This window comes from Gymnoscopelus microlampas, assembly GCF_963454915.1.
Source record: "Gymnoscopelus microlampas genome assembly, chromosome: 4".
In the NCBI taxonomy this organism is placed as follows: domain Eukaryota; kingdom Metazoa; phylum Chordata; class Actinopteri; order Myctophiformes; family Myctophidae; genus Gymnoscopelus; species Gymnoscopelus microlampas.
The window spans coordinates 35,316,441-35,381,229 of NC_139941.1; the positions used below are offsets into that span (position 1 = coordinate 35,316,441).

At 40.9% G+C, this 64,789-nt stretch overlaps 4 protein-coding genes across 5 annotated transcripts in view; 1 reads left to right on the forward strand and 3 right to left on the reverse strand.

The window, feature by feature from the left end:
* The window catches only part of ch25hl3 (cholesterol 25-hydroxylase like 3), a 3,792-nt gene extending 1,249 nt beyond the window's left edge, over window positions 1-2,543 (forward strand). The window contains exon 2 of the mRNA XM_084054202.1: window positions 1,100-2,543. Coding sequence (XP_083910328.1) covers window positions 1,100-1,457 — 358 coding nt within the window. The 3' untranslated portion in view covers window positions 1,458-2,543. The remainder of the gene's footprint in view (window positions 1-1,099) is intronic.
* Window positions 2,544-16,684: 14,141 nt separating this feature from the next.
* bmp10 (bone morphogenetic protein 10) lies at window positions 16,685-19,342 on the reverse strand. Its single transcript, XM_084054685.1, has 2 exons — window positions 18,529-19,342; window positions 16,685-18,099 (listed from the first exon to the last, which is right to left on the reverse strand). The coding sequence occupies exons 1-2, from the start codon at window positions 18,938-18,940 to the stop codon at window positions 17,006-17,008; spliced, it is 1,506 nt and encodes a 501-aa protein (XP_083910811.1). The 5' UTR covers window positions 18,941-19,342; the 3' UTR covers window positions 16,685-17,005.
* Window positions 19,343-24,906: 5,564 nt separating this feature from the next.
* Window positions 24,907-39,261, reverse strand: arhgap25 (Rho GTPase activating protein 25). 2 transcript variants are annotated; one of them, XM_084055026.1, is made up of 11 exons: window positions 38,764-39,261; window positions 33,802-34,004; window positions 33,349-33,436; window positions 31,799-31,912; window positions 31,142-31,346; window positions 29,879-30,011; window positions 29,114-29,187; window positions 28,112-28,233; window positions 27,812-27,969; window positions 26,548-27,149; window positions 24,907-26,302 (listed from the first exon to the last, which is right to left on the reverse strand). In XM_084055026.1, the coding sequence occupies exons 1-11, from the start codon at window positions 38,852-38,854 to the stop codon at window positions 26,170-26,172; spliced, it is 1,923 nt and encodes a 640-aa protein (XP_083911152.1). In that variant the 5' UTR covers window positions 38,855-39,261; the 3' UTR covers window positions 24,907-26,169. The 2 variants fall into 2 exon arrangements, with proteins under 2 accessions (XP_083911152.1, XP_083911151.1); XM_084055025.1 differs by having other exon boundaries at window positions 26,548-27,152; window positions 38,764-39,260.
* Window positions 39,262-41,721: 2,460 nt separating this feature from the next.
* On the reverse strand, window positions 41,722-60,349 carry cds2 (CDP-diacylglycerol synthase (phosphatidate cytidylyltransferase) 2). Its single transcript, XM_084055787.1, has 13 exons — window positions 60,137-60,349; window positions 55,605-55,747; window positions 55,201-55,297; window positions 53,719-53,816; window positions 52,352-52,491; window positions 49,982-50,040; window positions 48,254-48,336; window positions 47,689-47,776; window positions 46,804-46,872; window positions 46,451-46,603; window positions 45,989-46,108; window positions 45,000-45,103; window positions 41,722-44,662 (listed from the first exon to the last, which is right to left on the reverse strand). The coding sequence occupies exons 1-13, from the start codon at window positions 60,200-60,202 to the stop codon at window positions 44,527-44,529; spliced, it is 1,356 nt and encodes a 451-aa protein (XP_083911913.1). The 5' UTR covers window positions 60,203-60,349; the 3' UTR covers window positions 41,722-44,526.
* Window positions 60,350-64,789: the final 4,440 nt, after the last annotated feature.

The window sequence follows — 64,789 nt, forward strand, 5'->3', positions numbered from 1 at the left end:
ATAACATTTACTGCCTCCTGGCCTGACGGAGATAAGTAACAGCATAGTAGCCAATAGATTGACTGCATTTTACAGCCTAAACAGGTTTAGCTTACCTCTTCAGGAGCCAAGCCTCTAATAATGTGCAATCACTTTGCATTGAGGGACTTACTACCCCTCAACCCTTATTGATTGATTGAATATTTTATTAGGCAAAACATTTAAAACATTACATTTCAAAAAAAATTGTCTAAAAGGTCTGTTCATAAAAGTCCTTGCGGTCTTGTTTCCAACGAGGTCCTTGGTATTCAATTCATAGACATATATAGTGGCACCACAGTTAAAATAACAATACAAAAAAAAACAGAAAAAGATAACACTATGTACAACAAAAAATAAAAAAGGAGGAAAAAATTGGGGTTAGACTATTCCAAACCTGGGTGGCAGTGCTGTAGAAGGAGAATTTGCCCATGTTTGTTTTATGGGTGGGTGGTACCAGATCGTTGTTAACGCTCCCTCTATAGTTTTGTGACTGTGGGTGTCGCTAACTTTTTGGAGGTATTTACCCAGATATGCGGATATAGGGGGCATATTGAGCAAATTTGAATTTACAATTTTGAAGACCAATCCCATTTTTAGTTCTTTAAACCTGTTTTCTATTCTGAGCCAGCCTAGGCTGGCAAAATGGGTGGGAGAAAGGTGGGTCATGGGCCCCAGTCCGAGGAGTAGTCGAATCAGTTTGTTTTGGGAGGTTTGAAGCTTAGTCTTCACTTCAGTGACAGTGAGGTGTTGGAGTACCAAGGGGTGCAAGCATAGTCAAAAAGGGGCTGAATCGGGGCCCCTGAGAGGGTCCTGAGGGCCTGAGGGTTGACAAAAGAGGAAACTCTGCCCATAAATCTGGTTCTCTGGTTTACTCTTTTGACCACCTTTGTGGCCATGCTTTCACCTCTCAGGTATTTGTCTAGAGATAATTGTGTCATCGACTTTGACCTTGAAATCATTTACATTCATCTGTCTGAGGGAATGTTTGGTCCCAAAGAGAATATAGTACTTTACAAGAAGTAATAGAATTGATGTTAATGTTAAAAAGGTAACAAAATGGGTTTCTGTCCATCACCAGGATTCAGTGGCTGTACCAGAACATCCACCAAGTGCACCATCACAACCAAATACCAATTGCACTAGCAGCACAGGATGCCAGCTCTGTTGAGCTTCTATCCCTGCTATTGTTGGCCCTGAGCAGCGCCTGGGTGGTCGGCAGCCATCCCCTGAGTGAGGTGCTGTTCCACCTCATCAACAGTTGGCTAGCAGCGGAGGACCACTGTGGATACGACCTGCCCTGGAGCCTGCACAGACTGTTGCCCTGCCTGGGAGGTGCACCCTACCACCAGGCCCACCACCGCCTTCACAGGGGAAACTACGCCCCCTACTTCACACACTGGGATCATGTCTTTGGCACATATATTGAAGGGGGGTGACAGTGCCACAGAATCTTTTGAGGACACATGTTGTGGACAGTAACGGAGTAAATGTACTTGAGTACTGTACTTATGTACAGATTCTGAGGATCTGTACTAGATTTTTTTTTATACTTATTACTCTTACTTGAATACATTTCCAAGACAAATATTTTACTTTTACTGGTTACAGAGAGTTACAGTACTTCTCTGAAACAAGAGTTACAAGGTCCTATAAATTCATTGTGAAAACATTACAGCAATTCATTGATATAAAAATGAAGAAATGTACTTCTACTTTTACATTTACTTGTACTATAAGTAAAGTATTTATAAAAGCATGTACTTTTGAATACTTAAGTATATTTAAAAGCAATGACTGTTTTACTCTTACTTGAGTAACATTTTGACTGAGCTACTTTTACTTGTAGTGGAGTAAATTTGACCAGGAGTATCTGGACTCTTACTCAAGTACGGGGGTCGAGTACTTTGTCCACCTCTGCACATGTATCTTATTCTTCATTTGGAATTATGTTGCACATTGTCTGAATTGGGGCACTGTCCTCATTTATCAACGCAGCGTATAAACCGCCATATATTTTTCCATATATTCGGCCGTACACCAACGTCGAAGTCACATTTATCAACGCATCCTACACAGCTGATCCGAGCGTACACTTGGTCCCAGCGTTGATAAATGTCACGGCTGAATTTAAATAACACGCCCTTAAATTTTCTCAAAACGCCCCGATTTTACGACATGAAGACGAACCAGAATACGACCAAAGACATGAAAAGCCAATAAGAAACAGGTTCCCCCGCTGGCCTCGCCTCACACGCACACGCCTCTCTCTCTCGCTCTCTCTCGCTCTCTCTCTCTCACACACACACACACACACACACACACACACACACACACACACACACACACACACACACACACACGCGCCCGCCCAACTTTGTCTTTCATGTCCGTGTCCGTAGCGTAGCGGTACATGAGACTCGGGCGGAATGCAGTGATTCCGTGCCGCCACGTTAATATTGGAGCGTCGGGTTTATATCCTTAACCCAGCCAGGTTGTGTAGCCTACATAACTCTCTATGACATAACTCCATAACATAGGACAAGCTACTGTAAGTTTCACTGTCAGTGAAAAGATGGTCGGGGGCGGGGCTCCCGAAAATTCTCTCGTAGAAGCGCTGCTGCGCTGAAAATAGCAGATCTACAAGCTCACAACGCGTCGCGATGCGACCTGTTGTGAGCTTGTAGATCTGCTATTTTCAAATAGCCAATGCAGCCGTGCAGATCTGCAAGCTTAACCGAATGACTGTTAAAGCAGTTTGTTTAAATTACTTTATAAAATGTTATATTTTCACAGGGATTATTTATTAGTGTAGATATATACATTTATGAGTGGATTATGTGTCCAGATGCCTCTCAGACAGTCAAACAATGCTGCTCTGCAGGTCTAGAATGGAATAAACGGGAGCAGCCAACGTCAACAACTGGTCTCGACCAGACGTGAGATCTCAGCGTACCGTAGGATAAAGCCCACGTCAGGATATATTGATAAATGCCGAAAATTGCGGTGATTACGCCGTACGCTCATTATTCGGGCTGCACCACGTTGATAAATGAGGGCGTGTTGGCAAGGCAATGGCAAGGCAAGGCAGGGCAGTTTTATTTGTATAGCACATTTCAACAATAAGGCAATTCAATGTGCTTTACACAGAACATCAAGCAAAGTAAACATAATTATAAAATGACATTAGGATGCATAAAACAAAATAAGTAAAACTTATGAATAACAGATACAGTTACAGTACTGAAGAGAAAGAAAAAGAAAAAAGAAAAGTAACTCAATCAAAGGCAGCTGAAAACAGAGAGGTTTTTAGTTGTGTTTTAAAAGAAATAAGAGAAAGATGACCTGAGAGATCTGGATGGTTCATTCATGATATCGTACAAGATAAGAAATTCATTTTGGCCCTCATCCATTCAAAGCTTTATTGCAGGGTCGGGTCATCACCATGCAATCTTGTGATGGACATTTTCATCAATCTTTCATTTTTGCCACGGACAAAACATGCAAAACAAGTGATCAGTAATATCACATAGGCCTAGCCCTAAATGTACTGTATACTAATGGACTCCTGATGTGCCATAGTGTGTACTCTATTAAATATTAAATATTTATGCTTGTAGTTGTAACGGACTCACAAGTTAATACTTTAATTTTTGAAGGTGTATATTTACGGTGTTGTCACAGTAAGTCCTTTAATTTGACAATTGTACCAACTGTGGAGAATCTGTCGATTAGGACCCAACGCAGCTGTGGCGCTGGGGCTTTAATGCTGTCCCAGGTTGAGGAGACTTAACCTCTTTAATGGCCAGTAGTTTCCGCTACAATGCTCTATATATTTACGCTCAATCAATATATTTATCCAATCCAAGAGTTGTCTGACTGAAATCCACCGTATACTGGCAGGTGGCATTCCTGAGACAGGCATTAAATGTGGCATGGTCCAACTATGTTTGGGATTTAAATAATTGGGCCTTATCAGTACAGTTCAAAGAGAAGGTGGTGGCCTAAAGGTTAGAGGAGCGCCCTCATTGCCGGAAGGATGCCGGTTCGAATCCCTGGACTGTCAGGAAAAATCTTGGTGGGGAAGTGAATGTTCACCACTTCCCCAACACCGCTGAAGTGCCCTTGAGCAAGGCACTGAACCCCAACTGCTCCAGTCGAGCTGCTTAGTGGCCAACAGCATAAGACTGTGGTTGTACTAGTCAGCTCCCAGGTTTTAATGTGTCTGTGTGTTTCTATGTGCAGGGCGTTGCTGAAAATTAGCACTTGTGCTCAGCTACTACCCTGGGTAAATAAAGAACAAAAAAAAACCAAAAAAGGTTGTGTGCACATCCCACGCCTGTATTTAGGCCAGGTGCTGGACATCAAGGAGGAATCAAGAAAAAGAAGGAGGAAGTCCGCACACTGTTCTCAAGCTCCAAGAAACTCGCTTTTTATTATTACTGCAACGTTTCAACCTTCTAGGTCTTCATCAGGCAAAATGGCTGATGAAGACCTAGAAGGTCGAAACGTTGTAATAATAATAAAAAGCGAGTTTCTTGGAGCTTGAGAACAGTGTGCGGACTTCCTCCTTCTTTTGCCTTATCAGTACAGACAGCGCTTCCATCTTACATTGCAGGAGCAAAAGGGTCATAATTGAGGACAGGAACAGATTAAGTTCTACCAGCTAAACTAGTTTTTTGTTTATCAACTTTAATATTTGTGGTTTTCATTAAAGTGAACAGTCTTTTGTTGATGAGAGTCTAAGGTATGCCGATGGAACAATGGAAAAAGACTTGAGAGTCAAAGTACTGTACAAATGTATGTACAGTACACGAGTGATTAATGAAGGGGGTGGCAGGATTGAAAGGATAGTTTGATGCAATAAGGTGCCTAACTTTGATCATATGAGAGGTTTCCATGGATTATGATTGTGGAGTGTTACTATGGTTGTTGCGGAATGTTATTATGGAACAAATTAACTCAACTTTGAAACACATTAACTCAACTGACGTATATCAGCTTGGTGCTCCTTCTCAACAGATGACATGCCGTCCGTTTTTGCTCTTTTTTTGCACCATTTTTCACTGTGGTCACTCACATACTGTTAACTTTAATTGTTTCATTGTCTGACACACCTCATACACTCCATTAATCCATTGTATTTACAAAATGGACATCAAGACTTGTTGTCCTCACATGATGCAATCATGTTCGGGTACCACATACAATACCACAAATCTCCTACAACATATTAATGAGCATGACTGAGCCACAAATTATTTAACATTTTTTTAAGATTAGATTGTGAATATTTAAAATTTGTTTGTGCCACGGACATGTTTGTCCATGTATGGACATGTTGATGACCCCTGCTTTATAGACCAACAGTAGTATTTTGAATACAACAACTGGAGTGATCTGCTCCACTTTCTTGGTATTAGTAGCCTCGTTCCCAGCCTCACTCATCTGCAAAGAGAAGAGCCTGGTCACGACCTAAACCAGCGAGTGTCTCGGAAGTCCTGAGTGGACAGGATTTTCCGTTGTGCGCGTTTCCCCCTGAAACAATCTTTTTTGACCAATCACAACACTCGTTTCATTCACGGAGAATGTTGACAGATTTGTAAAGGATCAACGTCATTTCCTTGGGCGGTACTTCCGCAAAATTCAACCACTTCCGCCTAGACAACCAACAGCCCAGGTCTTGCCCAGCGTGTGGTATTTGTGGACTCGAGCAGCAGCATTTTGAATCAACTGCTGTCGTCTGATTTATTAGGGATACCTTGTTACAGTAGTCAGGTCTACAATATGATATCGTATCGTGAGTGTTTGGTATCGTTTCATCCCTACTTATCAAACAAAAACGCATGTGGATTAGTTATATCTGACAATGGGGTAAACCTATTGAACCTAGGACTATTGAACTTTTTCCTGCATGAGTAAACTGTCTCTTTATTGTTGCTGAATAAAAGCCAGACAGCAGAGATATATTGATGACATCAGGGATCTCCATATATGGACATAAAAGGGAAAAGGACTGACAGATACAGAGATCTCCATATATGGGCATATCAGTCGGATCGGCGGTGCAGAGTAGGTGTGAGGAACTCTAACTGTGAGGGCCCGAACCTCTATTATAACCTTTAGTTAACTTCATAACATAGCCTTCCCTTGTATGTGATCCCTGTGCTGTGCAGTGGTTCTGTGTGTTGTCGTTGATTTGAATTCATGTAGGTCTACATTATTATCATTGCTGAGTTTGACTGACTGTAAGCCTTGCAGTTAAACAGACGTTCATGTGTTGTTGTTAAGCAAGCTCCCTGATCTTATACCATAACGCATGCATGCAGTTCTGGCTGGAGTTGGTCAACGGGGCCACCGTGATATCGTGCAAAGACACTCAACTTAATATTTTGAGGGCAAAATTCAATTGAAAATTTCAGGGTAGAATCGGATTTGCATGCCTGCTTGTATTCAAAATGCAATCAGCCCATCTGGTTTTGGACACATGGGTGTGTTACATGTGTGAGTATGGAGTGGAGAATGTGTGTGGGTTTGAGTCTGGGTGTGTGCCAGTGGCAGTTTATGTGTAGGATGTTGTGTGAGTGTTCACTTCCAGGTGCTGACCATTTGCATGATTGCTGGCTGCCAATCAGCAGTGATTGTTTGGAGAAGACTACTTAATATCTTTGAAAATCTGTGGCCCATGACAGAATTTGCAGTAATGCTGTCCACCTATACATGCACTCTGTGTTGTTCTTTGTATTAGTATTAGTCAAGTGTGTTTTGAGTCCTTTAGTCATGTTATTATCTGAGAGCACTGGGCCACGGAAGCCAGTTTTTTGTAGAAGTAATGTTTTGTTAGATTAAGAGTAGTGTGTGTAGAGAATAATTAGGGTTTTGTTGTACCTCTTTGTTAAGTTAGTGGTTCAAAATCAAGGTTAGGTTCTGGGTGCATTTAAGGAGAGGCGTGGCCCGAAATATATGGCTGTATTTTACCATAGTCTCTTTAAACTGGCTTTAAAATGCCAGGTGTGTACTGCACAGGTGTATCGGTCAGATGTACGGAAAGGTGCCTGCCTATATAATATGGCAGCCGCCGACGCCTATACCAAGTACAGCTACAACTAGCCCAGATATTATTCAAAAAGAATACAGAACACAGATTTATGTTCTTCTCATTGATTTCAAGTTTCTATTTTGGTATTGCAATTATGATTTGCTTGCCTGGGGTCTAACCCTAACCGCACGCGGAAGCCACTAGTCGGAGTGGTGAGATGTCGGAATGGAGAGTGAACACCCTCCTCCTGTGCACATAGCCTAATGATTCATTTGGGATTTTTCAATAAAACCAAATGCAAACCAGATGTCAACACAGCCTTGGTTATAAATGTTTAAAAAGAGCATAACCATTTACGTTTCTTAAACTTTCTAGTCTTTTATCTCAACGGTCTGTCTCCACAAAACAAGTATTTCAATGGATTACAGCTGGTGATAAAAATAACATGTTCACATCATGTATACACAAACCACATCACAAGGTCCTTGGCACATAAAAAGCATTGTGCAACAACATCCAGTGCAACTTTGCAATGGTGGGAAAAGTACCTGAAAGCCAAGCCACACAGAAATGACAAATGTCATGTCAAAAGTCATCCATTAGTTTTAGTTTTCATTTAGTTTTTACATTCTGGGTTTGATTTAGTTTTAGTTAGCTTTAGCCTACTAATGCATAATGTAGTTTTAGTTTTTCAGGTATTATGAAGAAACCCTTGATTCATAGAACAATGTAGGTGTAGGATGAAAGAATGCATGACATCAGGTATACAAATCAGGTTATTTATTAAAGGTTCCAGCAAAGCCATTTTTATATTGTAAAGTGTACAATTACCGAGCTCTGCTGTGGATTGAGCAATAATGAATGGTCATGAATCATTCTTATTGCTCAATCCACAGCAGAGCTCTATAATTACCACATGGAACAACATGATCAAAAGCAAAACTTTAGTCTGCATTATATAACCAGAAATAAGTTGTGGAAAAAAGGTGTCAACCTGAACCTCTTTTAACAAGGTAAGATCTCTGTTTATTACAATTGTTAAGAAAACTTATTTGACACGTATTTTAAACAATTTTTTCCATCCACCCTGTGGGTCTGTGTGGAGTTCAAATAGTCAATTTCATACATGTGACACTCACCTGGTCTGAGAAGGGTGGGGGTGGGGGGGGGGGGGGGGGGGGGGGGGTCCCGGGTTCTAGCCTGGAAACCAAAGAAATTTGTAATGCCTGTATATTGCATTGCTGCCACCTTGTGGAACTAGTCCGTTACTGTTGTTCATAGTGGTCCTTAGCTAATTTCAGTTTCACTTGTGAGACAGGGTTCAATTTGATGGGGGAATGGGAGGTATGCCTCTGCTTTTCATATCCCCCTCTCTGGTCGTTCATTTCTATCACCAGTGGTGATATGTTTTATCCCTGCATCTGGTCAGACTTAATTTGATACATGCATTTCCTTTTGGGAAATGTAGACTGATATGTTTGACATTTATGTTGATAATATCACAATTGAATAAAAAACGTATGTTATGTTATCAAATTAACCCTAGTGTAGGGTGCTGGGCACATTTTTCTACATTTTTAAATTTCATTATTAGTAATAAATGTAAACATTTTCTTCATTATTTCACTTTTATTTTACGAGGAATAGTCCCATTGAGATTAACAACATAAATGTAAAAAAAACTCAACAGATTAATCACGTTCAATGCCAGGACATGTGCAGATTGTGGTCAAGTAGTCCTTTATGTGCATGGGAGAGAACAGACAACTAGAGATAATATTAATAAGAATAGAAATAGTAATTGACATTAATAAGATCTACTGAGTCATAGCAGCATACAATTACAAATACAAACTTCAATAGATGTGTACCAGATAGGCATAATGTGAAGATGTGAAGTGCAGATCCAAAAAGTATACATAAGGGTCTGTAGCTGTTCCAGAGAGTGGTTGAATTTTGTGGTATTTGATTTTAGTATTTTTCTGAAAAAATGAAAAGTGAATATTGTTTATTTGGGGTAATATGCTACTGTATTGTATGTGTGTGGTGATATAGTGCCTTCTACTGTTCTCTGCATAGACGGATTTCCGCGCGACGTCATCACAGAGCAGAATGCGCAATCTGCGCATGCTCGGGGGAAACGAATTGTTGCGCCGTTCGCTCTGTTGTTATATTCGGGAGTTAGCTAGCCATAATTCTGCTATTATAGGCATAATAGGCATAATGCTGCTATTATATACAAACAGATCCAACTTCCAACAAATCATTTTTATTGAGTAAACAAGGTATTACAAACTGCATAATTTAATCTACTTTCATTAAACCCGGTGAAGATCATTTCTTTTATGAATGGACATTTGACCAGAGCTGCTGCGGGTAATGGCGCCCTCTATAGGCTTAGTTGGCTTACCCCCTCCTCTGCGCGGTCATATCCTCTCATAGCCCCTACGGAACCTCTCCCTCCGCTATGTAGCTCCGAGATGAGGTCCCTCTTTATTTCCTGCCTGATGCTGTAGGCCTCGTCGCACATTTTCCACTTTACATGTTTCTTACCCCTTTCTGCACATCGTATCCAAAAAGTAAAGCATTTGCGCCACTCTCTCAGATGTTTAAAATTTTAGCTGGCAATAAAATCTATCTAACGAGTTGAAGAAAGTATTTAATTTGCCTCGGTTTTCATCCGGTTCCAAAATATTTTGCATTAGAAGATGCAATTCAACATTGGACCAGTAGGGTAACCAGTAATGTTATCTCTACGGGCGCAACTCTTGCGCAATGTCTTAAAAACATGGAACCGGATGAAAACCGAGGCAAATTAAATACTTTCTTCAACTCGTTGGATAGATTTTATTGCCAGCTAAAATTTTAAACATCTGAGAGAGTGGCGCAAATGCTTTACTTTTTGGATACGATGTGCAGAAAGGGGTAAGAAACATGTAAAGTGGAAAATGTGCGACGAGGCCTACAGCATCAGGCAGGAAATAAAGAGGGACCTCATCTCGGAGCTACATAGCGGAGGGAGAGGTTCCGTAGGGGCTAATCCTCTCAATGTTTACAAACATGAAACCCGTCTATAGTGGCCTGCTGTAGCAGATATCACGTGACACCAATCATGGCAGCATTGGGTTCACATGTGTGAGCTTAGGTGCAGGTAGTTAGAACAAACAAAGTTTCAGAGCTGTGAGGAGCTCTGTCTGTGTCAAGAAGAAAATAAATATATAAAATGATAAAAAGTACTAACACTCCTGAATATATCAGGGCAGAAGAGGCGCACGGTATGTCACTTGTTTATTTGTTTGTCTGTACAATGATTATTGTTATTGTTGTGAGTGTTTATGCAACCTAAAAATGGACATTTCATTTGTTATGTGGACATTTCTTGGACATTTAAAAAGAAGACAGCATGGCTGTCAACAAGGACATTCATAATTCATGTTTATAATTCATTGTGGTTAAAAAATTATTTGTTTTATGTCATTTCATTCACAGTTTTTCACGTTTCATCGTGGAGAAATAAAAAGCCCTAGTGAACATCAGTTGGAGCGTGGTTTACTCTGCCTCAGAAAAAGACAGTTTAGGAGCAGTTATAGGGTTTGACCCCAAATTACAGTAAGTAATCACAAAAGATGGATAATTTGTCTTGAATCAGAATAAATACATATATACTATTAAGTCAGAATAAATACATAATACAAAATAGAGTACATGATTTGACCTCGCTTCTCAATGCTCTATTATAAATGTCTGTCTATTTAGTAGCCCCATATAGTACCTCTCCCTCCGCTATGTAGCTCCGAGATGAGGTCCTATATCGTTCTCTGCCGTTCGGCTGAAAAATGTCCGCACATTTGCCACTTTACATGTTTCTTACCCCTTTCTGCACATCCGATCCAAAAAGTGAAAGTATTCTGAAATGATCACAGATGTTTGAAATTTTAACTCACCATAAAATCTAACAAACGAGTTGAAAAAAGCACTTTATTCGCCTCTCTCCTCAGCCGGTTCAATAATATTATGCATTAGAAGATGCAATTCAACATTTGACCAGTAGGGGAATCAGTAATGTTATCTCTATGGGCGCAACTCTTGCGCAATGTCTTAAAAACATGTAACCGGCGGAGGAGAGAGGCGAATAAAGTGCTTTTTTCAACTCGTTTGTTAGATTTTATGGTGAGTTAAAATTTCAAACATCTGTGATCATTTCAGAATACCTTTACTTTTTGGATACGATGTGCAGAAAGGGGTAAGAAACATGTAAAGTGGCAAATGTGCGGACATTTTTCAGCCGAACGGCAGAGAACGATATGGAACCTCATCTCGGAGCTATACAGCGGAGGGTGAGGTTCCGATTGGAGCTATCTATTTAGTTGATTTAGATACCTGATGAAGGTCAGCTGACTGAAACATTGTTTTTCAATAAATACATTTTTGTAAGTGAAGGCAGTGTGCGGGACCATTTCTATTCTAATTTATTTTTTAAAAATAGCGAAAATAGCAGGTCTACAAGCTCACAACGCATCGTGATGCAACATCTGTGAGCTTATAGATCGACAATTCTCGTTTTGCTTTTATAAATCAAACCATGCTCATAGATTTTAATCAATAATCAAAATGAATGAGAGTTTAATGTGATGATATGTTGGTTCATCATTTGTGATGACATTTAGCAAATCAACGTCGAGGACCACTTGAACAACTGTTGTTTCCTGGAAAGTGAGTGAGTTGCAGGGGGAACGAGGGACAGGAGATGAGGGAGGATGCTGGGTGGAGGTGTTGCCAAAAGATGGGTTGATAAACATGTGACCCAAAACGGAAACAATCAGGCCCTATTAGAGACTCTACGACCAATTAGCAAGAAGTGCAGCTTAGGATAACACACTGAATCACACGTTCACTCTGACGCACAGGCGTACACTCGGTTGCTCAAATTAAATTTGTTGCCAGAAGATTTCAAACGTTTTAAACATATTTGAGATCGTTTGCATGGCAACTGTGCAGTGTATTTTTTTTTGCTGTTGGCCTAAGTTGATCTAGAATTTTTCACAACCTATTCACATAAGCAAAATTTCCAGATTAAAATTGTTATACTATGCAGTCATATTGCGCATTTGTCCACTGGGATTTTGGACCACACACTGTACCAAGATAAAGATGGAAGAGAAACAACAGCTCATTCTGCAACAATCCTTATCATAATCACTTCCCATTTCAACATTTCCCTTAAACTTTTGCCATTCAGTGACAACCGCCAGATTGATAGTTTTTTGGCGGGGTTCTATAAATATTCAATTAGCAAGTTTCACATACTGAGTCGGCTTGTTGTCAAAACTTGGCTGAGGTCCTTGCCCTGTGGACTGCAGCCATTTTTAGATGGCCTCTACTCTCATTTAACATAAGAGGTCAGTCTGACTTGTTTGCATTCGCAAAACAGATCTTTACACTTGCCAGTAGTGTTGATGCCAATTGTCTTTGAATTGCATGTGAATAGTCATGCTCATTGGGCATGGGAGGTCTAAAATGAGATATCACTGCATGTATATAGTGTGTTGCCATCTTATCATAAAAATATAGCTTCTACTGAAATTCCGCAGCTCATATATACTTAATAACTGCTTGTAAAACAATAGTATTTTTGTGATTGCAATATAAAGATCACATCATGGTATATGGCAAAGAAAATAAGGAAAATAATTTATGTAATACAACCCGATTTCTACTCTATTGAGATGTTCCCAATAATGTATTATTGATATTGCATACCATGAAAGGCAATGTTTTCATGCATTTGTGTGTTGCGTGTTCTCCTTATCATAAGATTTAAGCTAGCAGCATAATTAGCCTCTGTGCCTGCCCGTGGCTTGCAGCTTGGGAGAGCAAAGCTCACTCACTCCCTGTCTGTGCCCCTCCTCCATGTGTGGATAAGGGTGACACAAGGCCTCTCAACATGCAGGCATTCTGTACCAGAAACTTGTGTTTCGTATGGCTAATAGACTAGACAGTTGAGTATAGGGGCACATAATGTAGAGGATATTATCCTCTGGTTATTCTGCATATTTGAACGAGCATTATTTAAATCACAAATGTTCTGTGTTGCCAATCTATGACTGCCACACAACCAGGAGGACAGCCATAGGAAAAAAGGTTTGCTCATAACGACATTCCCAAAATATGGACGGTTGAAAGTGGTTACAATATTTTTGTAGGGTATAGAATTTGCATCTGTATTTGGAAATGAGTGCATACAAAGTACTGAAATAGTAAATTAAGAGATCATTTTTTAACATAAAAAAAAAAGGTTGTATACAGTATATTGCAATAATACAAATCCGAAGGCACACGTGGACTTATATCACCTCGGCACACAACACTGATGTACAGTATGTGTCCTGTGTTGTATGTGTCTCGCTCACGCGGACTGCTGAACTGAACGTGTCATACAGTGAAGTACAAAAATAAACATGTTTACATGTTTTAGCATAAAGAAACAATAAGTCTGCCTACACCAACACAGGTTCAACTATTTTGACTTAAGTCTACATGTTTCAAGATAATTTTGTAACATTCCACGCAATTTATCCTGGTTGCTCATAATTTGGATAAGATGCCTGGAATATTCCAATACTATCTTAGTTATAGTAAAGTGTACGTGCCATTTAAGCACCCGGCATAATCAGAATTTTCAGTATCCTGAATATTAAGGGGCTATATCAGGGACTGTATTGATAAACATGCTCTGTGCTTTCCCAGGCATCTAGTTTATTGTAGATAGGTTTGACACCCCCTAGTGGGGTGTATTGTTTGCATTTAATGTTGACTTGTGTTGTGCAATTACGAGAACTAATTTCATGTGTGCGCTGTTTAGCTAATTGATCAAGTAATTTCAGGTGTGCAGTACAGGAGTAGTCAGTTTTCTCCAGCAGCCAAGGAGCAAACACACACACAAGCTGCTACTTCTTTTCTTTGTTTTTGGCTTGAAACCATCTCTTGTAAGTTTTTGTTTGTGTAAATGTACTTAGCCATGAAAACAACTTTGTTTGAGAAGTGTGTTGTGATATATGTCGGATGCTTAATAAGTTTAATGTTTGATTGCTTGCCTTGTGTGGGGTAGAGTGTCACATATGGGAAAACTACTGTATGCTTATAGTATGTGATATGTTATTGAGCTGATTGTGTATTTTTTGTGTTTCTGTTATACAGTTTCACTCATTGTTTAGTAAAGTCTCACCGGCATCTCAATAAAAGGCAAAACTGGGATGAATCCTGACTTTCATTGAACAGTTTGGCTGACTGTTGTTTTGTGTCAAGGATGACACACTGAGAACAGTACATGCTCCATTTTAAGCCACACACACATTTGTCAAATAAATATACACAATTCTAAAATGACAATGAAACGGGTCAAAGAAAACTAAACACTTTTCTGAACACAATCTTGTCTTTGTCATTTATTTACATTTTCAGTGTGTGTTGGTACATGAAAAGATTACTGTTGCCAGTTGGGTTAGAGGCAAAATTCTTATAAAGAATCAAGAAGACTTTGAAGGGCGCAAAGGCCAGATTTTTGTTTAGGTTTTGTGTTCACAAAAAGGTTTTGTGTTGCTCAGTATCTGCAAGCTGTCAGTGTGAGCAGCAGGCCATCCATTGCGTTCATTAGTGTAGTGCTAAATCTGTTTCCCATGGGCCTTTGTTTGTGTGTCATGTGTGAACTATGACCCATGAGTTGATATTGTCAGACTGAATGATCTGAATGTTGGTTATGCATTTTAAACTTGGTCCTCTTCAAAATGATTTGTAAATACATTTTCAGTGTTTATTGTGAGGAGCGTTATGTGTAGGAAATCTTGATACTTTATCTATAATTAACGGACACTTTTAGGTTCAATTGCATCATGTAAAAAAAATGCAAAACTGTACTGTAATTTTCAAGCTGACAACATTTTGATAAGTCAGATTGACATTTCACTTTAGATGTACAAAACCACTGTATTTAAAATCATCCTGAGATTAGATGACATGTTTAATAGTGTTGTCAATGTACTGTAGTGTATGTAGTTTCTCAAAACATTGGGATCAATCACAATTCTTTGGAGAACTCTTTTTCCACAGATATCCCCAAAGTAACCATTTTCTATAAAATACATAAGCTATCAAATATTACATATTCATCTACTCTTTGTTGTAAAAATCAATAAATTAGTCAAATAAATAGTCTTTCATTTAACTTGAGCAGCAGAGGTAAGTATCAAAAAATCATTATGACAAAAGAACATATTTGATTCTTATTTGAGAATCCAAAACGGGGTACTAGACATTAAGGCCCCAAACACGATAAAAGTTGAAAGAGTTCATCTCTTACACAGAAGTGAGGGGTGACGGAGCCAAGGCGTTGTAGATATGTTTGTGGAGAACAATGTGGTGCTAGGTCAGAGTTGAGCCTATATAGATTCCAGTGGTGGAAAGTAACTAAGTACATGTACTCAAGTACTGTACTTAAGTACAATTTTGAGGTATTTGTACTTTACTTGAGTATTTCCAATTTCCAATACTTTTACTTCTACTCCACTACATCTGAGGCAAATATTGTACTTTTACTCAACTACAATTATTTGAACACTTTATAGTTTCTAGTTACCTTGCAGATATAAATTATTACATTATAAAACATACGTTAACCACTTTAGCCCTATTTTATACCTAGGCTATTTGAAAATATCCGATCTACAAGCTCACAATGCGTTGCATCGCAACGCTTTGTGAGCTTGTAGATCTGCTATTTTCAAACATTTTAGTACTTACTTTGGTAATTTAAGTACATTTTGACACCAATACTTTTGTACTTTTACTCAAGTACATTTTTAATTTCTGAATTTACCTGTAACAGAGTATTTCTACATTGCAGTATTGATACTTTTACTTAAGTAAAACATTTGAGTACTTTTTCCACCACTGATAGATTCTCAGTGTCCTAGGAATTTGGACATCCCCCCACTCACCCTTGTCCTTCTCCCCCTATCCCACCAGCAACTACCAAACGGCTTGGAAAGGAGCCCGGGCCCTTCAACCTTGGGTGGCAGCAAACATGTTTCCAAACCCCAACACCTTGTTATCACTGTGGCTAGAAGAGGAGTGGAGGAGAACGGCTGGCATGGCATCTGATCAGGGCTGAAGTGGGAAGGAGGGGTTAGGAGAGATAACTCCCGTACTGCCTTCTCCAACCCCTGCCCAGCAAACAACGTAAGTATCGCAAAGGAGGAAGGGACGGAAAGCCTGGGGAAGGCCCAGAGAGCTAGGGTTTAGTCAGGTTGCTGTTGAGTCAGGGAGGTCGTTTTCCCGAGCCAGGCTGCACGAAGTGCTGATTAGTGTTTGTATCCAGTGGGAGGCCAGAGATAAGTAGAGAGCATGACAGATGTCAGAATAACAAGTGTCAAAATAGGGGACGGGCACCGGGGAGAGGGAACTCGCCCAACAGTTCCCATCAGGCTGCATGCACAAAGTACACTATACCACAGTGTATGTCTGAGGACTTTAGGCTGGATTCCTCTTGTGTCTTTATAGTTTATGGTTCAACAACATGTGATTTTCATCAGGTTCTCCATTATCTGAATGATGAGAACTGATATCGTTGAAATTAACTGTGCAACAAAAATCATATTTTTTTGCCTTCAAATACAAAATATAAATACTAATTTGTACTGTACTCATTCATTTAGAGCTTACACAGATTCACAATTGGCAAAATATGTACTCCTGTCTCTTTCAGTAACCCCTAGGGACCCCCAAAACTGTCCCTCCTTTGTCTCTGCTGAAACGTGCATCAGGTCACAGATGAAGCTTCCTCAGCACACAGCTTATTGTTAGGAAATTGTGTCCTGGTCATTTTGAGTCCTTTCCTTTAATACTAAGACTTAATTAACAGTCCATCTCTCCGCCAGGGTGGGCTCTCCGTCACTATCTGCAACCACACTCTGCCACCACCATGCCTTCGAATTTATACTTGTAGGTGACCACGCCTGTGTCGTCCAGGTAGAGTAGAGAGATGGGGTCTAGCTTTGTGGGTACGCAGCATGCCCGTGCTGCCTTTTGAGGGCTGTTGATGTTTACCAAGGTCTGAACGATGGCGTGCTTTGTGGGCGTCACGTGCTTGGTCAGTGGGTAGGTGCAGATGCCACTGCACTCGAAGGCATCATAGCCAGTTGGAGCAAGGATCCAACTGTCCCACCCAATGTCTTTAAACTCCACGAAGAGGGACTGCTTCTTGCAGTGGTTGCCCTTGGCATTGCGACGGATGCGAGACGCAGTGTCGTAGATCAGGTTTGAGCGCATCTGGATGAGGGCCTCTTCATCCGGCTCCTCAACTCCTTCCGGCTCCTCTTCATCCCTCCCCAGTTCACTCCAGAGCTCGTTCAGACCACGGCTATCCGAAGTCTCGCGGTCAATCATTTCATTCAGTTCACGCTTGTCATCGCGGTGATCGCCACTCTGGTCGTCGGAGAAGACGATCAGCAAGGGTTTGTGCTTCTCCTCTGGGCTCGTGTCAATCTCCATGTCCCCTGTGGGTGAACCTCCTCCGTCACCCATCACCTGTCCCTCTGGTGTACCCTGACCAGTATCAGGACTTGTAACTAGGCTAGCGATGTGCACCTCCAGTCTATGGGTGGTGCCATACTCTGATTTGCGCCAGCGTTGAACTGCAGCTGTGAGATCAAAGGCTTGCCAGCCATTGTCAGTTCCATAGACCTGACGTGAAGCTAACTCCACCAATTCTATCCTCTCCCCACCTCCTCCTCCACTATCCCCTGCTCTCAGCCCATCTCCTCTCTCAGTGCTTTCTTCTTCAGTCATGTTGTTATCACCAGTGTGTGACTCCAGCTCGTAGATGGTGACTTTGCGGTCAACACCAGCGTAGAGGTTTCGGTCGGTCTGCACCAGGGTGTATAGGCGGAGCTCGGCCGCTGTCATCCGCTCATGGTGGGGGACGGACACGTTGAAAAGGAGTGGGTGGCGCCTAACTCCCCCCTCCCCTACGCCGCAAGGAGATGAGTCTGGGGAGGAGAAGAAACAGTGGAAGTTCAGTGGAGTTCTGTATTATTTTGTATGTGCAGTCATTTCTTAGTTTATCATATTTATAACAAATGCTACAAATTAAATCTAATAACTAAAGCAGGAGTCAGTCCTAGAGGGTAGGGTTTGCCTTAGCTTTTAAGCTATTTTACATTTTAATTGATTTAAAGTTACAATTTAATCATCATTGTATTATTGTCTTAAGTTACCAGTGAAAATAAGAATTATTTATTTCAATAAGGCTAATTGTACTTTATTTGCGTTTTATGAATGATCAATAATTAAAGACAATAAATGTGACCTGTGCATACATTTCAAATAACTGACTAGAATAAGATAAGATCTAGATTTAATTTCGACAAGATCAACAGAAATGGAAACATTAAGTGATGCAGGGGCCTGAGGAGTACCTTCGTTTTTGAAGCTTCGCACAATGTTTGCTGTGGGCATGGCCGTGCGGTCGTTGGCAAAGCGGTTGTACAGCTCCATCATGTACTCTGGGGGCTCCACACGGGCTCCGCCCGCTTGTAGGTGAGGGGGGCCCAGACCAGACAGATTAAATGTCTGAAGAAACTGCTCCTTTAGGCTCTCCAGCAGACTCTGCATGTCCATTTCATTGCCCTGCTGCTCCAACAAAGAGGGGTCAACCACCCCTCCATGCCCATCGCCCAGTCCCGGGGCTGGGCGATGCCTCTGGAGGGTGTAGGAGATTGGGTTGCCCTGCACAAAAAGTGGCCCCTGGGAGAGCAGGAAGGTAAACAGCAAGAACAATGTCTTGGTGGTGAAGACGTTTCCTAGTATAGTGACACAAATGCTCGCCATGGAAAAAAACAACCTGTCTTTTCTATTGTGTCCACTGGGGCTATGTCTTAAAAAGAACCGATGTCACAGTAGTACACAATGACTATGATCTCTGACCCCTTTATCCAATGATGAGCTCGGCTGATCAGTTCATTTCAGTCCATCTCCTGTCCGAAAAGTCCACCAGTCTTGTTGTTCACTGGTGGCAGCTCAGTGGTGGCGTCAACCCTTGGATTTGTGCAGTTGGAAGCAACATGAGTTCCTCTCAAACGGTGCGACCTCTTTGTGGAGATAAAGTGCTCTCATCCCAGATCTCACAAGCCTTTATCGTCTATGCACACCTTTTGATGTGTTCTCCCAAAGAGCCTGAGTTCCGGTCCAGATGAGGTTGTGTCCACCAGCAGTCATCTCTGTTACGTCCTCTTCTCTTTCTGTCTTTCTGTTCTCTGCTTTCCCTCTCTACCCGACCGGCCCTCTCTCTCTGTCCCCTTATCTATGATATGGTAGGCTGCTCAACGCTTGTCCTTGCGTGTATCTGAGTTTGTGTGCGTGCACGGTCGAGCGGACAACGTGCGCGCGTGTCCACTATGTGTGTGGGTGCATGCATGTGCACAAGTGTGTGCTCTTATCTCACCACTTCCTTAATGAAGATGTTGTAAACACTTTCCTTAAGCCTCTTCCTTGTGGAAGCACTATTTTGTTTGGGTGGGTGCTCCAGGCTTGATATTCCTCATTTGTTTATTTGTGTTGTAAATGGTGGAGCTCAGGAACTGTGCACTGAGCTGTCGTAAGCTCTATTGGCTATTTGTTTTTGACAAATACGCCAAGGGCCTCGACTGTAACAGGATATGTTTATTGCACATTAGTTGTTCAAATTAAATTCAAATGTAATTAGGTGTGAAGGAAAATGACCGGGATGAACTGAAGTCGTGCAACAAGCCTGTATATAAGAATTTGCTTACCAACAACATCTAGATCTAGGCAGTTTTGTTCGGAACTGTGGGATAAGGATCTAGGGAAAATCCTAGAAATAGATGTTTATGCTGTACTGTACTGTACCTACAGTTCAGTTCTATGTAAAACACTTGTTTTGTTAAGTGCTTGGCCTAGTATTGCTGCTTTGTTAGCTTGAGCCGATTAAGTGATAAGATGTATTATATTATAACATAAATAGTAATTATATAAAGTAACACACTTATTTGCATTAAGTAAATAAAGTTATTATATCATTATTACATGCAGTACTGTAGATAGATTAGTCTGGTGGCAGACACTGGATGTGTTCCTTCTTTAAATTTTCAAAATCTATCCTGTAAAATGTGCAGCTTATATTTACACCACCTTTGTTGAAGTGCATAGCAACAAAACAACATTCCCTCAAGCCCTTTGGTACCCTCTTATGGCTCTCTGTCTAACGTAAGTGCACTTCCTCTTTTGGGTGGTAGTCACGCACAAATGTCAGAATGTCAGATATGGGTTATCTAAGCTCATTATGAATAAGCTTATGATAAAGGCACCACATGCTCATCTTCGATTGTGGTTAAGAGCCCTCCTGTGGCAGATTTCATGGCCTGGATTATTTCCATTTGACCAATGTGGGATCAACTGATCACATTATAAGTATTAATTTTGAGAATTCCGTTGCTCATTTTAATGTGGATATGATATTAAAATGCATTGGATAAAATATTGTGCCATAACAGTATATTAAATCCTCCTAAAATATTAAATAAAAATAAGAAATAAAAAACAGTATTGTCCAGATGCCCAGGATGGAGTTTTAGAGGAACGCAGAACTTGTCTGGAAGCATTCCTCTTTGATTAGGGTGACGGCACAGTGTCAAAGGTGACCCTAGAACTTTTGGAGAATCACACGGTTGGACTTCTATGGCTACTATAGCAATAGTAGATTGGCTAATTCGGACGAAGAGTTGGGATGTTGAGGGGGGAAAGGAAGTCCTGAAGCGACAGAAGGATGTAATGGGTCTGAGAGATAGGGGAAGGTTATTCCAATCAAATGGAGCTTTGTAACAAAGTGATCTGCTTCCTACTTCTTTAAAGGTTTTAGGGACAACAAAGTATGGATATTGCAAATGTCTAAGTGGATAGGATGATGTATATAATAAGAAGGGCAATTAAAGTAAACGCATTTTTAAATAAATTGAAACCAATGTAATTGCCTTCTTGATTTAGGCTGCAGCCAATTGAGCAGGTTGTGCATGAGGCAGTGATGAGTCCCATATCACCTCAAGACAACCCTGCATAAGGAGTTACGGTATATAAACCATTAAGCGGCTTAAGATGAGTGTCTCTGGTGTTCTGGTACACAACATCAGTGTAATCTATAATAGGAAGTAGTTACACATGAGATTATTCTTTTCCTAACATGAAATGAAAAATCTAAGTTAGGAAAGATGTAAGTAGTTAAGGGAGATTGGAGGTAATTCCGCTTATGTGCATGCCATTTGGATTAGTATTAGATATAAAGTAAGCTTTCATATAACTAGGATAGGATGCTGTATTGACATGACACTTGCTTTTAAGTCGGAGCCAAAATTGCTGCACAGGATTTCACAGCAAGACAAGTAATACAACCATCATCAATCATAATTTAAAAAAAGGAATTTACATACTGTAAGTTATTTAGCCAACTTTAACTTTCACAATAGAAATACTCACATTAATATTTGTCACAGACTTTGCCTGTCCTGTCTAGGTCTTGTATTTCTATGTTATGTTCATGTTCTAGTTTTCATAGTTCTATGTTATTGTCTTCCCCAGCTCTATCTCATTTGTACTCACCCCTCATGTGTTTGTTTGTCTTGCTCCCCAGTTAGTCGGGTCATTGTTTGGTGTTGCATCATAATAATAATAATATCTGAAATGTATATAATACTTTTCTAAGTACCCAAAGTCATGTCAGTTTGTTTGTGATGTCTGTTCTGTTCACCTGTATTAAAACACCCAACTATGGGTTTTGAACACTACCTGCCTGGCTGTCATGCCTTTGGGTTCACCACTCCAGTAGGCCTATGGGTTCTCACCACTCCAGTATGTGACAATATTATTGCCAATAGGCAGTAACCTTAAAATAATATTTTGACATGACCATCTGACTGGGAATATCAAACGAGGTCCACTCACAGCACATGGACTGTGGCAAATAAGACACATGGTCTGACATGTGTACATCCCATATGACTATGTGATCCCTCTTCACTTCAAGGTCTAGAAAATAAAGCCAATCAGAGATGGCTAAAACAAACAAACATCATCACCCGTAATAGCCTTTTCTGCTTGAATGTGACAACTGCCCACATCTTTTTAGTGCAGTGATTTTCCAGCTTGTATATTGGCATGCTACCTAAATACAAATCTTTCTACACAATAGCCGGTGAATGTAGCTCTTCATTCCAGGGCTTCTGTGTTTGACCTGTAGATGCACTTTGAATAGTAAGCGAGTCAGAGAGTTGGGAAGGAATGAGGTCCTCTTCCTCCCCGTCGTTCATTTGCCAGGCTGACAGTTGACAGATGAGCCATTATCTCTCCTTTGTTCCGTTACACAAGTCTGTCTGCCACAAAAGTCTCTCGCATCTTCCTGACAGGCTTAGGAAAGCTTGATAATGGCAATGTCCTTGTCTGTCTCACCACCCTGTCACACGCCACAAACACATTTTTCTGTCTCTCTGACTTACTCTCTTGCCTAGTCGTAGGCCTTTTTCCTGTACCTACCTCCACACAATACAGACAGACAGACACACAATCTGGTCTTTATGGCAAGACATTCCAACTATTTTCCCCATCATGTTGCAGTTTTCACGGTCTTGACCCCCTATCTTGTTACTGACCTGCATGTTATTTGCCATGACATTCCCCGGACATGCCTTCCCTCTCTTCCCTCTTCCTTCTGTTGTTTTCATATGTTGGTCATTTATTCACATGAATTGAAAATCATTGATTAATATGCTATATCTAGTACATTGATTACATTGATAACACGAATTCCTCTTTAAAGACATACTGTAACATTCATTTCAGTAGTAGCGACAGCCCTTGTAGCTCCGTTGTCATTATAGTTTGTCTGTACGTAAGGATTGCTGAAAAAGGAATGCTGCAGGGTCCTAGCGCTGTAAATGCATAAATAAATACATTTCCGAACTGGTACATTTCCATTTCGCGGGAGCGTCAGGGGCCGATACTCGTGAATAACAATAATGTTTAATTTAATGCTTCCATGTTTTACCAAACTCATCAGATTTATTGGACTACAAACATCTACTGTAAATGCCTATCACCTGCTGTTAAACCCAACCTACCCTAATCGGTTTGTTCCAATCAAGTTATGATAGTATCTCCCATGCTGTTGTGTAATAACTTTTGTCCATCTTTCTGTGACCAACATGACACGATGATTCTTATTCCCAAGAAGGATAACGCTACCGGTATTGACCTTTTGGTGACACCATGACCTTTCGTTTAGTGCCACAACCAGGCGTGTGCGTGTGCATGTGTGTGTTAATTTCCTATATCAGAATGTCTAAGATAATAGACATCATACAAGCAGAGCGTTTTTCATGTTTTTGGAGCAGACAGACAAAATGTTTACTACTGTGTGTGTGAGAGCGCAGGCCAGAGTGACCTTTGGTATCGTCAAAAGAACTGTGGCATGAGACTGAATGCACAATCCTATATAGAGCTGACACCTGGATACTGACCATGATACTGACACCAGGGTACTGACACCAGGATACTGGCAAGGATACTAACACCAGGATACTGGCCAGGATACTAACATCAGGATACTGGCCAGGATACTAACACCAGGATACTGACACCAGGATATTGGCCAGGATACTAACACCAGGATACTGGCCAGGATACTAACACCAGGATACTGACACCAGGATATTGGCCAGGATACTAACACCAGGATACTGGCCAGGATACTAACACCAGGACATTGAGACTGGGGCTGAGCGGGACACTGGACAGTCAGTGCTTGCATGATCAGGACTTCGAGGAGAGATACCGGAGCTATTAGACCGGGACTTCTAGGAGAGATACCAGAACTCGCACAAACACAATCGATCAGCCTGTGCTTCAATAGTATCCCCTCCAGAAGTTGACCAGCCGGTCAGTGCATCAAGCAAATCCCCCCACAGTATCAATGAAGTCCACCCGCCACCACACAGGACTCACTGTTTGAAGGCAGGCTGTGTGTCACACACACACACACACACACACACACACACACACACACACACACACACACACACACACACACACACACACACACACACACACACACACACACACACACACTGAAGAGCACCATTCACAGGTCTTGTCAATGTTGTCATTTGCAAGCTAATTCACAATGGATATACTCTAACAACTTCTTTTTTTAAAGAAAAACATGAAGGCAAGTTAGGCAATGAGGTGCAGGTGAGGCTAGATGCAGAATCTTGTTGCTGCATTGAATACTGGTTTGTAGCTGCGTCCAATAATGTTGCTATACTGTCAAGCCCATATAATCATTGATGACTATTTAGCACCCATGGGATGCACATTTTTTACACCTACTAATTTAGATGATAAGTATTAGTAACCTAAACCTAACAAGTAAGCTGTGGTAAGGAGCGAGGGCGCCACCCACTGCCAAGAGGTGGCTCAATTGCCAATAGTATGTCATCTTTGGTGACATGAGACAATGAAACCTGTATTTCTATGCAGAAACTGTTAGACGCAGATACAGTAGCAGATGTAGTGTTCTGTCCAGACAGTGGCTCTACTTGAATCTGTGTGGGGATGGCTGATTTATCACGTGTGCAACGATTAGCTCGATGCACAATAGATGTGCAGTCACATCTAGTTCAGTTAGTTTGACTCAGGTGGTGTGCTTAAATCAGTCATCACCCATCCCATATTATGTTCATAGTCTGTTAATGAATATAGTTCATAATTGCTAATAAATAAGCTTCCATCCAGTCCTCATCTGATCAAACTTTCCAATAAAGTTTGAACTGAAATGAACTTTATTAACTGCATTTTCACATTGCAAACATGACCACACAAATCTTTACAGATAAAAGGAAAAGGATGGCATGGGGATTACCCATCAGTCCATCAATATTTCTAAAATATCCAATCCAAGAGTGTCATTTTCAAACTTGATGTTAAAAAAACATCTACTGCATCACTCCTTTTGTTGTTTCAAAATAGGGAACAAAATAAAATCTTGACAGTAAACTGTTCTAATGTTATTCATAACATCTACAGTATCCTCCAAACCCTTGCGACTTTAACATAGCAACATCATTTCTGCGATTGTTATATTTAACAATTGCTGTGTATCAGCTAGAGCCTAATACAGTACAGATCAGAGATTTCTCCACAAACATGCTAATAACTTATTGACAAATTGACAGGATCCACACCTGGGGTGAACAACGGAACATGGGATCTTTCTGTCATGGGACTCTGTAACTTCCGCATATCCTTCCTCTTCCTTATGACATGAGTTTTTTGTGAGTCAACAGCTCAATGGGTTAAGTTTTCCTCAGGCTGTCCTTGAAACAATATGCATAATGAAGGATTTACCTTAAGACAAGGCACATTGATCATGGTTAAGTATTTGGTGTTTGTATCTAAACACTTTATCTTTTACAGAGTACAGTGGACATGCATATCATTGAGCAATGTACTTGTACTGTGTCTATAACTGTGTCTGTAATAAAGTTTTTAGATATATTACTACCTGGATGGCTGAAATGACTATACCTACATTGTTTGTTTTCCTATTGATTGAAGTTATTGCCTAAAAGAGACAATAACCTCTCCATTCATTTTCTTAAAATAAGGTCCATTCTCATCACCATGCAGCATTTTGGTACAAACGCATAGCAAAGTAGTTAATAATTTCCCTAGAAATATTGCTAAAGGAGAATGACAGTATCCTTCAAATCAGTCCTCGCAACTCGTTTTAACACCGTAACAAATCTACATTCCTAGTTCTAGGGACTGCCAAAATCCTTGATTTGTTTAAAGTTCTGAAGACGAGAGAAGGTTCATTTGTCCTCTGTGTTCTCATGCACTCTTGAAGGCTATAAGTTATAGCAGTATCTCACACAAATATCCCACAAGAAGGATGCACACATCTTTGTGGGTCCAATGTGTCCTTTCTAGCTGGGGGCTCGTGGTTCTCTGGTATTAAATTCCTGGATCTCTTTGTCCAGCTCCCGGTTGCAGCTCTAGGCCTCGTCACGGCTCCGCTCCGCGCTCCTTAGCCGGATCTCCAGCGCAGCCCTGAGTCGATGCTCACTCTCCAGGGCTGACCTCAGCTCAGCTACAGTGGCAGTTAGCTCCTTGTTCTTCTGCTGCAGACTACAAGAATAAAGAAAGGAAGGAAGAGGAGTTCTGAACATGTTGTATATGACTTAGACATTTTGACCAGCTCATGTGCTGTAACATCTTGAGTGTCAATTTAACTCTGAGAGTGTAAAAATCGACCCACAATGGACCCGTAAGGACACTCAGGGTGTCCATACAGTGTATAGCCTAAGTTGCAAAACACACAAAAGAAAAAAGTATTTTCTTGATTCAAATATGTTTAAATATATTACACTCACCTGTTAATGAGGTGTTGTGTGTGTTCCTGGCTGTCTTCATGGTTTTCAGCCTCACTGTTTAACTGAGAAGCTGACGTGTTGACAGTCAGGGTCTCGGTATGTTGCTCATGTGTCTCAGTGGACACAGCAGTCAGGGTCTCGGTATGCTGCTCATGTGTCTCAGTGGACACAGCAGTATCACCAACCGTTTTAGGCAAGCCTTTGGCAGAAGAATCTGTGATGTCACTTCCTCTGCGGACCATGCACCTGTCCTTTCCTTCCTTGGCAGTGGTCTTTAGACTAGGACCCCCAAACAGCGAAGTCCTCTGGAGGTCCAGGATCTTGAAGATGTCTTCTGAGAATGTCTCATTCTTCTCCTCTAAACTTTCCTGGATTCGGCTCCAGCGGTTCAGAGCTTCAACCTTAGCCACAATGCCAGAGGTTGGGCAGTTGAAGGTGGGCAAGGTCTGAGTGCGCTTGCGGGTACTCCCAGATGACCAAGGATCAGAAGAAGGTGCAGAGAGTTCCCGAGGGACGGCAGAGGAGCTGCAGTCTACTACCTCTTGTTCTGGACAGTCATTGTCCTCCTCGTCCTCAGGAGACTCGGACATGGAGGCATCACACTGCTAAAATAGACAGGGGTGATACTGATTTAAACTGTTATTTACCACCTTATACATGACCAGCTCAGTGGCTATATTAGTGTGTCCGCCCTGAAACTGGATTGGCGGTAATTCCCTGGGACATACTGTACTAGCGTCATGTCCAGAGGGTTTACAGAAGTTTTGAACGGAAACAGATGGTTTGAACTATGGGCCACGTGGCTTGGGAATCGTTGGTTCCCACGGCTACTTACTTATTTAAATAAATAAGTAAAATACCTGGACCAGCATCGCTTTCTTTGTTATTTTGACCTGGTCCTCCATAGTTGTGAATCAAGAATTAAACTCTATTGGATAAAACTCAGAATATTCTATTTTGACTCATAGAAGATGCATGGAAGTTGCTTATGCTCCATATGAAGAGACATCTGTCCATTTTGCAAAGAAACTTTGCATGTATTGAACTGGAATACATCTTACTAAAAACACATCGTAGTAATGCAGAACAATTGAAAAAGCATAACAATGGAGCTTCTACAGTGGCACAATACTTATGCAAGATAGACAAAGTATAAGGCAGTAAGTCTACAATGGCTATCACGTTCATACAGTAATTCATGTGCTAAGACAAAAGCATGAAAGGGAATTTATTTTGGCAATGAACTACTGCAGATGTTTCTAACCTCAGCTGACTCCCAGCCCACGAAGCTGCGAGGGGCGCTGCTCTTCTTTTTTTTTGTCTTCCTGGTGGGCGTAGATGGAAGTACATCCTTGGCGGGAGGAAACAGAGCCTGGTGCTGTCTGATCAACATCGTCATCAGTTTCTGTATCTGAGGTGTTGCTGGAAGGTAGTTAAAAAGCCTTGTATTCAGAACATGCAAAAAAAACAATTCCTTCAATCTGGACAGTAGATTTAATTCAAAACTAAAAATAATGTGAACACTGTACAGAAATTTTACAGGCCTTTATTCCATTGACCTCACCCCTCATCATAGTTTCAGGGTCTTCTATCTGAGGTTTCAGTAAGTTGATCCCCATCACCGTAGCCAGGTTCTCCACACTCATTTTATTCACATTGCTGTTCTGCTGCACCTCGTATAGAAACCTGTAACATAAAGGTAGACTGTTGTTATCGCTGCCAGGCACAGGCTGGGAGGCAGAGATTATGTTTTCGCCCCTGTCCATGTCTGTCTATGTCCATGTGTGTCAAAACTGTAGGTCATACAATAAAAAACAAAAACAAATCCCCTGGATTCCTTGGATCATGATGCAACACTCCATGTAAGCCTATTTCCGGCAAACTTGTTTTTCCTCCATTTGGCATTTTGTCTAAAACTCACACCAATAAGTACATATACAGTATATGGAGGCATGTGATAAACATGTATCATTCTCATTTTTCATATTCAATTCCACTTGACTGTGATTCCAAAGTTTGAAGGAGGGGCCCATTTTTAGAGGCCCTTCCAGGGGTGTGCGCGCGCAAAGCGCGTGCCCACCCAGGCCCAGCCTCGGCTAGCGTTCTGGCTACGCCACTGGGCCCTTCAAAGTGTGATTGAAAATTGGGTTAGGGAGTAGCAGCAAAAATTTAGTAGAAGAAGTAGGCTTCCTTGGGCCATATGGCTGGCGCACGCACGCACGCACGCGCGCGCACGCACGCACGCACGCACGCACGCACGCACGCACGCACGCACGCACACACACACACACACACACACACACACACACACACACACACACACACACACACACACACACACACACACACACACACACACACACACACACACACACACACACACACACACACACACACACACACACACACACACACACACACACACGATGATTATCAGTGTTGGCTTTCAAATACTTACTGTAACTGTAAATTCAGTAAATTCACTAAAACAAACATTTCGCTCCTTTGTAACTGGTTTTACCCAACTGGTTTAACCCTAACCCTAATTGCAGAGTGTAATACTCACCTGCAGATATAACTGAGAATGTTGTAGTTAGTCCTGGGAAGAATAGCGATTTGTTTTTCCAACGGTTCTAGACCCTGAGAGGACAGAAGAGTGCAGTGTACTCAGTGGTGTAAAGTAACTAAGTACATTTACTCAACTACTGTACTTAAGTACAATTTTGAGGTATGTTTACTTTACTGGAATATTTCCAATTTCCGCTCAGTACTTTTACTTCTACTCCACAACATCTCAAAGGCAAATATTTCACACTAATTATTTGAAAACTTAGTTACTTGTGACTTATTTTTATTAAAAAACATACGGTAACCACTTAAGCCCTATATACATTTTGGCCATTTGAAAATAGCCGATCTACAAGCTCACAATGTGTCGACGTATTGTGAGCTTGTAGATCTGCTATTTTCTAAAGATGTTTATACATTTTATACATTTGAAAACTTGCGAAACATAATGAGTACTTTCTACTTTTGGTACTTTAAGTACATTTTGATACAATACTTTTGTACTTTTACTCAAGTAAATTTCATTAAAAGTTCATCTTATTATCAGCATAGAAATAAAAGGACACACATCTATGAAAGGGCACAAAGGGCTGGCTGCTCTATGCTGGTGGTAAGCATTTCAGTTGCTATGTCTTTTTCAATAATCAATTTATCCAAAGAAAAAATCTCTATATAATATTTTATAAGTTTCTTACTACAAAGGCACCAGACAGTAGTGTCAGAATTTTTACTTGTCCGTTAAAAGAAAACAATATGACTGTACTGTTGCTCTTTCGGGGTTCAGCTGGTGAGTACAGTCCAGGCAGTCTTGGTACTGAGTCCAGGGCACAACTGGCTCAGGCAGCTCCCGCAGATACAGCTTGAGTAGAGATGCCACCGCGTGGACATCTGTGTCACTGCAGGAACCAAAACCAGACCAATAAACAAAATCAGCTTTGGGACATCGTGCTGTGACAGTCCACCCTCACATGATTACTACATGATTACCAACAAAGTACATGAACACACAGAACCCACATAGTGCAATAGGATATTGCTGAAAACGCACACTCGGCTCTGCATAACCACGTTTACTAAATATGGTCAACCTGATGGAAGTCATAAGGTGAGTTTACAAACTATTGATTTGATCCAAAATTTGGATCAAATCCAAAATTGAATCCAAAATTTGGATCAAATGGAAAGTTTAAATAACGCGAGTTAGTATATGTGGTTGAAGAGTAAGAGTCTTGAGTAATGCAGACGTCCTCTGCATATGACAGACAGGATGTGGCGAGAGCTGCAGAACAAAACAGTGAGAAGTGTATCGGCAACTCCTCCCTTAGCATCCTCTCTTCATCTCTCACTTTCCCTCAAGCTCCCAGAAAGAATGAACACTGACTACCTAACCTGCATGCTGTCAATTAGTTGATTCAAACCTTTTGATGACTGACTTGACAAAGGCTGTTCAAATTTGTTTCAGAGAATGTCTTCAGTCCATCCATGTCTTCATGTGTGATTTCTGATGTTGTTTGTGGTGAGGATTAGCTTCACAGCAATTTATTAGGACATTTAGGACATTTGTCTTGACAGTTCTTCGTATTTTTGAGCCACTGTAATCTTAGAAATCAAATGTTTAATTCCACAGGTTAGATACATTTTGGAAATACCTTATGTGAACAGTACCTGGACTACCCACTGCTCTTTGCTCAATATTTGACACACAGAAATGCCTATCTTTAAAACCCTCTATACTATAACTAAACAAATACTTAATGGACCGGGGTCTGCCCTGTTCTTGGTCTGCTCTTTTTTCCATCTACAACAAATGTCTCTGCCAAAAATAGCCAATCTACTGTATAAGCTGATTAAGCTCACAATGCGTCACATTGCAATGCATTGCAAGCTTGTAGATTTGCTATTTTTGCCAAAAGTATAGGGATGCTAGGTTTCAAGTGGTTAAATTATGTGCTTCATCAGACTAGTAGGAAAGCATTCAACACAAGCCGTACCTACATTGACAAACTCATCTATATGATTCCGTTACCTGGGAAATGAGGGTCTCTCCCCTGCATCAAAGGCATCTCTGAACTGTTTGACAGTGTATTCCTGACCAGGGAGGCGAAAGATGCCTTCCTCATTGAGGCCATGTTCTCTGATGAACTCGGCACACTTCTGCACCAGAATGGGTACCATGTGAGGTCCAAAACGCCGTTCGTACGCGAGCGTGTCTGCAAGGCTCTTTCCAAACACTGCGGAGGGCAAGATGGGGGAGGCAAAAATGCAGACATATTAGGCTGATTGTATCTGATTGCGTCCTCTGTATAAAATCAGCATATTCACATAGAGAGAGACTTAGAGACATTCACATAATACTAAAAAACATATGGAACGCAACATCCAATCAACCACAAATTGGAATTGCACGTTGAGGGGCCTCTATAGTGTGCCCCCACATGCAATTTCACTTCTGCCCATAGGGGGTGCCACAAATGCAAAACGTTGAAATGTATGTCATAGAAACTCTGCAGCTCGGGTCCTGGCGGCTGCAACCCACAACTTAGGCCGACTAGAGGGCTAATAGGGGGGCTAATAGAGGCAGTGTGAATTGCTGCAATCTATTAATGTATACAATACATGGACCACATATTAGTTGCAAAATCCTTATTTTGAAATAGAATCAATTCCTTAAAAGAAAAAGTACCTCCACCAGTTTGTACTCCAATGGCCCTGCGTAGAGTACGCACCCATTCGTCCATGTCAGCCTGAGAGCTGGCCATAAGCACATAAGGACTGCGCACTCTGTCTCCATGACTACCTGTAAGAACACACACAACAAGATGGATGTGCCTGGAGAGTGGTTCAAAAACCTTTTTAATTTTCAAAGTTACTGACAGAGTTACTAACCCTAGAACCCCCCCAATAACCCCTGGGGATCCCTGAACCCCACGTGTGTGTGTGTGTGTGTGTGTGTGTGTGTGTGTGTGTGTGGGGGGGGTGTAGTAGAGATGGAGCTGGGGTTCGTTCGTTAAATGTAATTATATTTCGAAATCCCTCCCTGTCACCTGATTCGGATGCTATCAATGCATTGAATGGGACATTATCACCTTTTATTAGACCATTGAATGGGCGAAGTAGGCGACCTACTTACCTACCCGCGATTTATCAGACCATTCATTGGGTGTTATCAAGACATACTGACCTACCAACGGAGATGACTTAAAGGTAGGGTAAGTGATATTTTTGGGTTAAAACAAAAAGTTTTTTGTTAAAAGGTTAAAATGCTATATTCTGGTAGTAATCATTGCTATAGAGTGTTTGTTCAGTAACAGGAGTTTCCCTGTCTCTCCAGCTCTTTAATAAACACAAAATACATTTTTCGGTAGGTGTCAAAATCTCAGCCAATCAGGAGAAAGTACCCATTTTTAAGCTTAATTTGTAATAGTGTTCCAGTTCCAATTTTGTCTGCTCATTTCTTAGTGTCATCACTTCCAATTTCACTTGTTTAATCTGTATCCTGATTGAGTTCTCTGTCCTGGTTGGATAAAATTGGAAATGAAACTGAAACTGAAACGAAAATGCATTTTCTGTTTAATAAAGAGGTGGAGAGACAAGGAGACTCCTTTTACTGAACAAACACTCTATAGCAATGAGTACTATCAGAATATAGAGCTATTTAACACTTATTTTAACCAAAGCAAATCACTTACCCTACCTTTAAATAGTTCAGTTTCGGTTTTGGTTTTGGTTGTTTTGGTTTTGGACCATGACGGAGGCGCGCAGTCTCAGGCGAGCTGGAGCCCCGCGAAGGACCACCGAGGGAGCTAAAGCGACCGAGTTGCCGTCCTGAGCGGTGCGACGCTCGCCTGAGCCTACTCAGCGCCATTGGAGTTATGTACCGATAGGCACAGAATCGTAAATATTGTTGTGGGGACTGCTCCGCCTCCAAAGTAGGTCAGTAGCTCCTGATTACGCCCAATGAATGGTCTCACAAATCGCGGGTAGGTCCGTGTATCGCCTACTCGTCACCTACTCGCCCATTCAATGGTCTGATAAAACGTGATAATCTCCCATTCAATGCATTGATAGCATTCGAAGCCGGTGTACCTGTAGTGTAAAGCCTAATTTATACTTCAGTGCATAATGGTGTGTTCGCCAAAAATAATGGGTTTTCCGATTGAAAATCTGTTATTTTTGCCGAGTGACATTGTCGTCCGACAAAGTGCATATTAGACCTAATTCCTCTTTGCTTACGTGGTATAATCTCAAAGTAGTATTTCCCAGGGTCATCTGCGTTTTGAGGCAGCTCGTTGACTTTGCTGGACCTTAGCTGAATGATTCCCTGGGTAAATGACACACACATGCACACATAGACAACGCACACATAGACAACACACAAATGTATACACATAAACAACACGCACATGCACACAGGCAACACACACACGCACACATAGACAACACACGTATGCCCACGTAGACAACACACACATGCCCACATAGACGACACACATGCACACATGCAACACACACACATGCCCACATGGACAACACACAAATGCACACATACATTAGATGCAGGTAATACGTCCAATGACTCCACACATCACTAACTAAACTAACTAACTAAACTAAACCAGCCAAACTAAAAACCAAATACAACCAATTAAACTAAACTGAAATGAAATCAAACCAATTGTGTCTTACCTGTACAGTGGTCTCCTTGTCACATTTGTGGTAGGTGAGTGTGCTCCCTCTCAGGACAAAGTATCGCTGCTGCCAGTTCTTTACTATGTTTCTCTGTTGTTTCTTCAGCCAGCCAGCCTTCAGAGGCCGTTCCATTGACCTGGGAGAGCCTGGAGAGGTTGAGCCTGGGCTCCCCTCACCTGGCATCACACTCTTGGACCGTGCTGCAGAGATAGCAGAAACAATGGTTAATGTATGTGTTATCACCTGGATTTGAGCCCAGATCCGCCACGTCCACGTGGCATACCAAACATCCTCCTTTCGTCCAAAGGTGAATTCCCCCATGGCCAAGGGAGATTTTAGGCGTCTGGTCTTCAGACACGCCTACTCTGATACATTAGGGACATTCAATTGTTTAACATGGCCAGCTACAGTGCATTAGCCTGTAGTTGGCCATGGGCATAAATCCAGTGCCTTTTTTCCTGTTCAGCCATTTAATATACAAGAATGAATATGAAGTTAGATGGATTGCCCACTCCTTAAGCCAAATTCATACTCCGTAGAAGGACAGTGTCGCTTGCCGAAAATAACACCCAACACACAAGCTCCAAAAAACGTAAACTCCAAAAACACACCAACCAAAATACATGACCAAAGTGCAGTATGCCACGATTACAGAACACAACCAAAGTATCGTCACCAGCCTCAGCTTCAACATCCATCTCTAAAGACTGGAGATGAATAGTGTACAGTAGCTATTTTGAGTGGGTGTTTATGGGTTTGTGATTTGTTCTGAGCAGTAGTCTTGAGAGGAAACTTCTAGCTACCATCTGGCCAGACAGGTTTCCTGTGTAAGGTGCATACTGTAAGATTACAGCAGTGATTGTTCCACAGACACTTATGAAATAGTGAGTTACAAATAGACTGAATGCTGCCCAAGGAAGGACTCTAGTCTGAAAACTGTACTCTGAATAACTGTAATTGTTTTTAGTTTCTTTCTGCATTCAAGGAGCTTCCTTTTTTCGTATCTTTTCATAGTTTCTAGACCAGTTAGGAAGCCCTAGCTGTCAAAAAACCTTGTCCTTGTTACAAATAGACCGGACATAAAACAGTTTAATTAAGGGGTAAAGGTCATCATGATAACGTCTCAACTGAAACAAGTCCCTGATTCTACGGTTAGTATGAAAACAGCAGTACAGCTAAGAGCAGTGCCACTGATGAACAGTACTACAATAATAAACTACTAATAGCAGCACATTAAGATCTGACAGCACATAAACACATCTATGCCTTCTTTTACACTAGGTTAACTCACTGACTGCAGGGATGTTTTTAATGGGTGGAAACAGAGAGGACACAATGATGGAGAGATGAAAGGATTTCAACGGAGGTGTACGTCGCCCAGTTAGGAAGGAGACAGGCTGGAGACATTGAGCGATGTGCAAGGGTGGTAGACCCAGAGGGATGGCGATCATGTGCAGTCTCTCTGTTGTTCAATTCCCCGTGTCGTGTTAGGCTTTACTGATAGGCCAGATGAGAGAGAAGAAGAGAAAAAGACGGCCCGGCCTCAGTAAACAGGAAACCGAAGAATCATCGCCGTGGGGACCAGCAACACTTTGAAGGCCCCCCACCAAGGAGCCTGGCTCTTTTGGTGTACTTTTAATAACGTCACCCTCCCATTTGATTAGTGGAAAGTTAAGATGATGCTGAGGAACCTCTGTCTGGCCCACACACTGTGATGGATGTGACACCACACCCTAGGCAGAGGAGCCCAAAGCTCACAAAAGGCTTTCAAGCTGGCTCAGATTCGTGACGAGGCAGAACTCAGCAGCCATAGTCTCCCCACGGCACGTCAGAAACCCTTTGAACACTCACCATCAAATGAAGCCCTACGTCAAGTGCAATGTTTTATTACGTCAAGCGGAGTAGTGTATAGCGTCAATATGGGGTGATTGACGTGTGCAAGTTTTCCATAGCATGAATGGGGACAGAGTCAAACTACACAGTAAAATCCTCAGTGTTCATTTAACTCTGAGAGTGTACTAATTACATTTGTATGATATGTACAAATGTCATTGTTAACTCTTAAAATGGGTGAATTAACACTGTGGATTTTACTGGCATCCAGTAGCTTACATCTTTGACACTGTATTTGAACATACAGTAGGTCTAGGATACATAAACAAATCCCATTTTGTAGTGATACAGTAGGAATTGTTTATATAATGTATGTTTGATTCACATATCTGTTAAGCATGTGATTTTGTGATTTATCATTGATGATACTTTTCTATGGGTTTGACTTTTCTGTCTGTGTTTTGTGGGACATGTATGTTATAATGAATTTGTAAAAAAATGCAAATGGGAATTTGCTAATTGGCTGTGTAATTTTGTGATGGGGAATACTAATTTTAAAAGGCAAATATGCAGCACTGACACCCACCAGAGAAGGGAGAAAATCAACATTCCATATATGACAGATTTTAGTTTTTGATTCACTTTCATGTATCGATCAAATGTGAACTTCAAGTCTGTAAAAGGGTAACAGGTAAAACAAAACTATGCAGAATTTAACTATGATCTTTCAACAAAACAATCAATGAATAGGCTATGCAACAGGTGCATTACACTTCCTACAGGCAAAACGAATGTTAGATTAGCCTACTGTGTGAGAATAATTTCTGCTAAACACTGCAGACTTAAACCATGAGCATTGCTACAGGACAGGTGATAACCTATTCCATCCACCACCGCTTGCCGACTTGGTTGGTGCGCTTGTTGATGTGCAAGGCCTTGACATGAGATCTATCAGACATGTTTATTATACAATGCTCTTGGAAAATATATTCTAAATGTCACTCTGAAGAGTTTCAATTGCTTATTTGCTTTGCACACAGAAGCAGGGCTGCAGAATCACACTTTAGCTGACATACAATGAATCAGTTTCCTGCTCTAAGCCCACACCATACCAGTTCCACTGCACAGCAATGCCTCTGTAAAACTATGGCACAATCTGCTGATATCTCACTACAGACAACTGAGTCTGATCTTCTCACTACAGAATTATGAGGAGGTCACACTCAGTTTAAGGAACTGACATAAAGAAACTGAAATCAGTAATTAAAAATCTATATTAAGACCGTGTGTGATACTGTAGGCTACCACACGCTGTCTTAATATAGATTTTGAATTTGAATTGATTTTCAAGGGTTCCCAAACTTTTCAGGCCGTGACCCCAAAATAATAATATTTATAATCATATTTGAACTGGGGACCCCCCCCCACCCTGACAAGCACTTGGAATTGTAGGCATTACATTTAGTTTGATTCGGTTCCATAGACTTGGTTGGCCAAGTCTATGGAACATTGTGAAAATAGCCGAACTACAAGCTCACAACGTGTGAGCTTATTAGATCGGCTATTTTCACAATGTTTTCCTCTTTCTTACGTAAGGTTTTACGATTTGGCCAATTTAAGTCCATAAATTGTAACTTGTAAACGTGCAGATACCCTGTATACACTTATACTGTATGTTGGATGGTTTGTTAACTAATGAGTTAGAACACAATGTTCCCATTATGCTAATCATCTGGGGACCCACCAATATAATTTGGGGACCCCCGTGGGGGTCTCGACCCCCAGTTTGGGAACCACTGGCCTACAGTATAAACGTAGTAGGCAGCTACTTCCTGACAAAATGCTGCACAGTCCCAAGTATAATACATATTACATATACAATTATAATATATTGTAAATAATAGGGGTGTGGTTGTATAATGGCACAATGTGCACAAAAGAAAAGCAGAACTAACTGCTAGTTGCCTAAAGTACTTCTACACATCCAGTTACCACTGTGTATAAAAGTTAATCTGCATAACGTTGCAATGGGTGTGCCATCTCTCAGCCAGAGAGACACAGATAGTATGCAATTGCTCTGAAGCCTTGAACAAACACACTAAGCTCACTGTTAAATGTCTAAACTCTAAACCAGGGGTCTTCAACAGGGGGTCCGGGACCCCTAGGGGGTCCTCAGAGCTACTATAGGGGGTCCGCCAAATCTTTGTGTGATGAGATTCTTTTTTTTTTTTACATTAGCCACAACCCTAACATCCCTTTTCTGAGGAGAACTTTAGCCAAAAATAGCAGATCTACAAGCTCACAACGCCTCGCGCTGCGAGGCGTTGTGAGCTTGTAGATCGGCTATTTTTGGCAAAGAGGTATAGGTGTAGAGGGGGAAAAGAGTTGAAAAAAGTTGAAAAAAAAGTTGAATCTGAAACACAATTTTATAGAATATAGAGTAGGGGGTCCCTGCTTCTTCTCTCTTAGCTAGGGGGTCCTTGGCCTGAAAACGTTGAAGACCCCTGCTCTAAACCATCACTAGAGACCAGAACATGCATGTAGTATAGGCGAGCCTACAATACTGTACATGCAGTACATTCATGCAGTGCAAGCAATCACTTATAACTCTCTTCTGCTTTCCTTGTGTGTCTTTCACAGGTGTGTACACACACACACACACCCTCACATCACACTCGTCAATAATGTGTTGATGTGCTGATGTCAAACACGAAATGAGTATATAACACTTTTAAGTTACATGACAAGCCCTGAATAGAAAATATTTGAATATATATTAAACCACAACGTGCTTTAAATAAACTGAAGCTGGAATGTTGTAAACTAAAAAATAAAAGCCTGGAGACCGAGGCTAGGAATGTTATAACATATTGTTTTATTTTTTCTTCTTCTTTTTTGAGCATTAGCGATGGTTCTCATTTAGGATATAAGCTTGCGATTTACTGTTTGTCTACTACCGTATTTGTCTTTTCAAACAGCAGTTTTAACAGTAAAACTATTCATAAAAATGTCTGTTTTTTTATTATTTTTATGTCACATTCTGTATATCTCATATTAATGCTCAATGTGAAATGTAAATGCGTTCCTCCATCCCAGAGGGCAGGTGAAGTGGATTCATAAGCTTACCTATTCTGGCCGATGTCTCAGCCTTCAGGGTGCTAAAATCCCAGTTCCGAGGTAGTTTGAGAGACATAGTCCTTGCTTCATAGATCAGCATATCATTGCACACATTTTTGCACACACAAACTTACAACTCACACACACACACACACACACACATACTTCACATGCATATCTACATACTCGCACCCGCTCCATCATGACAGCACATGCTGATCCTCTACAGATCCTACCCAGGAGGCTATTGCACATACCTAGAACCTGTCTCTATCTATCACACTTCCTACTTCCTGTGTGTGAATATTTCTTCTTCTTTTTTTCTCACACTTTCAAAACATGTCCCTTCATGAGGCTTAACTACTTCCATGTGCATACTTGTTCATGTTCTCCAACAGTCTGTTGTAATGAAAGCCTTCCAGGCTGACAAGGCTTTAAGTATAGCACCAGGGTGCTTATTTTAAATGACACACAACTTTCAAGGTCACAAAAACCCACTGGTCTATGTTCAAATCGTTCTCTCTCCCTCTCTTTCTTTCTCTCTCTCTCTCTCTCTCTCTCTCTCTCTCTCTCTCTCTCTCTATCTATCTCTCTCTCTCTCTCTCTCTCTCTCTCTCTCTCTCTCTCTCTCTCTCTCTCTCTCTCTCTCTCTCTCTCTCTCTGTCTCTCTCTCTCTCTCTCTCTCTCTCACTCTTACTCAGTCCAGGAAGTGGTTTTCCTCTCTGGGTTGCTGTGTTCAACATGCAAAGTCTTATTGCTTCAGATTGCATGCAGTAATAGACACATGGAGTAGTCTATTATATTATACACTTTGTAGTATAATGCATGTTAATAAATACTGATTGAGGCATCACTTTAGATGTGCTATTAACACAGTGCCAAATTGTAATTTATAATGGCGCTTAAGTAGACTAGACCCTGTTCACACAACTATACTGCATACACTTGGTGCTCAGACATTACCCAATGTCTATGACTGTAACAACCATAGAGTTCCTCTGAACTAGAACACTCACTCAATCCCATGGACGTGCAGTGGTGTAAAGTAACTAAGTACATTTACTCAAGTACTGTACTTACTTACTGTATTTTTTTTTACTTTACTGGAGTATTTCCAATTTTCTATACTTTTACTTCTACTCTACATCTCAGAGGAAAATATTGTTCTTTTACTCCACTACAATTATTTGAAAACTTTAGTTACTACTTTTATACTTTTACTCAAGTACATTTTTAATTCCGGACTTTTACTTGTAACGGAGTATTTCTACATTTCAGTATTGATACTTTTACTTAAGTAAACCATTTGAGCACTTTTCCACCACTGTGAATGTGTACCTGCCTGCTTTCAAGGAGAGCTAAGTCACATATTGTGATACAGCACTACAGGCAGTTGCTAACCATACAGTACATGGTCATGTGCTGATTTTAAAAATACCATAGTACTTACAAAGCCAATTTTGATAACGGCACACAACAATGACAAAATGGGGAAGAACAAGGGGGAAGAAAACACAGTCACACAAACCACATCATTTTTCCTATTTATTTTCATCAAACATTGGCAAAGCACATTTCAGCATCGAAACAGTTACAATGTTTCTCTGGACAAATGCACAACTTAACACACTGGACAATCAAATAGAGAAGAATAATCAATCTAAATAATATATAACATCAAGTTCTTGTATAAGACAATATCTGACAAAACAAAAGGGTCCACAAAGGGAAGCATACAGTATAGCACCCCTCCCATTACATTCCATAGAAATTCTTACTTTAACTGAGGTTTCAAAACAAATAGCACAGTGTTTTTGAGTGGCTGTGTGAAACAGGTTTCCATCGATCAAGAGACAGCGTTTTCATCATTCATCGGTTATTGATAGAGATCAGCCTGTCCATTGTATGCTATCTTCTTGTTTAAGTACTGTACTTACATCCATTCTAAACTCTGGTCCTGTGGACAAATTGTACACAAATTTCAGACTGGGTCAGCATTGTGAACACCATTAGCTCGACAATAACTATGTTCTAGTGTATTAACCAGTATTAGGACACAGTAATTCTATGTTGATACATCAAGAAAATCTCTTTTGCAGAATGTAATTGCAAAACAATATACTGTAAAGCTGATTTATATAAACCTGTGCAACTGTGTGATGTGGCAATTAAGTTTGTTTGATTGATTGATTTGTATTGTTAAAAGTACACTGGGCTATATGTAGCTTAAGAGAGATGTTCAAGTACTTAAACATTACAGTTGTGAAATATACTTTCCCAAAGTTTATATACATAACATTCTACTGGAATGAGGTCAGTATTAAAAAGTTATCTTAGTTTCCTCACAACCTAAGGGGAATGGAATGTATCAAACAGCAGTGATAAAGGTATCTCACTGCTAAAGTGCAACATTGGCAGAGACAACCATTGGAAACGACTGAAAATGTTGGAACAGCTTTAGCTCCTTCTTGTGGTTGTCCATGATACTGACTCACAACTGGCAGTGGATAACTTAATAACCATCAATGTTTATAGGGCTGGACTGTCATGAAACTGTTTTGCTTTGACTTGCACTTTAGCACTTAGCAGTACAAAGACAGAGAACACGTAGGCCTATATGAACGGCTTCTAACAGCGAATATCATAGAAGTCACCCAAGTGCACAAAAGATCACAGCAAGGAAAGAGAAATGATGTCATAATCCTTACTCCTATATATATATATATATATATATATATATATATATATATATATATATATATATATATATATATATATGTGTGTGTACAATATATATGTATGTGTGTGTGTGTGTGTGTGTGTGTGTGTGTGTGTGTGTGTGTGTGTGTGTGTGTGTGTGTGTGTGTGTGTGTGTGTGTGTGTGTGTGTGTGTGTGCGCGCGCGCACACACACACACACACACACACACACACACACACTTTAAATATACTTTGAAATCTCTATAAAATAGCCTAAAAATACAACATATTTCTAAAAATATTAAATTCACATTTTAACAACTTCTGAAATGATTCATTTGAATACAGTAAATTCAAAGTATAACTTAATAAGGTTAAGAACAGGGTTGGTTGTCAACACAAACTGAAGCTCTCGGTGCAACTGTAACATGACATCATTTGTCAGAGTAATATTATGGACATGTAGATGTTCTAATTGAATAACTTGAAGTTGAATGATTTGAGTGGTCTATATTTCACGAAAGCCAAGCATATTGTGGGTTGCTACCAAAGTAATGAATCAGCTAGTTCTGCTTCCGAAAATGAATTAATTAATTTCAGTAATCAAGACTAGAACTCAAATGTGTCTAGTTGAAGAATGAGGGGTGGGATATGAGAATATGAATAAGACCGTCCGTCAAAACTGAATGGATAAAAATGGGGATCACAAAAGACTTACAGTATGTCAGATTTAAACCGACAATACTGGGCATATATCCCTGGGTCATAAACAGAGCTACCAGTAGCCTAAATTAAATTGTAGGAACGGTTACTGCCTTTGTACAATGTTTGAAACCCATGAGAAAGGAACATAACACTTGTTTTAGTTTCACCATTTATGACTGACCACAAAATGCCTTTGATCTCACAATGGCACAAAAAATACATCTGCCAACAGCAGAACATTTCATATAAGCACTTAACCTTTCGAAATCTCTGACCATGGAAAATGGCAGGCTACAGTATCAAATTGTATCTTAAAATTGTATAGCTGGCTGAGAACCTTTGGGGAAAGCTTACTGTTATGTGAAAGGAAAGGCATGAATGCAGGCAGGTCTTTGAAGTTACTATGGAGGCATCTCCCATTACAGGTTTAGGTTTTCTTTCTCACATATAGGTGCATTGTTGAACTGATAAGAACATTCGCAAACAAAAGTTCAAACTATACACAAAATCTAGGTAGATCTTGTCCAATGGAGCCGTCTCTACTCTGGGAATAATAAAGCTACAGTTGAATAGGTTTAGTAGACTTGGTAGTGTAGAAACCATCATTCTTCCAACTTAAACAATACATAATGTATTAGACACACTATCAAAAAGCCTCAAAATGATTCTTGCAAAGGCGGCTAAAGCTTTTGATCACTTTGTTTTATGAGGAAATCAATTGTGCATTTCTTTTGGAATATTCTTGTTATATTAGCCCTTTCCAACACCACATAATTATATTATCACAATTATCCCTTCACCATAACATTGCTAAACACAACTGTAACAATCAATAAAGGCCTGTCCGCTTAATATAGGCAACAGACCATTGAACGGAAACTGTGAGGTACATCAGACTAATTCTGATGTTGCTTCTATACTATAATAGCAGTCATCATTCAACAGACATCCACACTGAGTGGACAAAATTAGTAAATTATGTTGATAGGACTATGGAGGAGGGAAAAAAATTATTCAAGACAATTTCAGTAATAGGGCTCTAGCATTTTCAACAATCAGTGTACTGACAAAGAAATGACCTATTGGCAATAATGTAATTGGCCACATCAAGTTATAGTGTATCAGTAAACTCCTTATATGACCTGCATTTGCCCTCACATCCCTCTTGTCAAATACCACTGCTCCGCACAAAAAAATAATTGCTGTCCATATCTTACTGTAACTTTAGCAGTAATAATTAAGAGGCGGTTCTTCAGCATAATTATGGGCATGAAACTGATGCAATAGTAGCATCCTAGCACCCATAATCTCAGTAAAGCACATCATCTGGGGTGTTATGGCTTTTAGACAAGGTACTGTATGTGTGCTCACGGCTAGACGGCTGTCTGCAAACTCTTCTGCAACATAGTATACAGTACATGCATAAAACAAAAGGAGGATCACCAACTAGCATGGCTGAAACCCATCTTTGAACCAATTTGCTTGGCTTAAACTACCTGTCGTATTATACTGTACCACATCCATGACTTGGCTGAGTGTTCTGACATGCCGCTGAATGACAAATGAAAAAGTATTATGGCAAACAATGAAAAACTAAGACACAGACAACAGTAGTTGTGGTTATACAATTGACCATATTCACACGACTGCTCTTACGTCATACTCTGGTTGGGGTTGGGGGGGGGGGGGACCCCCCCGGATCCCACCCCCAAGTATGACCAAGTTAATATGGTCAATGATAGATGACAATTGTGAATTTCTCACAATACAACATCAGGATAGATTAGAATATACCAAATGTAAAACTCTGACCACCGCATCATAAATAGAATCAATCACAATAAAGAAAATTAAAACAGAAAGAGTTGAGGGGAGAGTAGGGGAAATACAGTGTGAGTAATGTTTTAGTAGCAGTGCATTAAAACCAAAAATACAAAATAGAATATGTACCATAAAATATTCACACAAAATACAATAGCTGTATAGAGGATATCCCACAGTTGACAAACATTTTGTTCAACAGATAAAGTGGCATCATTGTGTAGCTATACTGTGGCAGATGGAGGAAACAATGTAACAATACAGTAATTCACTAACTCAACCTGAAAATACTGATGTAACAAACATACTTTATGCCCTATGTACGCATAGACACACACACACACACACACACACACTTACAGTACGTACACTCACACATTCTTATCTCTCACACACACATAACCGAAATGGAATGACCCAAGGCTTGTTTAGATTTTTCTTTTCTTTTTTTCTCTTGGATGTGTTCTTGCACACACCAACACCGCAGGGATACCCAAACCTCCCCCCCAGCAGAGGTGAGCTCCTGGGGGTGTCAGTGTATGGGGCTCTAAGCAGCAGCTTCCTCCAGCATTGGCAGCATGCCTTTCTCAGTCAGGTGTGTTTTGAGGGAGTTGAAGATGTAGAGCTGTTGATCTGGACGCAAGGCCAGGAGCTGCTGGATAACTTTAGCAGGGTTTGGACCCCTAGAAGGGAGGACAAACATATACGTGTTGTAAAGAGTAGACCTACTTCTTGCTAGTGGTCATATGGTAGATGGTTACATTATCCAGGGCAAGACTGTATTTAACCCGTTTTATTTTTTATGCTGAGGACACAATTGATCGATGTAAATTCGTGTTGTGATGTTATACAACAATAATTGTGCCCATCATTTTCATCTTATTCTTTTTTTTTAAAAATAACGTTATCTTGCTTAATTATTATAATTCTTTACCTTGTTGTATATACTGTATGTTTGATAACATTATACTCTTATGTACCTGTACACAAAAAAAAAAACCTTGGTTTGGAGTTATATACCTGATAAAACTGGCAATGTACACATTTACAAAAGTGGCCATGAGGTACTGGCAGTCAAATCGGTCCATGATCCCACCATGACCGGGGATCGTGTTGGCAAAATCCTGTAAAGGTCAAAGGGCATAAAAAATGATTACCATGGTGACCTGGTGTACACATCATTAATACAGTCAAGCTTGGCAGATATTACCAGATGCAATGAACCTAAAAATGCATTTAGCATTGCGAAAATGACATTTATTGTGTGCACTTTTTGTATTCCTATAATTCATATTGACAGTATCAAATCAGCGTCCTAAATGAAATGATTCAGTAATGCTGAATATATTGTACAAAACAAAAGATCACGAAAATATTACATGTGCTGCCCTCCTTCACTCTTTGACTGCCAGAGTATTTTCATAAAGTACTCCCCCAGTGCCAGCGATTTTCGTGTTTTTTTGTTGTTGTTATTTTGTTATTTACATTCAAATCGTTTGTCTGGCTGCGGTTTTAAACACACACGACAGATCGACCAGCAGAGAGCAGCATATCGACCTGCGCTCACTCACTCACTCGCTCGACCCCCCCCAAACAGGCTCAAACAGTCCAAACGTCATATCCAGATATGACGTTTTCGCCGCTCGCCGAACGGGTTTCAGATCGTTGGTATACACGACGACGATAACTGTTCGTCATCCAGACTAAAGAAAATAGAACTGGAGCTCTCCGTTCGTTTTTTATATTGTGTGAAAAAACGTGTTTTTCCCTATTCTGGCCTAAAATGCCTATAAAGGCCTTCCAAGAACCGGAAACGGAATCTGCGTCATGACTCCGGATCCGGGTGAGTGTGAAAAAAACAAAAACAGAAACTGATGGTGAAAAATACACCAAACAGCGCAATCACAGATTAAACAATGAAAAAGATATCAGCGCGTCGATGGCATGGGTGGGTTAAGTAGCATTTGACTTGAAAACGCGTCGATGGCGTTAAAAGAGTTAACATCTACCTTGATCTTGAAGGCTCTTTTGAAGCCACTGGCGAAGAAACCACCAAAGGGTCCCATGATGGAGGCAAAGGCAGACAGGGCGATGCTGTGGATCTGAAATGGGTACAGACGTACTGTGTTCTGGGGAGGGGGAGAAGGAGTGAAGCATTAACCCAAAGGATATATTCACCCACATATGCTTGAATCCTGAGCAAGGGCTCTTAAAACATTTCAAATCTAAATAACTTTGCTGCTCACGCCCGGGAAATTGCCTTGGGCTTTACAGTAGAAAGACATTTTTAAATCAGGTAAGATACAATAAATACACTAAAAGAGACAAGGACAACACAACTAAAAATGGCATTAACTGTCCATTATTTGATGTGTACTAGATTTTTCAGCTAATACATCACCTGTATGTGCAAACCTACCTGGCCAATACATAAATTCTGATTCTGAAAGATAACGAAACTGTAAACTCACCCATCCAGTGGCAGACACCAGGACGCTAGGCAGAGTGTAGTCCTGCAGCTGGAAGAGCTCTGAAGGCTCACAGTCCACCTGGAAACTGTTGGAGTCATTGTTGAACTCCACCGGACACACAAAATACCGCCAGCCTGCCATCACGTAGGATAACTAGGGCACAAACATAGGAGTTACTCTCAACAGCCTCTCCAGAGATTGTAAGAAGCAATGCCACAGTATAGTCCCCAGCATTATCACAAAAACAGCTAACAATAATAATAAAACACACCCTATGAAATACAAATTGATAATGTCATAGAAAGAGACAATATCTCCAGTAACGGTGGTGGTGTAGTCATTTCCCTTCTTACCAAGATTCCAAACACAACGGTGGCGAAGAAACCACCAATGAAGCCCTCCCATGTCTTCTTAGGTGATAGCTGCAGAGGACACAGAAGATTAACACCTGGTTAGGTTTCACTGCAGTTATGTTGCACATTACCTGCAGAGCTGGACAACTTTAAAGAAAAATGGTAAAGCATTAATTAAAGCACAAAAATAAAATACAATGATAAAATGACAGTGAGATCGATAATATCTTTGTAAAAAGTTATAACAAATAGCTATATGAAAGATGTCAATCTGAGAACAGAATCTAAATTACAGCAGAACAACAACATTGTGTATTCTGTATAACTATGTATCTAACAGCAAAAACCTGTTCACATGTTTTGAGGTGTATTTAGCGATTGAATTCACAGATAATCTGTGAATTCCACAGGGTGTGCATGTTAAATATAATACAGTATGTCTAGTACCATTTAATAACACGAAAACATGGTTGTGTATTTAACAGCAAATGATATGGCAATCAACTGATAACATTTCCGGATCCAAGTGCACTGAACCTGAGATGACAGTTCTTTCTTGCACTTCTCAACGTGGGATCCTTGAGGGGATTCCAGGGTGTCCGCAGTTAAATTATTCCATAGTTAGAATCTAAAACGACCCTTATGGGCATGTAAATCTAAGTGTACAAATAGAACCAAATGATGGACCAGTACAGGTCCATTTGGTTCCATTTGTGTACACAGTATACACTCATACATCAATTAACACTGAGGGTTATACAGTGAACTGTAGATTTGGGTCCCAGAGATAGAATTTGTATCAAAAGGGTCTGTGGCCTAATGCATATCAAACTGGGGGTCATTGGGAAAAGAAAAGGTTGAGAATCACTGCTTTATTCAACCAACCTTGATGAGTGGGGTGCGACCAAAGAAGAAGCCAAACATGTAGGCCATGATGTCATTGCAGATCACACAGGATATGGGAACGATGAACCTGCATGAAACATTTTCATGGTGGAAGAGAGTATTACACAAATTAATTATATTATCTTGCAAGCAATATGTCAATTACAGGGCTCGCTTGTTGCAGAAACATAGAGACGCCCTCATATAATTTACTTTAACCCATTGAGACCTGAAGCCGATTCTACATGTCTCCTAAATCTCAACAGTATTCTGAAAAACGTATGTTTCTATATCAGTGGTGCTCAATCATTTTCATGTCAAGGACCCCCAAAATGATATGTATTTGGCCGCGGACCCCCATCAAAATAATTTGTTCCAGGGACCCCCAGAAGCAAAGATTTGAGTTACAAATGTTCGCTTTAAATACATATATATTCAAAGATTTGCACACATTTTCACGATTTTTCAAAAATAGCAGATCTACAAGCTCGTAGCGCGGCACTCGGTGCTGCGCTATGAGCTTGTATATCTGCTATTTTTGGCGATAGGGAGTCATATTTCTTACCAGATCATTCCCTCAAATAGGTTGTGGATGATGAGATGAGACTGGGTCACCACAATGAGCAGAGTCACATGAGTCCAACCAAACTGAGGAAGACAATGACAGAAATGATCAGTAGCAGAATACAGTTGGAGCAGACTACAGTTGACCAAGTGCCATATACAGCTTGAATGGTTTGTGTCACTTTTAATTCAACTACTGGAAGCCATCCTAACTAATCCCATCCACTCTACGAAGAGCTAGCATTGACGAGTTAGCAGCACAGATGAGCACCGTGTGTGAAAGACTCACTGCCCCCCCCCCACACACACACCCAGGGGACCATCTTGGACAGTTCTTTTTGGCGGTGGCAATACCTGCTGTCAGCACTGCCACCAGCACAACAGTAGTTGTACTGTAACCGCCTCTCTAGTGACCTCAACCTCGCTCTAAGAGGCCCCACAACCTCCTGACACACTGCAGCTTCTAGTTCCCTGCTGACCTCAGCTACACTGCCCACCAACACTTTAATCCTCTAGCGAAACCTCAATAGCCTCAACCTCCAGCTGTGCTGACTAAGTGACCGGCATGTCTTGTATGACAGCCACAGCTTCCCACTCGCATGGACCTCGCCACGCTTATCTCAGCTTCCTCCTTCTGTTGCTGGGGCTCCCTTTCCTGGTCTAACCACTCTTCCTCTAACCGTAAAGAATCAAATAATTATCCTGTTCTAATGGAACCCCCTCCACATTGTCTATAACCCTAAGCTGAGACACTGTGTTTTAGTCTTTTAAACTGGTCATGGACAGCACACTCTTCATAAGCCGACATCGGGAACAGATCTGCTTTAGGAGCCATTTTCCTGTCAATGCTACGCTCCAATTTAGACAATATACAGGCCTGCCTATCCATAGCCCCCTGCCAATTGAGCAACAGCAAAGTTATTAATTGACGTGTAAACGTATTTATGCTATGATCTCTCTACTCTAGCGTCTGGTTGTACAAAAATGTATTAGCTCGGCCACAGATATAAAGCGTTTGAGTATTTTACCAGTTTCAGGACGATGTCCTGCTTGCACAACAGTCAGCATTCACTCCTTCGGCTCGGACAGATCTGGACTGTTGTTGCGATCCGATCACATGATTGGAAATCGGGCCCGATCACGTTATTTTTAATTGATCGGAAATATGTGATATTTTTAGCTGCGTGTCTGTCATCTGCGCATCTATGAGGATGTAATTATACTCTGCATGTATAATTACATCCACATGCTCCACTTCAAATAAAGTCTGTGTCCAGTCCATGCTACGTCTGTGTGTACATACGTCAGACGCTGGCAGTGGCTGCCTGGCTCTGTACAGGACAGGCTGCAGCAGGCAAGAGAAGTCTGACTCACACAAGTCACACTCCTCATGGTTTGTTTTTTGCCTCAAAAACTATGAAAGGCAGCCAATATTGCCATACTGTCTAAATGGGAAAATGTTATTTTATTAGGACTCATAGAAGTCCTGGGGACCCATTAACTACATCGAAAACCTAACAACGTCACTGCTACCGCTTAGACTTGGAGTTATTTTGTTGCATTGGATCTGAATCGGATCGGGGTCAAAACAAACGTGATCCCTACTATAGATTATTACTGTATACCATCTCTGGCCTAGTTTTTTGGAGGCCTGTATGTTAACATGCCTCATGGATAATCCAGCAGCCTCCAGGCAGGGGGTCTGGGAGGAGGCAGAGGAAACACTCACCATATAGAACTGCAGACGGTAGTGCTTCTTCACCAGACTCAGCACAAACATGCAGAAACCTACAACACAAAGGCCGACAGTGCGTGAGGAGGTCTGTTACGGAATCAGAAATGTACTGCCTGTAAAAATGAAGATTAATTGAGTGATAAATCCCGGATCCCTTTTGCTGTACTCTGTGCTAAAATTAGATCGGCCCATATAAAGAGATAACCCAGAGTTAATACTGTAGCTGCAGGGCTGGTGAAGCCATTCATTTCAGACGTGAGGCCTGAGACTGGGATACTGTATGTACACAGTATGGAGAAATCATGGACAGTGAAACTGCTTTTATTGAATGAAAATAATCCATTGACCATTAGGAAGGGAAACTGAAACTTATATTATTATATTAAAATTGGCTAAGGGCAGGCAGGCCGGTGGACCACGTAGTCACGCTCATGTCACTTTGACTCAGCCATAACCATATAAGAGTTCCCAATGCAGCTACGCCCAAATATGGAGTGTGTTGTCTAATTTCAAAGTGTCAAATCAGTCAGCTCCATATATGGGCACAAAAGGGGGCATACTCATATATTGGCATATACTGATGACTTCAACAATCTCCATATACAGGCGTAAAAGGGACATGGATCCAGATATCCGGTTGTCCAGAGCGACAGATCCAACCTCTATGGCACAGAGTCTATGCCTATATGGTCATGTGCATATATGGGCCCGACCGACTTCAAACTCGGCGCGCGCAGTAACTCCATATGGGCATAAAAAGGGACACAGACAGAAACAGGCAGTAACAAGGACTCGAGGGAGTGCGATGCCTGCCGTCGAGTAGTTCGGATATCCAGTAAAAAAGGGACACAGACAGATGGGTACAAGAGGTACTCTGACAAAGCCCCCGACACTATGACTCAGATATATTGATCGGATCGGTGGTGCAACGTAGGCGTGAGGGCCGCGTGGGTGTGAGGGCATCTCTTTGCCAGGGTGTGTGAGATGCTACACATATTTCACCAGGGGATACTTAGTCCATGTTGTGTCAAATACAGCACAGTGAAATGATGAGAAGGCCTGAACACTCATTAAGAGATGTTGCTGGGAACCACAAAATTAAGGTTTATAATTAAGGATATAATGCCATGGTTTTAGGATTTAGGAATGGGAAAAAAAAGGATTAAAAATAAATACTTCATGAATTTCACTGTCCAGTAAAATCAGAGTACTGTCCTATGCAAGAGCACACAACAAACAATGAACCCTTCCCTGCCCACTCATTCCAAGTCACTCTGCATTTGATTTTTACTAGTACCTAAAATGTGATATAAAAGGTATGGATGCAACGCCCTTTTAAGGGAAGATCTAAAGTGCAGTATAAGAGACAGGTTTCTGTTGAGCTGGAAACTGAGTTGGTAAATGTTCACACCACATCCTGTTTGGTATAAACAGTCAGTCTGCAACACTTATTGCCTGAATTACTGTTGTACAAGAACTGGAACATATAAAATGTGGCCGATTGCACAAATGCCTTCTAAAATCAATAGTTCTCACACTTTCTCAAGCTTTGACCGTTCAATAAACAAACGTCAGTAGGTACTGGGATGGCACTGCTGTTTTGTATCTGACATAAGGAAGGCTTTATAAGCTGCTTGCTGCATTCTTGTATTTTCACACGTCAGTCAGGGACTAGGGAACTGCAGCACATGCGACAAAAGTCTGCAGGTGTTAAATCGTGGGTGGGATGCATGCAGCCAGCACGGCTGCATGCATCTCACACATACGCCTGCCCATAGTAGAGTTAATAGTAGTGTGAAATTGAAACAACACTTTGTGAGTTTGCAGTTTCTCCGGAGCTCATAAGAGCCACTGCACGTAGTAGAGCGTGTGTGTGTTACACACAGTGTGTGTCCGCGTGGGCGGGAAGGAGAGAGAGAGAGATAGAGAAGGGGGGGCAGAGTGCTCTAGCCACGTTCATGTGTTTAGACAGCTATCTCGTGTTCTGTTTATAGCGAAATAAAGATGGTTGCATCCTCACTCAAATGCGCACTTGCCCGGTCGGTTGCCCGACCGGGCAAGTGCGCGTGATTTTTTATTTTTATTTAAATGTAGGTTTTATTTACCTGCCCCAGGCAGTCTGGCAGCCGTTAGTGTCAACCCCTGCTGTGTGTGTGTGTGTGTGTGTGTGTGTGTGTGTGTGTGTGTGTGTGTGTGTGTGTGTGTGTGTGTGTGTGTGTGTGTGTGTGTGTGTGTGTGTGTGTGTGTGTGTGTGTGTGTGTGTGTGTGTGTGTGTGTGTGTGTGTGCATCACCTGGAGGACATTGTGGGCCATTTTGTTCAAATGTGTGCATGCATGTACTGTACGTACAGTATGTGAATGTACCTGTGAGGTAGAGGGCGAAGGAGATGAAGCGGTGGTATTTGCTGAGGATGCGCAGTGGTTCCTCCCTCTGAACCAAAGTGAAGAAGTAGTCGGTCACCGTCTCACCATAGAAGAAGTAGTTCACACACAGCAGGAAGTACCTACGAAGGAGGGGGGGGGGGGGTAATAAGATAACATAGCTCCACATTTAACAGTAAAATCCTCTACTGTGTAACTTTTTCAATTTCTAACTATCAAACTTAAAGTAACACTGAGGATTTTACTGTGCACACATTCGCTATGCCTGCTGAAAAACCAGGTGCAATTTTGTGCGTGATGGAAAGGCATGCCAGACATCTTAACAGAGATCTACCACAAGATGTTTAGAGTGGTTACCAGTGAAGGAACCATATTTAAATTATTACCATGTTTTGGTGGGAAGATGGGTATGAGGAATTACATCGGTTGTTTCAAATTCATTCATTCAATAAAGAATAATGAGATTGATTGATTATTTTTATTTGATTATTTGTTTTTTTGGTTAACTTTGTCCTTGTTTGATTACGTTTATTTGAATTATTATATTGTGATTATTGTGGTATTATTCTCATATTTATGATCTATTTCATCCATTTTGTGGTGGTTGGTGTTGGGGGTGCAGGGTTTGTATCCCTTTTTTGTCTCTTATAAAAATACAAATACAAATTTATAACAGAAATAAATAATAATGAGATTAAGGTTTGTTTAGAAGTGTAAATAAAGGTTAAAATCTTGTGTGAAATAAGCTTATCCACCAGCAGTAGAGGACTGAGGCTGTACAGGGCAGCACCATAGTGGGAATATGTATTAACAGTATGAATGTGTGAACATGTTTCAGAAAATGATGGTGTGCACTTACCAAACTTACAATACAAGTTAAATATTATAATATACCGGATCACAATCCATTTCATATAGTTTTATGTTTACTCTCTGGTTTGTCAGACTCACAACATAGCGAATATCAAAGAATACTGTACTATCACACTAGAAATCTATTCATCACCAGTACAGAAATATAACTACCCACTACTAATTTAATAAGAGAGACAGCTGATTATTCACAGTGCTGTTGCTGATAATATTTCATCTATTCTAATCTAGAGGCATCTTTAAGCAGGAAATTGAATTCAGGTCACCAGACAAACCTCAGGAAGTCTGCAATAAAATAAAATGTAGGAAAACAAAAGTGAAAGTGAGAAACTTTAAAACATCAAAAACATATCAAATAACTCCTATGCTGTAGTGCATGTGCGTGTGTGTGTGTGTGTGTGTGTGTGTGTGTGTGTGTGTGTGTGTGTGTGTGTGTGTGTGTGTGTGTGTGTGTGTGTGTGTGTGTGTGTGCTCACCAGCTAAGGGTTCTGAACCAGGGCAGGTGGTAGGAGTGGTACACGCTGTATCCAATAGTAATGATTTCTTGGAAGCATTTAATCTGGACACACAGCACCTGTACAGAGATGCAACATGCTCCATCTATGATAAGAGTATTGGTTAAGGCCCCCTGGATCATTGATCAGCATGTCACAGGTGTGCCATCCAGCCTGAATGCCTGTTCAGATCAGTCAACACTGGAAATAGCAATGGCAAAGAAAATGTGTAAAGAGTTCCCAAGAGATCTTGAACTTGGACAGACTGTAGCTCCTAGTTAGGCAACCTTTAAGTGGAGCTATCTACAGACAAGGAAAAGTGATCATCAGCTTAAACTGTGTCCATGTAAAGACTATCGGTGAGATAAGTGATGTTATCAGGATTAGTTTTGCAATGGGCATACAGTAGCTTTGTTACCACTAGCTATCTCCAAGGCCATTCATTGAATTTGGATTTCCCCAAATGCATCAGTAGGCGGAGACCTTTGATCATCTGGCTACCCAAGACAAAGCCACGTGAGGTTTACCATGATTTTAGAACAGCTAAGAGGGTCTGAGGCACTCCACTCGACGACATGCGCTTCTAAGTCGTTCTAAAATCCACGCTAAACCACAGCCTCTTGTGGCTTACTGCTTAAACACATTGACTGCCTGATATTAAAACATTGTTTTTTATCCCCTTGCCAGCGTTTATTTATTACCTTAAATAGACGATCTTTGAAAAGCCGTGGAAGCCACGTTGTGTACACAAATGTAAAAAGAAAATCTGTGGGGTGGGGTAGAGTCTTGTCTATCCACTGGAATAATAACATTTCTACTGCGATCCGCCATGAGCTATGGCTCGTTGAAAATTGGTGGTTTTCATCAACAACAACAAAAAGAATCTGAGATATAAGTGTTTTTCTAAAAATCCTAACGTTGGGGCGGACGGACGTGATGTTTTTTGGGATGACGTCACATCCGTCTATTCCTTCTCTGAGTGTCGAGAGATCGTTCCTAAGCTGTGTTAGAGCACCCTCTTATGGAATCTTCAACAAAATATTTCTTTTTTGGACAGAACGCATACATGCGTTCTTGGCAGGCAAGTGATGGATTTGAAAGAACACATATATGCGTTCTTGGCATGGCAATGTGTTAATAGCCCAAAGGGTTGTTGCCAATCTTAACACAGTGTTAACTAAAACTGTGCCCATCAATGATATGATGGTTAAGATGGGTACAAACTACTAAGTACTAACCTCTGGAGACAAATGTACACCTGCAGGTCAGGATCAAATCTAGGCAAACTCCTCCACCTATACCTCCCCTACACTGTCTTTTTAAGTCAGATATCCAACCATCTGTCTCCATGAAATGATGAAATGCATCAAAAGGACAATCATACTGTATGACAGTTAACATACTCCTAAATAGTAGCACATGTGACTCTTGTGTAAAGCTGTTTCCTTAGAGTCCTGTACTTACAATCATCATGAGCACCATGGGGCCCATGTAGATGATTAGAAAGAAGAAGGAGATCATAGCGAGGGTCAGAATTCCTCGCACCCACCAGTTCTTCCATCTGAAAGGGGTGGAAACACAACATGCACGCAAACAAACAGCTCTGTTCAATGTCCTTTGAAAAGTGACACACAACAACCAATATGGACCCGGAAAAGCCCAATACAACCTTGAAAAAAAGCATTATCACAGCAAAAGGCAGAAGAAGTTAAAGCAAATGGCTTATGTAAGAGAATGGGGAACCACTGTAGCCTAGTGATACAGAGACCATCCTTTAGTTTAACTAATTTAGATCTGCAGTCTCTGAAGTCATGGAGCAGGGGCAATCAAACTATTTGACTGAATCAATTATTAAAAAAATAACGTACCGTGAGGAAAGACCAGACAGGGCCTTGTTTAGAACCTCAGGGGTGTCGTCAGTGGAGACCGGCACCTCTGGAACGCCCGAGTCAGCTTTTGACTCTGTGTCAGACGCCCCATCCCTCTCTGCCTTCAATTCATTCTCTGAACCCTAACAGAGACAGAAGGACACAGTAAGACAGACAGCAGGCTACAGAGGTCATTGTTATCTTCATATCCTGATCTCTCAAGTGAACACAAACTTTGCACAAACAAGTTCCATCACCATCACTGAAAGGAGAATCAATTATGCCTGTTTTGTTGTAGATGTGTTACACAGAAGGTGTTATATTAAGTAACTTATTTTTATTTACTTATTTCCCTTACTTTCTGCTAACTTTCTAATTTCACTTTTAGTTTATTTTAGTAATTTCCCCACTGAACCAAAGTGTTGATGAAACATTAATGACAATAACTAGGCCTACTAACAATAATAATTTATTTCTTAATTGCACTTATTAAAAACAATTCAGTGTTTCACAGGCAATATGTACTCCATATATTTCAAATGTAAATATATTATTTGCATTGTCATGTGATGTTCTCCAGTAAAAGGTTTGTGTGTGGGAGGTTAAGCATGGTGCCATTGGCATATTGTTAATGTGCTGCTTCCCTCTGTTCTCTGGGGGCCTGATGACGACAGGCCTGCCTACAGCCTCTCCATAGTAACAGGCAGCAGACACTCCAGACAGTGTCATCACAAGAGTGGCAACACACCTCTGCAGCCATCATAGGCTATATAATATATCCATCCGTCTCTGATTGTCTTTAACTCTCTTGGGGTTTCTGTTTTCTGACCAAGTGTATTTTTGAATTAACGGTCTCTGTCTGTCTGTCCCTCTGTCTCTCTGCATTTCTCAGTCTGTCTCTCTGACATTTACTGTACATTTTAAATATTTTGGGGGCATGTATGCTCCATACAAAAATACATGGAGGCCCCTCTTCCATGTGTTTTTGTAAGCCTATGTTTCATAACAGTTAGAGGGAAATGCCTTTTGCTCGCTGTCCCCTGATGTTGACCATATTAGGCTAAGCCCTCTCACCTCATCTAACATATGGTCAGCTTCTGTTGCGCGTGTGCACGCAGGTGTCATTAGCGTGCACGCACACACACACAGGGGCTGGTTACAATCATTTTCCCCCATTTGAACACTTTATTGGTATCAACAGACATGTGTCAGCCAATGTTGAAAAGTCCTTTAACAAGACACTGAACTCCACACAAATTCAGTGAACAATTGCCTACTTCCAAGATCTACACACAGACACACTATTAAAAAATGAAGAATGTATAAGACCAGTTCACATACAGACACTCTTTTGTCTCGCTCTCATCACACTGATGGAACCTCCTGGCCTGTTAGTTTCTATGGAAACCATATCCCGTTACTCAGGATGCTGGGGTTAAAAATAGGCCTCAGTAAGTTGTCACATAAACACCACCTCCCTCCCCCACTTGCCCCTTTCACATTTCCTCTGAGAAAAGACATATTGCAGAGTGTGTCCTCTTTTGTTCAGCTCACTGTCTCGCAACCAGTGGGTCAGGAGAACCTGACAGGGAGTCGCAACTCGCAAGATGCTTCGACAAAGTCCTGATTCTGAACCAAGAACAAAATGAATAGTGTGAAACTAGCTGAGACACCATTGTTGTGCTTATCACTAACTGAGTTCAGGAAATGTGTTATTTATAAATCAAGATCACCTATGTTGTCTTTCCTGGCTTGAGCTCTGGGCCCACTGGTCTACAGTAGGCCTGCACATTTCCTGCAGCTTGAATTATTTCCTGAAGTATATTGCTATCATAATTAGTAAGTCACCGATATTAGTCTTCCAGATGTAGGGAGGTAAGTGAGTTTACTGATGTTTTTTGCCACTTACTGTATATCAACATTTATTTTTTCACCTAGATAACAGCAGACATTCTAAATTCACTGGTGACATGACAGCATTCTAGGACAGCCGTATTCAACAATAGCCACTCCCAAAAAGTGGTTTATTGGCATTAAGTTGGTGCAAAAAAAAAAAAAAATCAATTAAAATGACTGCACAGAGCCTAGTCCCTTATTAAGCAGATACAAAAGAAAATGAAGGGGTGAACAGGATAAGAAGTCTAAGTTCTCTTAGCTGTATTATCCCGGAACTCATCAGTCAAATGTATATATACTCTGTCCAACTCCACCCTGCAGCTACAACACAGCTGCCTCAATCCAGTTACTGACAGAAGACTTCTGTCCAGCGAATTGTTTGTGAACTCCCCTGAAGAACAAATGTGTCTTTCTATATGCAGTGGTTAAAATGTTTTCCTCCAGAACCACATGTACCCCTGCTGGCCTAGGATGAAACACCACAGGGCCTTCCTCCAGTGCCTTACCCTTCACTTTATCCTTCCCAACTTTCATCTTTGTCTTAAAAAGAAAACTTCAAGTATGGGAAGTGTACCATTCTGAGGAAAATGGAACTGAATCATTAGCAATTCTACAAATTAAGCCTCAATCAAAAACATTTGGAGCCGAGGTCTGTCCCAGAATGTTTGGAGAGTGGATAGGAGACACAACTCCATACTGTCTGTCAATACTAAAAACACTGTTTGAAGTGCAGCATGCTTTTTATGCATCCTTTCCCTTAATACTTAGATAAACTAAGTCAGCACAGTGAAAAGTGGCTCAGGAAGGACACATGACAATATTCACACAAAGTAGGATATTTATTAGAGCCCACAACAAAATGGGTCTAGTAGGCTGACATGAGCAAAGTGCAGGCCTACTGATGCCAGCAGCTGTAGAGAACCTATTTCTGTTTATCCTCAAGACAGGGGTTATGTTATTTTCTCATCTGAGAAAGGGAGGGAGGCCCAGTATAAAATCTAAACCAGGGGCACCCGCTGGTAGCGGTCTAGGCCCATACCACATATAGGCTCTAAAATGGCCTGACAGCGTGTCACGGGTTCGAAATCCCAATGCCGATGACCATTGCTGCGGGTCAATACCCGTCTCTCGCCGTTTCCTGTCAATCTCCACTGTGTACTATAAATAAAAGGCAGAAAAGCCCCCAAAAATATCTTTAAAAAATAAAATCCTAACCAACTCCAGATAAAATGTGTTGTGGACTCTGAGTTGTCCATTGATTGATTGATGGATTAGGCGCTAACCAACCTCATACTGACCACGTACAGTATGAGATTAAGTTCCCAGGTTCAGCAGCACTATTCTCCTGTGTTCAGGGTGATGACTGTGGGCTCGCTTGTTGACCCTGCCAGGTTAACTTGGGAATTGTTCATAGCTGTGTTTACACTCATCACAATCATGTAACATAATATGCTTAAGACAATTAACACAAGCCACAGTGGCTGATAAGCTTGTTTAATCTCCCAAACTACTTTCATTGACTACTTTTAAAACAATGAATGACTCGGCTCTGGCATATGTTATAGAACGCTTACCTCCCTTTTAGTCCCTTAGTACAGACATGTTAGCTTTACAGATAAAGTTGTTTTTAAGAAATAGCCTATGGGGTCAGGTCTCTAAACTTTGCAACAACCTGTGTGAGGAAATGCAATCAGCCAAATAGAACCCATTTTTAAGAGAGTACTATTTAAATGTTATTTGCAGTCAGCGAATTGTTACATAAAAGGTATAACCAACTGAAGACATTCAGACAGACCAACATTTAAATTAAATGTTGGTCTTATGTAATGGCAAGGTAACTACACAACCCAAACCTCTACCAAAGTGGTCTTACCCTTTAACTTTAACTAAAATGTAATGGCTTATGTGGCATTTTATTGTTTTTAAAAATGCAGTCTTCAAATTAAAGGCTTTTTAAGCGAGTCCTTGCTCGAGTGTACTTGAAGTTTGCCCTTTTTTGCCCCCTTTTTTAAATGGAAACGTTTAATTAAGAAAGATAGACCTATGATATAGCACTCAAATTAAATGTCTGCATAGCCAATGGATTTAAATCGCTTCACGTATTCTATTGTTATTATATCTGGTCGACACGTTGTTCTATTTTTGGCTGCTGCTGTCAAATGATGTCCCCAAAATGAATTGCACGTCGGCCACGCCCCTTTCCTGGCCTTGACTGGAGTTGGGGATAATGTTGACAAACACGAGCACCGTTATGATGATGATCCAAAGTAACACGTAAGACGTCATTATTATTTTAAAAAGAACACCTAAAATAGATCAGTTTCAACCAATAAGCACAAACGACGAGCAGCTAAGAGGACCATAGAGTTAAGAGTTTATGGGGAAAGCAAACGTCACCAAAACAAACAGTATTAACCTTGCTATATCATCTAGTATATCATCTACTTCACACTACATGATGTATCACAATTATATCTGTTAGTTAAATGCACAGAATGTTTTTTTTTTTGTTATAGGGTGGGTGTCTGTTCGCAGGGGATGCTCTGCTAACACGTTAGCTATTTGGCTAACATGAGCTCCGCTGTCCAGTGTCAAACAGCGGTGATGAGATGAACGACAAGGCTAGCGTCCGTTACCTTGTCCTCGGATTGCTGCTGTTGTAGCTCGCTGTCTGTCGTACCACGGTGCCTTAACTCTGTCATCTTAACAGCTATACTCCCGACCCAGTGATGACAGCAAAGGTCCTGTGTTCGTTGTTGATTCACAGATGTGTGTATAGCACGTCTCCGCTTGTCACACACACACTTTCCCCTAAACAGTCTCTCACTCCGCCTGAGATTCCCCTTCAATGTTGACTCTCTGTCTGTGACGTCATGTCAGATCCCATACCCCTCTCTGCACTGTAGCTCCTCCCTCATAATTTGCATATGACAGTCAAATTCTGATGTGGTCATTTTGGCAAACAAACCTACTGGTTATGCAATTTAATAATATATAATGATAGTAATGGTAGATGATGATGATGTTAATGATGATGATGATGATGAAGATACGACTGCTGTTTGTAAGGTAACCGGAAGACTCGCCCCAAAATACCAGGTGATTGAGGTGAATACCGCCGGATTTTCCCTGGGCCGACTGTGTTTTGGGGCGAGCAGAAAGCTGTTCAAACATTACAAAGCTCTATGGACCCTGAGGCCTGAACTTGGCCCTCCACAAATTGTAAATGTTACCGAATGTCAAAGAAGGTGTTGTCATGAACTTCTTCCATATTTCCAGTTAGCACTTGCAAATTGCATTATTTACCACAGAAATGGTTTTGCATATGTCATCCTCCAGCACACCAGCAGTCAGAAACACCAACAAAACATGCATCAAATGGTAGAGGAATAAAATGATATCATTTTTTAAATAATAATAATATTAGCCTATAGTTATTGTTGTTAATGTTAGCCTATTGTTGGCACTTCCTATGTTCTGTGTCCCTACTTCAGCAGTCACGCTTGAAGTGCAAGTTTTAAGTGAAAACATTGTGTCCTCAGCTCTTTACAAAAGACAAGAGAGACTGGAGTATACATTAGTTTATAAACACGTTATTATGGGTGGTAGCAGGGAAAGCTCTGATACATCCTTCCTTTAGAAAGCCTGGTGCTGTTTTCACCTTCAACACCAGATGACAGCAAAAGCCCACAAACATGTTGAGCAAAGTCTCAAAAGCATGTATTCGTGCGTGCGTGCGCGTCAGCTTGCCGTGGACATCATTGCTGACCTTGGCATAACAGTTTGTGTACTAATTGATGTTGTAGCACATACTTTGTGTAGCTACTAACTGATGTTGTAGCACATAATTGTGGTCTAATTGATGGTGTAGCTGTAGCACATACTTTGTGTACTAACTGAAGTTGTAGCACATACTTTGTGTACTAACTGATGTTGTAGCACATACTTTGTGGACTAATTGATGGTGTAGCTGTAGCACATACTTTGTGTACTAACTGATGTTGTAGCACATACCTTGTGGACTAATTGATGGTCTAGCTGTAGCACATACTCTGTGGACTAATTGATGGTGTAGCACATACTTTGTGGACTAATTGATAATGTAGCACATACTTTGTGGACTAATTGATGTTGTGGCACATACTTTGTGGACTAATATGCTGTAGCGAATACTTTGTGGACTAATTGATGCTACTAATTGTAGCACATAATCTGGGACGGTACACGGTACTCAAGCGGTTCTCCTCTTACCTGACTGGTCCGACCTACATCAGTCTTGACCAGGATCCCCCCTAGGGGCCTGCGCTTGGCCCCTCCTTTTCCCCCCTCTAAGCATCTCTTTGCTCACAAGCTCTCCTATCACTTTTATGCTGAACACGCAACTGTTTTTTCCCTTCCCCCCTCTACCACACACGTTGAAGAGTGTATTTCTGTTTTTCATCTTACAGTGGATGTCTTCCCAGTTCCCACCACCTCAAGCTCAACGCAGAAAAGAAAGAGGACTCTTCTTCTTCCTGGTAAAGTCCTGCTCCCTGCAGAATTAGGGATCTTTCCATTTATTTCCATCAACAACACCCTGGTGGCTCCTGTTCCAACTGGCAAGAGCCCGGGTGTGGTCCTGGACAGCTGTCCTTCAAGTGCCCAGCTCCTTATCCAGGCCTGACCTAGTGCTGTAGCAATCAATTGAAAATGCAAAACAATGGTCAGCAAATGCTTTGAGAGGCTGGTGAGAGATTACATCTGCACCGTGCTAACTGCCCCTCTGTACCCATGGCAATTTGCATAACGTCAAAACAGATTCACAGACAATGCAATTGTCATAATGCCTCTCCTCATGAGGAACAAATCTGCTACTGTGAACAATAAGCTCTACCCTTAGATATTCTGCCATTTAGCATCTTGTGAAAAGCACTTAAATCCCTGAACTTTCTACACACAATCCATGGACCAATATCTAAAATCCCATAACCACAAAGCTGTATGTTGCTCATCAGCAGGTGTAGCAGAGGCTGGTCCTCCATTATTGTCCCATGAAAACCATATGCCATCCCTCTCAATGGTGTTCAGCCTTGTGACGTGATAGGAGCTAGCTGCTTAATAATAAACTAGACCATACCCGGTGAAGGGCGCAGACGAAAGTCGTTGCAAACGTGGGGTTAATGCACGTCCTGTCGCGCGGTTTCTCCCCCGCGCGCGTCCCGTCGTGGCACCATACCCCCCCCCCCCCCCCCCCCGGTCGCTCCCGTCGCGGCAAGAGCCATATGAAATCCGTTTTATTTTTTTCCCAAATTCTGTTTTTTCCATTTTAATATTTCTGAATTCTGTATTTTGCTTTTTATGCTCATTTTTACCATAAAAAAAAGTGTCTGGTAAGTGGAAATGAATAAATGTTCAAGATATAACAGTCCATACATGTCTCTGAAAGAAATCTACACAATTCCAAATCTTTAATATTTGCAAATTATATGCAAACATAGAACAGTATATAAGTACATTAAATAGCACCAATATAGGCTTGCTATTTTAATATAGCAAAATATAAATATAAAAACGGATATATAAATACTATGTTGTTATAGTTCTATATATATATATATATATATATATATATATATATATATATAAAAAATTGCTATATAAAATAGCAAAATAGGCTTGCTATTTTCTGTTGCCCTGCAGCAGGCTTGAGTATATTTTTGATGGCATTTTACACCACTAACAACATTAATCAGAGAATCACACGTCTTTGTCACAACTCGTGTTTTGTCTTTTTGTAGTTTTATTTTTAACCAACACAGTACAAAGTACTGGACACACAGATGACACACAGGTCATAGATGACACAGGTCATAAACCTGGAAATACAGGAAAATAAACATTGTATTACCATATATTCATAGCATATATGATTCACAATTAAACAGCAGGTAATGTAGCACAGTCTATCACAGTAGAACCGAAATAGCAGAAAATGACTACAATACCCATGAGGCATTCTGAACCATGAGCCAACAACGCGTCGCCCCAGCTACCATTAAGTTACAGTGTCCAAGTTACAATACACCAAAATAATACTTTTCAATGGACTACTTGGGTAGCACTGATAATATTAACCACAGTAAGGTTCATAAAGTTTGTTGATGAAATGTTTACATTGTTGATTAAGTCACGATGACGACGTTAGCATTAGCGTTAGCCGCATGCTAGCGCCAAACGTCCGTTAGCTTAGCATCACGCTAACGGCTCATATTAAGTTGGTTTGGCTAATAAACATTAATCCCAACTAACGCCAACACAGTAATGGATGTAAACATACACAGACATGCTTTGGACATTATTATCAGGTTGCATGTTGGTGGTATAGGGTTCGTTTGGTTTGGCCTCGTTTTCATAGACCTCGTTGCTTGCTTGTTTCTCTCGCGAAACCTGGCAACACGACGCATAAGCAGTTTGATCGGAGACCCAGGACTCCATCCACCCACCCACCGTCAGGTTACTAGAATTATAGTAGGATACTTAATGGCAGCAGGCTGTATAGTAGTACTAGTGAGTGCAGGAGCAAGCACTAGTCTGAACATAACAGCGTGATTGGGTTTGCAATCTACCACAGTGTTTTATTTGCATAGCCAGTTTTACATAAAGTTGTCTGTCATGTCATGTTGCGCCCTGGCCTAGGGGAAACCTAAGGCGCAACAAAAAAGTGGGACTCGCCTCTTTCCAGCTCCCAAGAACCACCAGCAACAAGGATTTGCAGCCTTTTGATGTATTTTATTAAAAGCCATGGTGACTTCAGAGTGGGCTTACAGTCGAAGCAAAAGGAACTAAACAAACCTAACCTAAACAACTAAACAAACCAAACTAACCTAACTAAACAAACCTAACCTAATGTATCAAAAGGAACCAAAATACAAAACACTAACCCATGACACCTAATCAAACACAGGAGAAAAGACCAGATCACCAAAAAGACTACCTACGTAACCCACGGCTGTAAAATCAACAAGACTCCTAACAAAACATACTTTTTTATTTTATTTTTTATTAAGCTTTTGCATATACAGGCTTCATGAAAAAAACATTCAAAGAACCTATCACTGATCTGCAGCTATTCAGTCAGGGGTATATATAAACTGAATGTTTGATGATTTAATGTCCTTGAGCTTCATGGGATTACAGTCACATACTGAGGAGGTGTTTGTTCAGCCTCTTCTTAAGGCATGAATACTACTTGATGTAATGTCTCCAACAACCGCAGGGGGAAGACCATGTTCCATGTTGTTATAGCAGAG

What these genes read in the sequence shown, in the direction of transcription:
- bmp10 (XM_084054685.1), bottom strand. Translation starts at nt 18,940, where the DNA reads ATGGCGAGCATTTGTGTCACTATACTAGGAAACGTCTTCACCACCAAG. An exon ending in GCGAAGCTTCAAAAACGAAG is followed by an intron (nt 18,100 to 18,528) that starts GTACTCCTCAGG and finishes TCTCCTCCCCAG; the next exon opens with ACTCATCTCCTTGCGGCGTA.
- arhgap25 (XM_084055025.1), bottom strand. Translation starts at nt 38,854, where the DNA reads ATGCTGATCTATGAAGCAAGGACTATGTCTCTCAAACTACCTCGGAAC. An exon ending in TGAACCCCGAAAGAGCAACA is followed by an intron (nt 29,188 to 29,878) that starts GTACAGTCATAT and finishes CTGTCCTCTCAG; the next exon opens with GGTCTAGAACCGTTGGAAAA. An exon ending in CCCTGAAACTATGATGAGGG is followed by an intron (nt 27,970 to 28,111) that starts GTGAGGTCAATG and finishes ACTACCTTCCAG; the next exon opens with CAACACCTCAGATACAGAAA.
- cds2 (XM_084055787.1), bottom strand. Translation starts at nt 60,202, where the DNA reads ATGACAGAGTTAAGGCACCGTGGTACGACAGACAGCGAGCTACAACAG. An exon ending in AGCAGCAATCCGAGGACAAG is followed by an intron (nt 55,748 to 60,136) that starts GTAACGGACGCT and finishes TGTCTCTGTTAG; the next exon opens with GGTTCAGAGAATGAATTGAA. An exon ending in GTCGCACCCCACTCATCAAG is followed by an intron (nt 46,873 to 47,688) that starts GTTGGTTGAATA and finishes TGTCCTCTGCAG; the next exon opens with CTATCACCTAAGAAGACATG.